Consider the following 72089-nt stretch of genomic DNA (forward strand, 5'->3'; position numbering starts at 1 on the left):
AGACCGGTACAATAAGGTCTCCTGCGATCCCGTATCAAGAACGGCTTTCGCGTAAACTCCCTCTATCCGTAGACCCACTCTGGCACGGGATCCTACCAGCCCATCCGGAATAGAGGCGTGGGCACCCGGTGGTCTTCCGGCTGATCTCTGGGAACGTGTTCCTCCAGATGCTCCAGTCCATTCCCTCACTGAGCCTCTCCTAAGTTTCCCGACACCTCTCCCTTTTTAGTCATAGGGGGGGCTTGTCCTCCGCGGGACTCCTTGTCTCTCACAATCCCACAACAAATGTCCCTCCTCTCCACAGCTATAGCACACCGTTGGCAGACCACAATCCCGCCTGAAATGCCCCTCTTTCCCACAGTTAAAGCACACTCTGCCTGCCGCCCCTCCTCTCCCAGGACGGCTCCCGCTCCCAACCCACTGCACTGGTCGCCCCCGGGAGTGGGTCACTCCCCTGTCCTTCCCCTCCAGAGGGGGGGTCCCTACTCTCCTGGGGGTTTTCAGTCCTCCACCCAGCCACCACTTCCTGTATCGCTGAGGATCGCTCCCGTAGGCCCGAGCCCCTTTTCTGCCCCAACGCTCTCTCTTCCTCTCGCACCTCTCTGATCAGTTGCCCGAAGGATGGAAGGGGGTCTTTCCTATAAGCCTGCCGGATAGTCCACGCTACCTTGTCCTCCTCCAGGGAGCCACTGAATATCTGACTCATCCTCACGCTAGCCACGTCAGTCGCCTTCACTACCCCCGGCGCCGCAGCCCCGTAAGCATCCCCTCCATCCTAAATATGTACTCGGAGAGCTTTTCCCCCTCCATTGTTCCAGGCGTTGGAATTCTGCTAAAAGCAACCCCTGACAACCCAAACGCTCCCTCCAAAACTTCTAGGCAGTCCTCCACTGAGGCCCCAGGCTTTTCAGCTTTCAACTCCCGGACTGTTTTGGCTGCCAAACCCCTCAAACTTCCCAGCAATCGCTGCCTCTTCTCCTCCTCCGAGCCTGGCCACCCCTCTAACATCAAAGACGTATGCTCGATCCAGGTCTCATAGTCCACCTCCCCATCCGGAGTAGGCTTGGCTCCGGAGAACACCCCCAGCTTCAGCCGTGGCCTCTTGGCCACTCCCACCAGGGAATTAAGTGCGGCTGCCAGCTCCGAGGCTTCCACCCTACCTGGGGAGCGGGGCTTAGTCACCACTCCCTCCTCCCACCTCCCTTTACTAGTGCCAGCCACCTCTCTGGGGTCCACCTCTAGCTCCTCCTCCGATGTCTCCTCAGCCTCATCCTTGTAGGAGTGGAGCCCCCACGGCCCCTCCTCCCCCGGTACACTGACCGTCGCCGGCAGTTCCACCGTCCTGACTTCAGCACTCGTACGAACCAACACCCAGCTAGACTCTACCTCTTTACCACACCGTCTAGCTACCAATTCTACCTGCCCAATACCCTTCACCGAACTTAAACCCCTCACTATCGCGTCTCCCGAAACTCGAAAATCCACTCCGCTCACTACGCATGCGTACTGTACTGGTACACCTTCAAACTGGCACCAACAAAAAATCTTATCTCTGTCCATCTCCGCTCTGCTGCCTGCGCGATTCCACAGCCCCTGACAATCCAATCCGGGACGAGCACCCCACAAATGTAACACTTACCCAACAGGCTGGTATACAGAGACAGGAAGAGGTGTAGAGAATGGTGGGCTTGGTGTCATAGAGATGGGGAGGGGTGTAGGAGAGTGGAGCAGTCTACAGAGACAGGAGGAGGTGTAGAGACTGAGGGGAGTGTGGTGTTATAGAGACAGGGAGAGGTGGAGGGACCACAGACACCCCCTTATGATGAGATATAGATCGGGGGTGATGGTGAGAACGCTAACGCTGGAAAAAGTTGGGACACTGCTGAGAAACCACTGTGAACTCAGGAGGCCTGTCACTGGCAGACTCTGGGGGTGGGGGAGACACAGTAAAGGTTATTCAGCCCATCGAGCTCACTCTCCTACCCCATTCTGTCACTGAACATTCTCCTAGCTCCTGGCGCTGTCCGTTCCCAAAATCATAAAGTGCAAAGGATCTGATCCCCTGCTCGCCCTTGAAGTCTCGCCACCCTGTGGATCCTTACCCGATCCAAATGGACAACAAATACACCACAGAAACCTGTTTCCCAGACCCCACTGGGGGTTCCCTGCCATGATCTCGCTCCCGACAGACTGGAGTACAGTTGTGTCCGTCTCCCATCAGTCAGCCGGTGGATGGGACGGACACCTACAGAAGTGCAGGGAGTAAGGTGGGGTTGCAGAGACATGGACGAGTTTAGAAACTGAACAAGTTACAGGATGGGGAAATGTGTAGAGCTGGACCCACCGTTGCACCAACACTCCATCTTCCACCAACGCTTCATCTTCCTCCGTCGCCGTCCCGATCCAAACAAAGCTACTTCCGCATTCACCGGGACATTCCGGGCGGACCCTTGCTGCCTACTCCATTGGACCAACCGGGAGCCACTCATCAGTGTACCGGTTTCTGAGTGGACAGAAAGGAGGGCGGGACAGCTTGGTGCCGGGACTCGAACTGTGATTGGTTCCAGTAGAGAGGGGCGGGGATGTGGGTCGTGCCGCTGTGGGGAATCAGGTTCGGGTCAAACAGACGGAACTGGCGAAGGGGAAGACTCGGTTGTCAGACTTTTCTCGTCAGTCAGTCAGTCTCGTTGGTCAGGCCTCCAATCCAACTGTAATTTATTTACTTACTTTTTTTTACTCTTTTTCTTCGAATATAATGAGACGTTCTGGGCGGGGTCGGGGTCGGGGTCGACAGCCCGCCCCTGCATTTCTAATGACCAGCACTGTTTATTGTTCTTGGGTTAAAGTGGTTTGTGGGATGGGTCCAGTTCATTTATTGTTACATTTTAGCTTGGATTATAGTTTTTTGCTTGTGTATTTGTGGGTCACCAGAACTGTAACCGGGGTGTGTGATGGTCACCTCCCCCGTCTGTGTGAGATTGTTTGGGTTCACTCTCCGGGTCATGGTGCCTCGTTTGTTTCGTGTTTATCACAATAAGTGGAGGGGGATGGAAGGGGCAGTGTCGAGATTCACCCCCAGCAGCTGCGTAACAGAGGACTCTCTGATCGACGGGCTGTTCCCGGGGACGCACACGGAGACCAACATCCGGTGCTGCTGGCAGATCAGCAACTCGGTCAAAGACGCCCTTTGGTCGGGCTGAAACTTGATGGTCTACCAGCACACGGAGATGTCCGTGGGGGAATGCTGCCGACTGGCACATTCTCGGCTGCAGGAGTACGTGCTGAGGGACGCACTCAAACTCGGTGCAGCCACCGCAAGGGCCCGGTGGGGAAGGACCACAGTCTAGGGTTCTTCTCCCGTGGGAGTTGAGGGGTTGGGGGTATACCCCCTGAATGTAAATATGAAAGAACAAAGTGCCACGTGGGCGGCAAAATGTTTGAACTTTGAAAATGTAAAGACAGTAATGGTACCAACTGTAAAGAATTTAAAGTCTTTGAATAGTTATTGTATATAAGTTTAATAAAACCGTTGTTGAGTGCAAGAGCGTCTGTCATTATGGACCAAATGCTCGGCACAATATTATATGTTGTGTGGAACTGCTGCTGCTAAGTTACGCAAACACGAGGAAATCTGCAGATGCTGGAAATTCAAGCAACACACACAAAATGCTGGTGGAACGCAGCAGGCCAGGCAGCATCTATAGAAAATAGGTGCAGGAATAGGCCATTCGGCCCTTTAGCCAGCACCGCCGTTCTAAATGGCCTACCCCTTATTCTTAAACTGTGGCCTCTGGTTCTGGACTCCCCCGACATCGGGAACATGCTTCCTGCCTCTAGCGTGTCCAATCCCTTAATAATCTTATATGTTTCAATAAGATCCCCTCTCATCTAAATTCCAGTGTATATAAGCCCAGTCACCGTAATCTTTCAACATATGACAGTCCTGCCAACCCGGGAATTAACCTCGTGAACCTAAGCTGCACTCCCTCAATAGCAAGAATGTCCTTCCATAAATTTGGAGACCAAAACTAAACACAATGCTCCAGGTGTGGTCTGACCAGGGCCCTGTACAGCTGCAGAAGGACCTCTTTGCTCCTATACACAACTCCCCTTGTTATGAAGGGCAACATGCTTTCTTCACTGCCTGCCGTACCTGCATGCTTACTTACAGTGTCTGATGTACAAGAACACACAGATCTCTTGTACTTCCCCTTTTCCTAACTTGACACCATTCAGATAGTAATCTGCCTTCCTGTTCATGCCGCCAAAGTGGATAACCTCACATTTATCCACATTAAACTGCATCTGCCCACTCACCCAACCTGTCCAAGTCATCCTGTATTCTAACATCCTCCTCGTATTTCACACTGCCACCCAGCTTTGTGTCATCTGCAAATTTGCTAATGTTGCTTTTAATCCCTTCATCTAAATCATTAATGTATATTGTAAATAGCTGCGGTCCCAGCACCGAGCCTTGCAGTACTCCACTAGTCACAGCCTGCCATTTTGAAAAGGACCTGTTAATCCCTACTCTTTGTTTCCTGTCTGCCAACCAATTTTCTATCCATGTTAGTACCCTACCCCCAATACCATGTGCTCCAATTTTGCCCACTAATCTCCTATGTGGGACCTTATCAAAGGCTTTCTGAAAGTCCAGGTACACTACATTCGCTGGTTCTCCCTTGTCCATTTTCATAATTACATCCTCCAAAAATTCCAGAAGATTAGTCAAGCATGATTTCCCCTACTTAAATCCATGCTGACTCGGACCAATCCTGTTACTGCTATCCAAATGTGCCGCTATTTCATCTTTTTTAATTGACTCCAGCATCTCCCGTGTGCCTCCATAGTCCCCTTTGTTCAATTGTAATACTGACACTGCCAATTTTCCCTTCTCCCTATCAAATTGTAGATTAAAACATCATATTATGGTCACTACCTCCTAATGGCTCCTTTACCTTGAGTTCCCTTATCAAGTCCAGTTCAATACACAAAATCAGATCCAGAATAGGAAGAAGCACTGTTGACGTTTCAGGCAGAGACCTATCGTCAGCACTAACCGACAAACTTCACCTGTGAGTTGGCTGGTGTGATATACTGCACCTGGTGCTCCCGGTGTGGCCTTTCATATATTGGAGAGTCCCAACACAGACTGGGAGACCATAAGACAAAAGAGGAGAAGTTGGCCATTTGGCCCAACGAGTCTGCTCCGTCATTTTATCATGAGCTGATCCAATCTCCCCTTTAGTCCCATTCCCCCACCTTCTCACCATAACCCTTGATGCCTTGACTACTCAGATACCTATCAATCTCTGCCTTAAGTACACCCAATGACTTGGCCTCCACTGCCACCCATGGCAACAAATTCCACAGATTCACCACCCTCTGGCTAAAAAAATTTCTTCGCATCTCTGTTTTGAATGGGCGCCCTTCAATCTTCAATTCATGCCCTCTCATACTAGACTCCCCCACCATGAGAAACAACTTTGCCACATCCACTCCGTTCATGCCTTTCAACATTTAAAATTTTTATGAGGTTCCCCTTTCATTTTTCTAAACTCCAAGGAGTACAGTCCAAGTGTGGTCAAACGTTCCTCATATGTTAATCTTCTCATTCCCGGAATTATTCTAGTGAATCTTCTCTGAACCCTCTCCAACGTCAGCACATCCTTTCTTAAATAAGGAGCCCAAAACTGCACACAGTATTCCAAGTGAGGTCTTACCAGTGCCTTATAGAGCCTCAACATCACATCCCTGCTCCTATACTCTATTCTCTAGAAATAAATGCCAACATTGCATTTGCCTTCTTCACCACCGACTCAACCTGGAGGTTAACCTTAAGGGTATCCTGCACGAGGACTCTCAAGTCCTGTTGCATCTCAGAACTATGAATTCTCTCCCTGTTTAAATAATAGTCTGCCCATTTATTTCTTCTACCAAAGTGCATGACCATACACTTTCCGACATTGTAATTCATTTGCCACTTCTTTGCCCATTCACCCAATCTATCCAAGTCTGTCTGCAGACTCTCTGTTTCCTCAGCACTACTGGCCCCTCCACCTGTCTTTGTATCATCAGCAAACTTAGCCACAAAGCCATCTATTCCATAATCCAAATCATTGATATACAACGTAAAAAGAAGCGGCCCCAACACGGACCCTTGTGGAACACCACTGGTAACCGGCAGCCAACCAGAATGGCATCCTTTTATTCCCACTCTCTGTTTCCTGCCAATCAACCAACGCTCTATCCACGTATGTAACTTTCCCATAATTCCATGGGCTCTTATCTTGTTTAGCAGCCTCATGTGTGGCACCTTGTCAAAGGTTTTGCTGAACACTACGCTCTGACCACCAGAGAAAGCAAGATCTCCCAGTGGCTACAAATTTTAATTCCATGTCCCATTCCCATTCTGATAATTCTATCCATGGCCTCCTCTACTGTCAAGATGAATCCACACTCAGGTTGGAGGAACAACACCTGATATTCTGTTTGGGTAGCCTCCAACCTGATGCCATAAACATCGACTTCTCTAGCTTCCGTTCATGCCCCTCCTCCCCTTCTTACCCCCTCCCTGATTGATTTATTTATTATTCCACCCCCTTTTCTTCTCTCTTTCTTTTTTCTCTCTGTCCCTCTCACAATCACTCCTTGCCTGTTCTCCATCTCCCTCTGATTCTCCCCTCCCCCTTTCTTTCTCCCTAGGCCTCCTGTCCCATGATCCTCTCCCTTCTCCAGCTCTGTGTCCCTTTTTCCAATCAACTTCCCAGCTCTTAACTTTATCCCTCCCCCTCCTGTCTTCTATCATTTCAGAACTCCCCTCCCTCTCCACTTTAATATCTCTTACTATCTCTTCTTTCAATTAGTCCTGACGAAGGGTCTTGGCCAGAAACATTGACTGTACTTCTTCCTATAGAGGCTGCCTGGCCTGCTGCATTCCACAAGCATTTTGTGTGCGTTGCTGCTAAGTTAACAAGTTTCAGGACACATGCCAGTGATAGTAAGCCTGATTCTGATTCTCTTCTGTTACCTTTCCCAGGGCTTATCTCCTGCCCCATCCATTCAATATCCATTCCCAAACCAGAGAAAATCTGCAGATGCTGGAAATCCAATAACACACACAAAATGCTGGAGGAACTCGAAAGGCCAGGCAGCATCCACAGAAAAAATGACAGTCAATGTTTCGGGCTGAGACCCTTCAGCAGCACTGAAGGAAAAAAGACAAGGAGTAGATTTAAAAGATGGTGGGGTGGGGGGGAGGGAGAAATACCAGCTGACAGATGAAACCCAGAGGGGGAGGGATGAAGTAAAGATCTGGGAAGAGATACAAGGCTGGAGATGGAGAAATTTAATAGGAGAGGACAGATGGCCATGGAAGAAAGATATCAGGAGAGGAGCACCAGAGGGAGACAGTGGGCAGGCAAGGAGACAAGGAGAAAGAGGGAAGAGGGGATGGGGGTGGGGTGGGAGGCATTACCGGAAGTTTGGGAAATGGATGTTCATGCCATCAGGTTGGAGACGGAATATAAGGTGTTGTTGCACCAACCTGTGCAGCTTTATTGTGGCTTTATTTGAGGCCATATCAGGATTGGGAATGGAAAGTGGAATTAAAATGGGTGGCCACGGATGCAGGAGGTGACCCCAACAGGCCCACAGCTGAAGTTTCACCTCACCTGGAAGGACTGTTTGATGCCCTGAATGGTTGTGATGGAGAAGGTGTAGGGGCAGGCTACACCTCACACTCCCACCACCACACCAGGGGTAGTGTTCCTCTTGTCCTCACCTACAAACCCACCAGCCTCCATGCCCAGCACAGTTCTCTGGAACTTCCATCTCCAAAGGGACCCAACCACCGAGCACATCTTCCTTCCACAACACTTTCTGCTTTCCACAGGAATTACTCGTTGCACGACTCCCTCGTCTATTCATCCCTCCTCAATGATCTCCCTCCTTGCACTTATCCTTACAAGCAGAACAAGTGCTATACCTGCCCCTACCAGTACCAGGCAGCCGTTGATCCCGGGGGACCATGGGTTTGTGCCTCTGGTGGACTGTGTCCACCCAGGACTGAAGCCAGGGTGAAAAATTTGAAGAACCGGCAGTTGTCCCTGCAGCAGATTCCCTTCTCCACGTCACTGATGTAGTCCAAGGGGAAGGCAAGCACCAATACAGCTTCACACCAGTGTCATCTCAGAGGTTGCTAGAGTGAAGTTGTAAACAACAACAAACTGCCTGAGGGACCCGGGCTCCAGATTCCTTCATCAGAGTTTACCCCAGAACCTTTCCCATGGGAGGACATGGCTGCGAGGCAGCAGAGGTTTGAAATCAGAGTTTTCCTTCTACGCGGGCTGCTGTCCAAGGCTGATGCGCCCCACTTACACAAAGCAACTGGTTTTGAGGCACCAATGGTCCAACTTTGCACCTTGAAAGTGTGTGAGGAGGAGATAGGAGAACTGCATAAACCATGACAGTGTGTGTGGGGGGATACCAGTACTGTATAAACACTGACCATGTGTGAGGTGGGATACCAGAACTGTATAAACTGTTACGTCCGTAGCCCCCTCCTTTGGAAGAATCACCAGATCACTGTTGGGTTGAGTCAAAAGGGGCCCAAGACATGAGGGGGAGATGTGCAGGATGTCACGTTTCTCCCCCCCATAGCGATGTAAAGCTACAGGACATGGCCATTGTCTCTTGGAGACAGATTTGTGGGTTGAGATGCTCTACTAGGTGAATGCCCTCGGGCAAAGTGAGCTGGTTGAGAGAGAGATTGCATCACCCCCAACCTGATTGACATCTACGACCCTACGAGTCAGGATAAAAGAGGGGCTGTAGGAACAACCCCTCAGACACACCAGAAGAAACGTTAAGGGACCACGTAACAGCAGACGGTCATCGGAAACCAAGCCACGTGCGTTCAATTCCGTGGCTGGAATTGGTGGCTGAAACCACGGAAAACGGCTTTTTAGCTAACAACGGGGAGACCCGCTCCCCTGACTCAATGGATTGACATCATAAAAGACTTGGGCAAGTTTAAACCGCATCACTTTTAAACCCAACAACGCTGCAGCTTCAACGAACTGATAGTGACTTATCTTTCCATCGGACAATACAGTAACCCCTAGACAACGATAGAGTTATTTCTTATCGGTTACTATTATACCCGCGCTTAGATGTAGTATTGACGACGTATATTATCTGTATGTTTGCATTAATCTTCTTTTTGTGCCCTTTATCAGTAAATACTTTTAAAAATAGTACCATCAGACTTCAACGGACCTCTCTATCTTTGCTGGTAAGTGACCCCGTTACGGGAATTTCGTAACAAAGTTGGGGTTCTCGTCTCGGGATTTGACACCAAATTGGGAGGCCAGTGAATCGGGATTGTAAGTCCAAAACTTGGATCTGGTTACGCGGGTAGCCAGACGGGAAATCAGCAAAGATGGACGTGGGTGAATTTATAGAAAACCCGACTCTGGAGGCGCTGGAGGTGGCCTCCAAATCGGACTTGATAAAATTGGCGAAGGAGTTAAACCTCGCAGGGGTGAGGTTGTCAATGAAAAAGCGGGAGGTGCGAAGGGCAATAACTCAGTATTATATTGGGAAGAATGTGTTTACAGATGAGATATTGGAAAATATCCCTGAAGAGGCACCCGCTAGTAGGACGGCTCAGTTAGATTTGGAGAAATCAAAGTTGGAACATGCAATTAAGTTAAAGCAGCTGGAGGCAGCCGAGAGAGAGCAAGAGAGGGAGAGGGCCAAGAGAGAGCAAGAGAGGGAGAGAACCGAGAGAGAGAGAGAGAGAGAGAGTATGAAATGAAGGTAAAACAGCTGGAAGCAGATGAAAAAGAGAAACAGAGAAAGCATGACTTGGAGATGGAGAAGTTACGGCAGGAGCCACGAGTTCCGGGGTCAGACCGAGAGGAGCGGTTCAATGTTAGTCGAGAATTGAGGCTAGTACATCCGTTCAAGGAAACGGACGTCGATAGTTACTTCTTGCTTTTTGAAAAGGTGGCAGTGAATCAGAAGTGGCCCAAAGGTCAGTGGGTGGCGCTGTTACAAAGTGTGTTACAGGGGAAGGCACAGCGGGCATATACGGCATTGGCCATGGAGGAGGGAGAGGAGGAGAGTTATGACAAAGTAAAAGTGGCCATTCTCCGGGGTTATGAGCTAGTACCTGAGGCGTATAGACAAAAGTTTAGAAGTTTAAAGAAAGGGTGGAATCAGACGCATACCGAGTTTGCCTATGAGAAGGGTGTGCTCTTGGACCGGTGGTGCACCGCAGAGAGAGTGGGAGAAGATTATGGGCGTCTCAGGGAGTTAATTCTGATTGAGGAATTTAAAGGGTGTGTTTCGGAGGATATCCGGATGTATCTGAATGAGAAGCCGGATAAGTCCATCTCAGAATTTGCTAGGTTCACAGATGAATATGCCCTAACCCACAAGACTAAGATTTCCTCGAATAAAAGTACCCAGAGAGACCGTGGGAATGATTGAGAAAGTCCGCCGGCTGAGGCAGAAGTCCAGCCGGGAGCTAGTGGTAAGGTCGAGGGGGAAAGGCCAGACAACCAGAGATTTCCGGGCTTGACCTGTTTTAATTGTGGAAAAGTGGGACATATTGCATCGCGGTGCTTTGCTCCGAGGAAAGAAACAGGAAAGGGGAAAGCAGCAGTCCCTATCGGATGTGGCGTGGTAATCAGTAGATCGACAAGAGAGCCTCGGGTAGACAGAGTACGAGAAGGGTTGGAGACTTGTCTGTCACACGGAACCGTGTCTGTGAGGGAGGGAGACACACCAGTTCCCGTACGGGGGCTGAGCTGTCATTGATCAGCAGTAAGGTACTGGAGTTTGGTCGAAAGACGAGAATGGTAGCTGTAAAGGGGATAAGTAAAGGGACAGAAATGGTGTCCTTACATAAGGTCATTATGGATTGTGAGCTGGTGTCTGGACCAGTTGAAATAGGGGTGCGATCAGAATTCCCGAGGAAGGACGCGGATGTCCTTCTTGGTAATGATTTAGCAGGTGGTAAGGTTCGGGCAGCCATGACGATGGCCAGCCGACCAGTGAGTGTTGCGGCCCTGCCACTAGATTCCAAGATCTACCCCACATGCGTGGTCACCCGCAGCCTGTCGAGAAAGTCAGCCGAGACAGAGAGCAGTTTAAATCTGGCCAGTTTCGATTTGGCCGAGACGTTTTCACCGACCCTGTACCACGAGGGTGTAGAGGGTGGTAAAATGAAGAGTAGTAAAGTAAAAGAGGGTAAGGAAGCGGAGGTAGATCTTCCCTTAGCGAGGAGAAAGGTCCTAGAGGCCAGAAATAAAGATGAGGAACTGCTAGAGTGGTTAAGAGTTCCAGAGTTGGACAAGGATGATCTGTCTGGTTTGGCAGAACTGTTTGAAGAAGTTGAAAATTCTAAAGGTGTTCCCCATAATGAAATGAGGGCAGTCCTAAAGGAAAAGGATGCCATTACAATAGACAATAGACAATAGGTGCAGAAGTAGACCATTCAGCCCCTCGATTACCTTGAAGAAGTCTGCTGCGTTGGCAGATGAGGTTGTTTCAGCCCGCGGGTTTGAGTTTACTCCGGAAGGGAGTTGCCCAGAGAGTACCTGGGAGGATCGGGGGAACTTAGAATTTGAAAAGGGTATGGGTATTGAAAGCCTGGAAGAGGCCAATGTCCCGTTTGAGTGTGTCCAAGATGGGGATGCACATGGTACTGAACCTAGTAACGGAGCTCAGAAAAAGTCTGAGGTATTTGATTCAGTGGAACGGGACGGCCGTCCTTGTGGGTCAGATAGACTTGGTTCAGTGGAAAAAGGGTTAACCTTGGTAACAGTGGGAAGTGAGAGTTCCCAGGTGTTTGTGTTCGAAGGTGTGTTCAAAGTTAATGCAGAGTTTAAGAATGGGGAGATAAGAATTATCATTGAAGGAAATGGGAAATCTGTAGTTCCCAAATCGAATGACGAAATTTTAAGCCCTGCAGATCGCTTACAGATTAAGCCGGAATATGACAGGGCACCCCACGCTATTGTTATTCCAGCGTGTGGTGTAAAAGGGCAGAATTTGAAATGCTGCTTGAGCAAGGAAGTCGAACTGAAACCACATAGTCTGAAGGGGCCTGACGAGAGGGTTAGCCACCTGTGTAAAATTACAGAGGTAGGTGGAAATTCAGAAGATGGGCTAAGTTTGGGACACGGTGTTGATAAAATAATTCCTAAGGAACAGGCAGGCGAGGGTTTATCTCACCACCTTACTGAAATTCCCCGGAAAAGAGGCGACGGTTAAGGGGGATGCCATTTTTAAATAGCAAAGCCGGTTGTACGGGATTTTGACAAAGCCTGTGAATAATAAAGACAACGCCCTTGGAAGCCTGCCTGTTCAGTTTGAAAATGACTGAAAGTCTAGTATTTACATAAACTTTTGTAGATGCACGTATGCTAAGAGCACACCTCCTTAGTTTTGTTGCTGAAAAAAAATAATAAAATAGGTGGTTATTAAATTGAAGTCTGATGCTACAAGACGTTAGTACGGTACAAGATGTTAAGATATTAAAGAAAGTGACACTGAAATCATTAACTGTTTAGATACTGAATTGAATGTATAACTGCATTACTCTGTAGAAAAAAAAACTTTGGTGTTGTGTTGGATTCTAACCCCCTTGTAAGACTTGGTATTGTTACGTTTTTTCTCGATGGTAAAAAAAGTGTTGAAGAAAGGGGGTGTTATGTCCGTAGCCCCCTCCTTTGTGAGAATCGCCAGATCCCTGTTGGGCTGAGTCAAAAGGCATGAGGGGGAGACGTGCAGGATGTCACGTTTCTCCCCCCACCCCCCCATCGCGATGTAACGCTACGGGACATGGCCATTGTCTCTTGGAGACAGATTTGTGGATTGAGATGCTCTGCTACGTTAATGCCCTCGGGCAAAGTGGGCTGGTTGAGGGAGAGATTGCATCACCCCCAACCTGATTGACATCTATGACCCTGCGAGTATTGGAGTATAAAAATATTATGGAGTATAAAACTTGTATCATTTGCTTTGTAACCAAAACTATGTAGTCAGTTTGCTATGCATGTACTCAATTTAGTAGAATGAAATCTTAGGAATGTAGAAGACAATGGTGTGTTAATGAGAGTTAGCTAAAGAGCTAAAGAAATGTAGATTAGAACATTGCTCAGTTCTGAGTTTATTATTTGCTATGCATGTACCCAATTTGGTAGGAGACTGAAGTCTTAAAAATGTAGAAGACAATGGTACGTTAATGAGAGGTAGCTAAGAGATGTAGATTAGAACATGATTAAGCCAATTGATAGGAACAATAGGGACATGATGTACGTGTAATACGTGTAATACGCAACTATAGATCGATTACATATGCTAATGCAACTGGACCAGGAGATTGCTATAAAAAATGCCGTGTCCAGGGATCGGTGAGCAATCAGCGACTAGCTCAATGACTGTTTCAGCTTTGATTTGCAAATTAAAGTTTAAACCTTCTTGAAGAATCTGCTGCGTCTCCTGGTCATTTGTGAGGCACGAAAAACCACGACATAATTGGCGACCGCGGCAGGACCGGATAGAGACCCGCGGAAAGGAAACGGCAGATTGGGGACGCTTCCCAGTCCTCTAGGGACCCCCACAAGGCTAACAGAATTAAGGGTGCACCCAAACAAAAAGTAAGCGCTTTTTGCGACAATTTGGACTAAGAATTCTGTTGGCTTTGGGGAGGTCTTGGAGTCTCAGATGTGTGGAACCACTGCCGAAGGGTCTCTCCGGTCCAAAGAATCTGGCAGAATTGGGGGTTAACAGGAGGCTCAGAGGATTGATCAAGAACACTGCAGTGAGGGTAAGTACAAATAAGTTAATAAGAAGTTAAGTTAAGAAAAAGTCCACGTGGTGTTGGTAAATCCTCGTGGATACCGCCTTAAGAGATAAGGATCTGAACAGGCAAGGTGTTTAGAGTAGAAAATCCTCCTGGATACCGCCTTAAGAGATAAGGGTCTGAACGGGCGAGGTGTTTAGAGTAGAAAATCCTCCTGGATACCGCCTTAAGAGATAAGGGTCTGAACGGGCGAGGTGTTTAGAGTAGAAAATCCTCCTGGATACCGCCTTAAGAGATAAGGGTCTGAACGGGCGAGGTGTTTAGAGTAGAAAATCCTCGTGGATACCGCCTTAAGAGATAAGGGCCTGAACGGGCGAGGTGTTTAGAGAAAGTTCTATGGGTACCGCTCTGAAAGGAGGTCTGCACGGGCAGAACAGAATAGACTAGGCATAGAATTAGAGTAAGTTTGGTTAAGAAAAAGTCCATGTGGTGTTATAGGAAGAAAAAGTCCGCATGGTGTTAGACTAGAAAGAAAAGGTCCATGTGGTGTTAACCTGGGAAGAAAAAGTCCACATGGTGTGTAGAATTAGAGTGAATTTAGTGTAGAAAAAGTCCACGTGGTGTTAGACTAGGCGTAGAATTAGAGTAATTAATATTATCCTGTAAACAAACTGTGAATCTCCGCAATACCTTGAAAAGAGAGAATAACATGACAGGTAAAGGAACGGTAGTAGAAATTCTGAGCAAAAAATTCCCGTTACTTGAAAATGAGATCACAAAAACTTCAGAAAAATGGGAGAAAAGAACCAATAACCTGGTCACAAAGTGGCCAAGAGAAGGAACGTTTGATATAAGTTTGTGCAAAGAAATGGAGGGACTAATTAAAAATTACAAACCAAAAGATAAATCTAAGAAAAGAGAGCAAAAAAGAGAACGAGAAATGGAAGTGCTAAAACTCTTCAGAACGGAGGGAGAGAGGCTGAGGAGGACAGGTAGAATATTGATTACAAGCGAGGAAGACACTAAGGTGCTGGAGAAACAGCCTATTAGAGAGAGAGGAGGGTACAAGTGAGAAGCTGGCTTCGGCTCCGTACCCGGATGCAACAGAAACGGAAAAACTCCCTCCCTATAATGAGGAAGGAACCCCTAAGCAGTGCCCCCTGCTGACGGGAACAGTAAACATGCAGGGAGAAGTACAGGTTTGGGATAATAAGGAGGAAAAAAACAATACGAGAAGGAAAAAGTGGCGATATGGAAGGAGATACAGGCAGAAAGGATGAAGATAGAACAGGTACAGAGAGAAATGGAAGAAGGGATTGAACAGATGAAATACTTAAGAGAGGAAAAAGAATATGAGGAGTACCGGTTACACTATAGAAATAAACAGACTAGAAAAGAAAAGTGGCTCATCAGGGCAGGAAGAGATGAGGCATTCAAGAGGAAGTGGAAAAAAGATAGGAGATGAGAGTCTTGGAACAACACAAGAGAGAAGGGAATCAAGCACAAGTAAGGATCAGGAGTCCCTGCCACAGGTGTACGGACACGGACAGACTAGAAAAGAAAGTGACTCATTGGAGGAGCAAGAGGTAAGTGGAGAGAGAGAGGACGTGAGAATTTGTGGGGAAGAGGTAGGAGGCGGAAGCCTAGAAGAGCAGAAGGAGGCAGTAGGGGAGCGACTTGCGGAAGTAGAGAGAGAGCTAGATAAGCTACTGAGAGGGGGTTGCCAGAGGAGATGCAAAAAATACTCCAGGGGCCAACCAAGCATTGAATCAGGACAGAAAGGAAGGACTCCACAGGGAGACCGAGGGAAGAGGGGGACCCCGGAGAAATTTGTGTGGGAGGCAGTAAAGACATACCCTGAGACAGATGGGGAGTCAGGTGAGGAGCAGAGCCAGGGCAGGTGGGAAGAAGGAGGGAGAATGATGCCATTGTTAGTTAAAGGATCAGGACAAGTGAGGTCAGGACAAGTGCAGTATATCCCTTGGGGATCCCAGGGCCTAGAAGGGCTGAAAACCACTCTGCCCAATTTACATGAAGGAGCAGGGAAATGGATTAGAGCCTTTGAAGAAGAAACAGTGGGACGATTATTGGCTATGGGAGATTTGAAGGCACTATTGATAAGGTTGATGGGAACCTCCAAATTTAACGAACTAATGGAAATGGCTGGCATAGTAAACTCGAACGACCCAAGAACTGATGGAGACGGGTTTGACAGAGTGAGGCAGAGGGTATGGCAGGCCCTCAGGAAGCTTTATCCACCCAAAGTGGACCCCAAAGCCTTAAAAGAGGATCCACTGGGAGATACTGAAAACCCAGCAGCCTACGTAGAAAACCAGTTGAAAAGGTGGAGACTGGAGACTGAGCAAGAGGTGGAGAATAGCTTATTTATGACCTCACTGTTCTGACAAAGCATTTTGGATGCAATGCCTCCACAAGTAAAATCCAAACTGGAGGAAGTGGTTGGGCTAACGTCAATAACCCCACAAGAATTTAGAGACCATGTAGTCCATGCGGTTGAGAAATACCGGAAAGACAAACGAAGGTTGGCTGAGCAGCAGGAAGAGGTACAAAGAAAGTTAATACAAATGCAGCTCGAAGAGCTCAAAGAAGGAAAAAGAGAAAAGCAAAAAGATGCTGCCAGCAACCACTGGTCCGAGTACAGACATCGAACTGGATGAAGCACGGCTATATGGGGGAACCGATCATACTGTAAGACAAGGGCTGGAAAACCCTATGCCAATAATTATCTTTGAGACAGCATTCCCACAAATGCCCTATCAGGAACTGACTAATTTCAAACAGCCCAGACAGGACTGGAAGTTCCAAGGAGGGGGACAGAGAAGCTATGGGCAAAGGGGACCAGTGAGGAAACAGGGGGAAAGAGAAGTAGAGAGATTGTGCTGGGGATGTAATCAGCAGGGTCACATGAGAAGAGATTGTCCGTTTACACCATGGCCTGTCACACACCAGCAGGAACCGATAAGAAGGGAACTACAGTTTAGCCAAGGACCAGCCCCCACAGGCCCAAGTGGACCTGTGAACCCCTATGCGAGGTATTAGGGGTGCCCCGAGAACTTGAGTGGGAAGGGACATTACCCAATGATAACAAGGGAGGCAGATGAGGAACCCATTGTTCAGGTTATGTTAGAAGGACAACTGACACCAATGATGATAGGTACTGGAGCCACGTACACTTGTACAGCCACAGTTTGCCCTTCACCTTCCCATGTCAGGAAAGTTTATTAAGACAGTAGAGTTCTTGGGGAAAACACAGTTGACGCAGTGCACGGCTCCAGTGCGGTTGAGAATGGGAAATAAAGAAATTGTTTTGCCGGTGCTAGTATTTAAAGGAACTCCAATTAAATTGTTAGGCAGAGATGCCTTATTGAAATTGGAATTAAAATTAGAATGCACCAGAAATGGGCTGAGTGTGGGAAGAGCAGGGGCTGAATTGATAGTGCAAGAAGACAAGAAGGCTAATGTCTTTTGGATAGGAGACATCGCAGATCAGATTCAGGAAACCTGGGAGAAATGGAAAAAGGGCGTGCAGGCTATATTACCCAGGGCTGTAATGCCCAAATCTGAGCTACATTGTACAGTGATTTTTGACGAGACTCAGAACAGGGAGTTAGAGGAGAGATGGCACCTGGAGGCATGTACCCAGCAGCACCTGGGAGGGGAGGCTGTGATAATTGGAAAGCAATGGGCAGATTTACAAGTTAAATGGAACACCTTTTTAGAAAAATGGTACAGGATACTGGAGGCTGCGCCCCACGTAACGTTGTTGGTAAACATGGGATATCAGTCTAAAGACTTAGGACCCTTAGTTAAGAGTGCTGAAACCGTGACAGTGTGGAGGAAAATCACGCCAGAGGTGTGGATATCAGAAGACAACAATTGTATTAAAATAATGGTAAGTGTAGATATGGTAGGGACAGTGAGAGAGGTCGAAATAACTCCCCAACCACACCTGCCATTGCTGGGAAAGGAAAGAGGACAGCAGAAAGATAAAAGGTTAGATGAGTTGCCGTCTATTCTGCGGTCACAGCATGACACGGACGTAGGGAAAATAAAAACAGCGAGTCCGGTGGAAATAAGGTTGAAAAGGGGAGCAATTCCACCCAGGAGACCGCAGTACCCTCTAAGACCAGAAGTGGAAGAGGGAATAGCATTGACAGTGCAGGGGTTGCTTGAAATAGGAGTGGCCATATAAAGATTGACCGTGTGTGAGGATGAGATACTAGAAATGTATAAACACTGATCGTATGTGAGGAGGAGATACTAGAACTGTATAAACACTGACCGTATGTGAGGAGGAGATACTAGAACTGTATAAACACTGACCGTGTGTGAGGAGGAGACACTGGAACTACATAAACACTGACTCTGTGTGAGGAGGAGATTGAGGAACAGTATAAACACTGAGCATATGTGCGGAGCAGATACTAGAACTGTATAAACACTGACCGTGTGTGAGGATGAGATACTAGAACTGTATAAACACTGACAGTGTGTGAGGATGAGATACTAGAACTGTATAAACACTGACAGTGTGTGAGGAGGAGATACTAGAACTGTATAAACACTGACAGTGTGTGAGGAGGAGATACTAGAACTGTATAAAGACTGACCGTGTGTGAGGATGAGATACTAGAACTGTATAAACACTGACCGTGTGTGAGGATGAGATACTTGAACTGTATGAACACTGATTGTCTGTGAGGACATACATGAACAGTATAAACACTGATTGTGTGTGAGGAGGAGCAGACACTAGAACTGTATGAACACTGAACATGTGTGAGGAGGAGATACTAGAAATGTATAGTGCCTGTGATGGAGCTGACTAAGATTACATCTCACCTCTTCGTTAGTTTTCCTGCTTCTTCCTTTGGCTATTTCAAGGGCTCAATTGGTTTTCTTCACCCTGTAGCCATTCTGTAGGAACGCCATGCTTAATCGTCTTATTTCATCCTGGAACTCTCTGAGTCTGAAATAGTTTCTGCACAGTCAAAGTAGAAAGAGCCACTCTACCTTGTGAGATGTGATGCTGGCTGGTATTGTTAGGTATAAGACCATGTGCATGGGTTTCCCACAGGGAAGCTCAAATCACAGGTTATGCAAATCAAAGATGATATGAGACTCAGGGCAGCTGAAGTTTACAGGATTCCCTATGAACGCAGAGCAGTGTATATCAGCAAATTGGGGCTCATGACATTGAGGAGCATAGGAGGTGTATCCACCTGGGTTACCCGGAGATATCGGTGGTAGCAGAACATTGCATTGACAATGCTCTTAGGCTTGACTTCAGTGCCACAAAGGCGTTGGGACCACATGGTGAAAGAAGCCATTAAGATAAAACTAAAGGAAAAGAATTTTAACAAAGATGAAGATCTCACTCTAAGTAAGAACTAGAATTGAATTGTAAGCAAGTTGAGAGCACGGAAACCTGGTTGGATGAGGACTAACCCATTAGGAGGGATAGGGGTGTATATACCACTGGACGAGACATGCCCCCAGGGAAGATGGCAGATCTTGTCATTGAAAAGCTGACTAAAGTCGATACCTGTACCCAGCTGGAAGCCTGAGAAGAGTCTATTTGTATACATTGGTTGATGAAGCATTGTTGTTCATTTAAATAATCCACGATGGGGTGTATGTATAAATACATAAGTTGCATGTGTCATCACACTACCACTTGATGCAAGTGCACCTTGCATAAATTAAACATGAAGTTACATCCACATTTTCAAACTTTCATGTCTTGATTTGAATTAATTTATTGTTTTGAAATTACAAAGCATTACAATTGCTGTAGTTATAAAGAAGTAGCTATACTTCATTAGGAGTTTGAAGGGATTTGGCATGACAACAAATACACTCAAAAACTTCTATAGATGTACCATAGAGACCATTCTGACAGGCTGCATCTCTGTCTGGTATGGGGGTGGGGGCTACTGCACAGGACCAAAGGAAGCTACAGATCTAGTCAGCTCCATCTTCGAAAGAGCCTAAAAAGTACCCAGGACATCTTCAGAGAGCTGTGTCTCAGAAAGGCAGCATCCATTACTAAGGACCTCCAGCACCCAGAGCAAGACCTTTTCTCACTATTACCATCAGGTAGGAGGTACAGAAGCCTGAAGGCACACACTCAGTGATTCAGGAACAGCTTCTTCCCCTCTGCCATCCAATTCCTAAATGGACATTGAACCCGTCAACACTACCTCACTTTTTTTAACATACAGGATTTCTGTTTCTTGCACGTTTTTTAAAGCCTATTCAATACACGTATACTGTAATTTATTTATTTATTACTCTTAATTTTATTTCGTTTTTTTCTATATTATGTATTGCATTGAACAACTGCTGTTAAGTTAACAAATTTCACGTAACATGCCATTGATAATAAATCTGATTTTGATTCTGATTCAATCTTGTCCTCACATAGTTCTACTAGAATATCTACAGGGACCTGCCCTCTATCAACATTAAGCTGCTAAATCATACAGTTAATCAGCTCAAAACTCAAACCTGTTTTCCTAATAAAACCACTCTCCGGAATATGTTCTTGAGCAGTTGGCAAGTTGATGAGCACAACTGATTGGGGCACCCAGTTGTCCCAAATGTATGTTTAGTGGTGTAGTCATCTGTCCTGCTGTGAATGCCCAGTATATCCAGTTAAAGTTATAGTATCTTGTGTTTCTCAACTTGGTATAACGGTTTGTGGATGTGTTTAGAGTGGTCAAGAGCCTCCGGGGTCCTAAAGAAATATTTTAGGCAACCTCCTACGTTTGCTTCGACAAGGGGTTTACCCGTACCATCCCATCCTGTGGTGGACAGCTGTGTAACCAAGGCCTGACACTGTTATTGTAATAAATCTGGCTACAGTCATGGCTTCTCTTCTGCACCCTGAACATTACATTCTGGATAATGCGGTTGGCTTTCCAGGGATAACAAGGACATTGATATGTCCTGATCATTCCCAACCCATCTAGGTTGAGGTCAGACCCAAGCAAAACTGAAACATTTCGATCGGGATCGTGGATATTCATAACAGGAGGAATATAGACATTCTGACCGCGTCTTCGAGCACCCCTTCCAGTAGGTGGTGGTGTTGAGCATAATGGGGTGTACGCTGTTAGACAACCCATCCCCCTTCATTCTGCCACTACACACCTTGTTCTCTTATAGGGGACATTTTAGAACCTGTTTCCCCTTATCCTCCATTGTACCTTTCTCCCTCCCTTCTCCCATTCTTGTTTCATCCTTCTGAGAAACCATGTTTCAGTGTGTGTGGGATCAAACATTTCACACACTCTTCTGGTCTCCTCAGTACTGTGTGTAAGGGGTTTCTTCTTTCATGTTACTTGCTAAGACTAATAAAATGGTTTCTCTGTAATGTTACTGATGAGGTAATGTTCTCTGTAGCAGCATGTTCGGGTTATAATTAGTGAGAATGAGACGTATTCATTTGCTAACCATTTGGGATAAATGTTATTCTTTCTTGTGTATCTGAAAGCTGCTGTTTGTGCGGGATTTGGGGGAGAAGGCGCGAGGAGGAAGAAGAGAGAAGACGTGGCTTGAGGGGATGGATGCCGGAGCCACTGGGCTTGGGTTTGGGGTGGGAGCCCAGGGATCGACGACGAGCGGAGGAGGATCAGCGAACGGGAATCCGTGAGCTCCCACGTTTGTGCACTGGTCATGTTTATCAGATTATTATCGCCTTTTATTTGTTTTCCTTTTCTTTTGTTTCTCTACTAACTCCATACTTAGATATAAAATCTTAATCGTTTCACCACACATTGTGGACTGAATTTTACTTTGGGGTACTGACGTTGCACAGGGGACACAACACGTAGTGTCCAGCCAAACAAGAGTGTTAAAGTTTGGCCAGGTAGTGGGCACCACACCCAAGATCAAGCCACTAGATGCAACGAGTCTTACATGTGTGATACCAGAGAGATAAGCCAGTTAATACCCAGTTATCGAGTCAAATCTCATCTATCCAAAATGGGAATGTAAACACTCGAGAAAACTGACAATAGCCTTATCACAAATGCAGTAGGATGCTCTCCTTTCAACTGTCTACACTTATGTAGAGCCTCCACCTGGTTACCTCGATGAGCTTCTGCAGCTTTTAATACAGCCTCCTGTAAATCACACATACCTATTCCTCCAGCAGGACTGAGTGCAACACTGATGTTAGACATCGAAGGGTTAACTTCTGTTCCTTTGCTTCATCTAAGCTGCGAATTATCTTCTGCTTTTGTGTTCTCAAAGATCATCTCTGTCGTGTACCTTTTGCTAGGTCTTATAACAAAGAACCAAAAACACAGAGTGGATCTGTTCCAACCATGTTTGTTACTTGCAAGGAGAAGCACCACTAACCTTCAATGGAAGGCAGGCTGCTTCACATTTACTGCATATAAAGTGCATTTTTAAACAAGATTTCAAGCATTTCTGTGGCTGTAATCTGTTCTGGGAGCCAGCTCCTCCACTTAGCAGCTAGAGCACTCAAGGCCACATTGCATATCAACATCCCCTTAGTTACACAATGACCAATGACCATGACATTCCATGCCTCCTGTCACATACACACTTAGCTTAAAGTAAAGCACTCTGGGATTATAAAGGTTCCATTCTATCATATTAAAAAATAACACAAAAAAATCTCAATGTTTTGAATATATTCCTTTTTGTAATTACATGACAACATTATAATTTCATAAACTTCTGTTTTAGAATACAGAAATCAAAGTCATTGAAGAAATTCATTTCATGATACAGTCTCAGAGCCCCTTTTCCTAGTCTGCACCACCAGGAACCCATTTTCTAATACTCTCTTCCTATGAGTCCAAATACCTTGCACAGAATATAGTTAATCAGCTCACAACTTAAACCTGCTTTTCTAATCAAATCATCCTCCAGAATATGTTCTTGAGCAGTTGGCAAGTAGATGAGCACAACTGAGTGGGCCACATTCAGCTTTCCCAACTGTATGTTCAGAGGTGTAATCAACTGCCCCACTGTGAATGCTCATTAAATCCAGATAAAATAATAGTGTATTGTGTTTCCCAATGGTGCACTGTATGTGGATGTGTTTAGGGTGGCTCAAGAGCCTCCTGTGTCCCAAAGAAGTTTTACAGGGGCAGCCTATTAAACTAGTTTCTACCAGGAGTCTCCCTGCAACATCCCACCCTGCTGTGAACTCCAGCGCAACTGCCTGTCACAGTTAATGTGCTCTCTGTAGGTAAATCTAGATATAGTCCTGGATTCTTCTCTGCACCCTGTTTATCATGTTCTGGATAATGTGGTTGACTTTCCAGGGATAGTGAAGCAAATGTTACATCCTAATCATTCCCAACCCATCTGGGTTTTAGGCAGACCCTAGTAAAATGACCCTTATGATCACAGTTGAAACATTTCCATGGTATTAGACCATAAGACCATAAGATATAGGAGCAGAAGTAGGCTGTTTGGCCCATCGAGACTGCTCTGCCATCCAATCATGGGCTGATCCAATTCTTCCAGTCATCTCCACTCCCTTACTTTCACCCCATACCCTTTGATGCCCTGGCTAATCAAGAACCTGTCTATCTCTGCCTTAAATACACCCAATGACTTGGCATCCACAGCCATTCATGGAAACAAATTCCACAGATTTACCACTCTCTGACTAAAGTAATTTCTCTGCATCTCAACAGATGACCTTTAATCCTGAATCGTGTCCTCTTGTCCTAGAATCCCCTACCATGGGAAATAACTTTGCCATATCTAATTTGTTCAGGCCTTTTAACATTCAGAATGTTTCTATGAGATCCCCGTCATTCTCCTGAACTCCAGGGAATACAGCCCAAGAGCAGCCAGATGTTCCTCATACGGTAACCCTTTCATTCCTGGAACCATTCTCATGAATCTTCTCTGAACCCCCTCTAATGTCACTATATCTTCTCTAAAATAAGGTGCCCAAAATTGCACACAATACTCCAAGTGTGTCCTCAAGAGTGTCTTAAGAGCCTCAACATCACATCCCTGCTCTTATATTCTAGACCACTAGAAATGAATCCCAACACTGCATTTGCCTTCGTCACAACCAACTCAACCTGGAGGATAATCTTTAGTGTATCTTGCACATGGGCTCCCAAGTCCCATTGCATCTCTACATTTTGAATTCTCTCCCTATCTAAATAATAGTCTGCCTATTTATTTCTTCCACCAAAGTGCATGACCGTACACTTTCCAACATTATATTTCATTTGCCACCTTTTTGCCCATTGCCCTAAACTATCTCAGTCTCTCTGTTTCCTCAACACTACCCGCTCAACCTATCTTTGTATCATTGCCAAATTTAGCCACAAATCCATTCATACTTTGGTCCAAATCATTGACATACATCGTAAAAAGCAGCAATCCCAACACAGACCCTTGTGGATCTCCACTGGTAACCAGCAGCCAGCCAGAATAGGATCCCTTTATTCCTACTCTCTGTTTTCTGCCAATCACTCAATGTTCCACCCACTCTAGTAACTTCCCTGTATTTCCATGGGCTCTTATCTTGCCATGCAGCCTCATGTGCGGCACCTTGTCAAAGGCCTTCTGAAAATCCAAGTACATGACATCTACTACATCTCCTTTATCTACCCTGCTTGTAATTTCCTCAAGGAATTTCAGTAGGGTTATCAGGCAGGATTTTCCTTTTAGGAAACCATGCTGGCTTTGGCCTATCTTGTCATATGCCTCCAGGTACACCGTAATCTCATCCCTAACAATCGATTCCAACAAACTCCCTAGCACTTATATCAGGCTAACAGGTCTATAGTTTTCTTTCTGCTGCCTCCCACCCTTCTTAAAAAGTGGAGAAGCAGTTGCAATTTTCCAGTCATCCGGTACAATGCCAGAATCTATAGATTCTTGGAAGATCACCGTTAATGCCTCTGCAATCTCTCCAGCTACTTCCTTCAGAACCTGAGGGTGCATTCCATCAAGTCCAGGAGATTTATCCACAGTCAGACCATTAAGCTTCCTAAGCACCTTCTCAGTTGTAATTTTCACTGCACAAACTTCAATTTTCTAACATTCTTGAATGTCCGGTATACTGCAGACACCTTCCACTGTGAAGACTGATGCAAAATACACATTCAGTTCTTCTACCATCTCAGCATCACTCATTACAATATCTCCAGAGTCATTTTGTATTAGTCCTCTATCTACCCTCAACATTCTTTTACCCTTTATATACTTAAAAAGCATTTAGTATCTTCTTTGATATTAGTCGACAGCTTCCTCTCATAATACACCTTTTCCTTCCGAATGACCTTTTTAGTTTCCATCTGCAAGTTTTTAGAAGCTCCCCAATCCTCCATCTTCCCACTATCTCTGGCTTCCTTGTAGGTCCTCTCTTTTGCTTTTACTTTGGCTCTGACTTCACTTGTCAGCCTTGGTAGTGTCAATCTTCCTTTTGAAAATTTCTTCTTATTTGGAATATATCTGTCTTGCACTTCCCTCATTTTTGCAGAAACTCCAGCCATTGCTGCTCTGCTGTCCTTCCTGCAAATTTCCCTTTCCAGTCAACTTCAACCGGTTTCCTTCTCATGGCATTGTATTTTCCTTTATTCCACTGAAATACTGACACATTGGATTTTATTTTTTCCCTCTCAAATTTCCAAGTGAACTCGATCGTATTGTGATCACTGTTCCCTAAGTGTTCCTTAACCTTAAGCTCTCTTATAACCTCCATATCATTGCACAACAGGCAATCCAGTACAGCCAATCCCCCAGTGGGCTCAACAACAAGCTGTACCAATAAGCCATTCCTTAGACATTCTACAAATTCTCTCTCTTGAGGTCCAGTACTGACCTGGTTTTCTCAATCAACTTCCATGTTAAAATCCCCAATGATTATTATGATATTGCCTTTCTGACTTGCCTTTTCTATCTCCTGCTGGAAATTGTAATCCACATCCCGACAGCTGTTTGGAGTCCTGTATGCAACTACCACTAGGGTCCTTTTACCCTTGCCATTTCTTAACTCATCCCATAGAGATTCTACACCTTCCAATCCTATGTCATCTCTTTCCAATGATTTAATATTATTTCTTATACAGAGAGCCACACCCTCCCCCCCCCCCCCGCCTACCAACCTATCTTTCCGATACACCATATATCCTTGGATGTTCAGCTCCCAATGGCAGCCATCCTTTAGCCAAGTTTCAGAGATGGCCACAACATCATATTTGCCAATCTGTAGCTAAATTTCAAGAGCATCCACTTTATTCCTTATTCTGCGTGCATTCAAGTACATCATTTTCATCCAGTATTTGTTGCTGTCTGATTTAAGTGCACCATGCCTCTATTCCCCTGTAACTCATGACACTGGCTTTGATTAAGCCTCATCTCCTGTCTGTTCTTTCTATAATCTCTGTTGCACGCTATCTTTGATTTATTTCTGTTTTCCCCTTCCTTAGCCCTATCACTCCGGTTCTCATCCCCTTGACAAATTAGTTTAAATGCTCCCTAACAGCTCTATTAAATGTGCCCACTAAGATATTGGACCCCTTTGGGTTCAGGTGTAACCTGTCCTTTTTGTACAGGTTATACCTCCCCCGGAAGAGGTATTCATAAATGGAGGAATATAAACATTCTAACTGCCCTCTCTAATCGGTGATACTGTTGAGCGTGATGGCGTTATACCCTGATAGACTCCTGTCTCCTTTCATTCTGCCACTACACACGCTGTTTCCCCTTATCCTCCATTGTACCTTCCTTCCTTCCTTCTCCCATTCTCATTTCATCCTTCTGAAAACTATATTTCAGTGGTTATGAGATCCATGGGATTGAACATTTCACATACTGTTCTTCTCTCCTCAGTACTGTGCGAACCCAGAGTCTTAAGCCAGTTAATACTCTTTGTTGAATCAAGTCTCACTTGTCCAAAATGGGATTGTAAACACTTGAGAAAACTGAGCATAACTTTATCACAAATGCAGTGGGGTTCTCTCCTTTTCACGGTCTATACTTATGCAGAGATTCCACTGGGTTATTTATTTTTGTCCCTGCAGCTTTTAATGTAGCTTCCTGTAATTCTGTGTTCCTAATGTGTCTATTCCTCCAGCAGGACTGAATGTAACATTGAAGTGAGACACTGAAGGGCTAAGTTCCACTCCTTTGATACCTCTGAAACGTGAGTTACCTTCTTTTGCTGAGTGAGCTGGAAAGATTCTTAAGGATCATCTCTGTCATGTACCTTTTTGATAGATCTTATGCAGAGAACCAAAAAACACAGAGTGGATCTTTTGAAAGGGATGTTCATTACTCGCAAGGAGAAGCACCTCCACTCCTCAATGGATGGCAGGTTGCTTCTGATTTACAGCTTATAAAGTTGGGTTTTTATACAAGTTTTCAAGCAATTCCGTGGCTGTTGTCAGTTCCTCCATTTAGCAGCTACAGTACTCAAGGCCACATCATTTATTAACCTAATCAGGACATTAAATGCATCCTGTCACATACAGACTCAACTTATAGCAAAACACTTTGTGATTAAACATTCTAAGGAAAATCCTTCCTCATCTGCAACAACAAGTACTGATCTTTGAATACTCTCTTCTTCCAGGTCCAAATGCCTTGCCAAGGAATCTCAAGAGGATGACTGCCAATATTATAATACCAATACTCACTCCACAATGCAAGAGAGCAACCCATCATCATCCCCAATGGACACAAGCTTCCAGTGGGATTATAATTGCGGAACTGGTCTGCTACTTCCTTAATCTTCTTGATGGCCTCTTGTATGTGATCTGTCAAGTGAGTTATATTCTCCTGATTCATCTGGTGTGTCAGTGCAACATTCTTGTCCACTCAGGGCATATGTGCCACCTTTCTTAGGTAAAACAAGATTAAGATTTTCAATGCCACTGTACAGACTGCTACCAATTCTTCCAACAATTTGGATATTACCGATAGGGGTTGATTGAGAGAATATGCAGTTTCATTTCAAAGGTTCAATGGTACAATTTAATGTCAGAGAAATGTATACAATATACATCCTGAAATGCTTTTTCTTCGCAACCATCCTTGAAAACAAAGTGCCCCAAAGAATGAACAACGTTAACTGTTAGAACCCCAAAGTACTCCCCCAGCTTCCCACTCCTGTGTGTAAGTGGCAGTGAGCAAAAATCCACCCTCCCCCCCACCAGCAAAAAAAGCATCGGCACTGGTCAACGAGCACTCAAGCATGAGCAAAGTAATAGCAAAGACACAGACTTGCAGTTACCTCAAAGATTTCGCGTTTCACCTGGTGTCTGGCATACCACAGGCTCACTCTCTTTCCCTATAAGGGAGAAAGAGGTGTCTCCATTTTCCCAGCAAGCGGGAAGACATAACAAACAACTCACTGGTGTATGATGTTACATCTCTGCGACATTGCTTTTTTTAACTGCTGTATCCAAAAAATTGGGCACCCAACTGCTGTTATTCCGACTCCCCCAATGACACACAGATTTCCTGTCATGACACTGACCCTCGATCCATCTGTCTTCAGAACACCAAGATCCCAGGTTTATATGTTGGACATATACCATCCTCTAAAACACTCATTGTTTCCAAATTTATATTAGAAACTGTAAGTATTGTTAAAGGAGATCGAAAATAGACTGGGAACACTTAAGCAGGAGTGTGAAAAACAACAATGGCAAATTTCTGAACTCGATGAAGCTGGTGGACAGAGAGACCATAAGCTAGACTTGTTGGAAAAGAAATTAACTTTGACCACTCAAACACCGGAACAATATAAAGCTAAGATTATTGACCTGGAAAATTGCAGTCATAGACAGAACTTGTGAATAATAGGTCTTGCTGAAGACATTGAGAGTGGTGACCTTACTAAATCTTTTTCTCAATTTTTAATGGACGTTTTTGGCTCTGAAGATTTTTTCTACTTCCCCTATACTTGATTGCTCCACTGTGCTTTAAGAGCAAAACCCCCCAAAAGAACTGAAACCTTGACCTGTCATACTCCTATTCCACTATATGCATAGCAATAAGCATTTAATTTGAATTGCCCGTTGGAAAGGGGTTATTGAATACGGAGACCTCAAGTTTTGTTTGGTCTAAGATTACAGTACTGAGGTAATGCTTTTTAAACCAGTATGTCTGAGCTCTATCAAAGAAAGTTCTAACCAGATCTGCTATTTCCCGCTTGCCTAAGGGTTGTTCTGCCTGGTAAATCACGTAAATGGTTTAAATCTGTGGATGAAGCTCAACAATTACTTGAGGATCAATGTTCGATCTTAGCTGTCTAATAAATTTACTGTTTTTCAAGTCTGTATTAATTTGGTTTACAAGTTAATAACCAGTTCATAGATTTGGACCTATAAAGTTTGAAGAATTTTGCCCTTGGTTTGATAATGCTCGTACTATGGATATTTATCATGCTTTTATGATAAAGTTCCTTTCTTTCTCCCTTTATTATTTTATTTTATTGTTTTCAATTGTTTGTTTTTTGAAAATAATTAAGAATCTGATTTGGTGATTCATTATTTTTCCTGAAATAATAATCAGATTGTATTCTGTTTCACTTTCCAAGATCTTGCCTTTCAAAATGTTTTGCAATCGGCTGTTTTTTTTAACATTTGTCTGGTATTTTTTATGGCATTCTCTTCTCAATGTTTTGACTGCGGGTGGTGTTTTGAATTCTTTTCAATTTTGGAGACTTACCTACAAGAGAAATGGGGGTAGGGAAGTGTCTAGATAGCTTTCTGGCTGTCTATTGGTCAGTTTTCGGGGTTTTGTGGATGAGGGCGGGGCTAATTTTAAAAACATGTCAACAACATTCCCTGGTGAAACAATGCGACAGAATTTTATAGTGGAATAATGCAACAGATTTTTCCTGATGGAGTAATGCGACGGAATATTCTTGATGGAGCAGTGCGACATTTTTTTTTGTTATGGAACAATGCAACAGAGTTTTCTCGGTGGAAAGTCCCGTCATGTTTCCCTATCGTGGGTGATAGTATTGTAAACGGAAAGGGCTCTTTTTTGAGAGTTAACCTGAGCCCTGGGTGGCGTTGCGGAATCCAACGAACAGCAAAGACGGACTGAATGTGATGTCACTGTAAAACTCTTTATTAGTTCCTGCCTGACTTTGATCATCCTGACCAAGTTCACGCATCGAAAGTGAAAGTGCCAGCAAGAAACAGACGTGGATCCCGCAGGCAGAAGCGCGGCCAACACACCGGCGCCGATCACTGGTTTTACACAACGCCAAACATGGAAAGCAGTGAGTTTATATCTTCAATCCGTTACTGAGACCACCCCACCCCTGAGATAAAAACAAAGAAATTAATGCTTTCACATTGTATTTCGGATTTTTCGAAGGACGGCTGTTTTCACTTCCCAACCATGGACGAGCGGTAGGTTCGCATAATCAGGCCGTGTCATCCCGACCGGACAGAGATCAATGTGATGAATTCGTTAACCCGTTTCACCCAGACAGCTGATGCTCCGTCTCTCTGGTCTTTGTCAGGAATCTGCGGACTCTGAGGAACTACTTGTGTAACTACGAACCCCCTGAGGGCTGTGGAGACTCTATAAACATCCTGCTCTTCTGCATGGTGAGGGCTGATAAATCATCGACCATCAACACATTCCTCTCGGCTCTGGATTAACAAGGAGCGACCGTTAACTGTGTCCCAACGGGGATGAATCCCTGCGTTCTCACAACAGAAGTACACACACTGCCGTCAGTTTAATATAAAAACACAGTTATACGTTGCTCAATTCACTGTGAATTCACACCCCTTTTTCTGTCTTCCTGATGTCCACGTCAGAGGGAGGGAGAGGTCACCCCACTCCAATCACTTGGCTGGGAAACACCTCGGGAGGTCCTGAGGCTGGGAAAGGTGCTTTTAAATCCAAGTCCCTGATATCAGTCAACAATTTGCTGAAAAATTAAGAGGGGAGAAGTGGGAGGTAAAAGACAAGACATTATACACCAATTAGCTGGAGGTCAGTGGTTGGGAAAATATAAGACCATAAGATATAGGAGCAGATATAGGCCATTTGGCCCATCAAGTCTGCTCCGCCATTCAATCATGGGCTATCCCAATTCATCCAGTTATACCGCTCCCCTGCTTTCACGCCATACCCTTTGATGCCCTGGCGAATCAAGAACCAATCTATCTCTGCCTTAAATACACCCAATGACCTGGCCTCCAAAGCCTCTCGTGGCAACAAATTCCACAGATTTACCACCCCCTGACTGGAGTAATCTCCCATGACGGATTATGTTTTGATACGCTTAGAGGCAGATGACAAAATAGGCCAAAGTCAGCATGGTCTCATGAATGGGAATTTTTTCTGAAAAATCTGTTTGGAATTCTTTGAGGAAATAACTAGCAGGATAGACAAAGTTGTGAATGTTGTTACCTTGGATTTTCAGAAGGTGTGTAACAAGGTATTACATACATGAAACTGCTAAACATGTTAATAGCCCATGATATTAAAGGACAGTTATGAGCGTTGACAGAAGATTGGCTGACTGGCAGGAGGCAAATTTAGGAATAGATGTGGCTTTTCCTGGCTGTCTGCTGGTGACTAGCGGTGTTACACAGGGATCAATATTTGGACTGCTTTTTTCATGTTATATGCCAAATATTTGGTATATGGAATTGGCTTTGTGGTCAATTTTTGGGGTGATACAAATTCAGGTGGAGAGGCAGGTAGTGTTAAGGAAACATGGAGTCTGTAGAAGCACTGAGACAGGTTGGGAGATGGCATTTGCAATTTTCCAGTCCTTCAGAACCAATCTAGATTCTAGTGTTTTTTCAAAGATCACAACTAATGCTTCCACAATCTCTTCAGGAACCCCTTTCAGAGCCTGGGCTGCAGTTTACCTAGTCTAGGTGACTTATCTACATTCAACTTTTCCACTTCCCATCACTTTCCCCTTACTAATAGCAGCTACACTCACTCCTAGTCCCTGACATTCTTCAATTTCTGGCATTGAGTCTCCACAGTGAAGACAGATGTAAAATACTTATTCAGTTCATTTGCCATTTCTGTGTCCCCCATTACTACCTTTCCAGCATTATTTTCTAGAGATCTGATATCTGCTCTTGTCTCTCTTTGACTCTATATACCTGAAAAATCTTTTAGTATAACTGTTATATTCTTGGATAGCTTATCCTCAAATTTCATCTTTCTCTCACTATCGCTTTAAAGTTATCTTCCATTGCTTTTTAAAATCTTTCCAATCCTCTAACTTACCACTATTATTGCTATATTATATGCCCTCACTTTTGCTTTTCTGCTGACTTTGAATTTCCTTGTTAGTCATGGTTACCTCATTACGCATCCCCCACCAAACCCATTTTTAGAATGCATCTTCCACATTAGGATGTATCTTTTGAATTGCTCCCAGAAACACCAGCCATTGGTGTTCTGCTCTCATCACTGCTAGTGTGCCCTTCCAATCAACTTTGGCCAGCTCCTCTCTCATGTCCCTGTAATTCCCTTCACTCCACTGTTATACCGATACATCAAATGTTTGTTTCTTTCTTCTCAATGTCAGGGTAAATTCAATCATATTATGGACTCTGTCTCTGTAGGTTCCTTTACCTTAAAATCCCTTATCAAATCCAGTTTATTTCATAACATCTAATCCAGAATGACCTTTTCCCGAGTGGGTTTAACCACAAATTCCTCTAAGAAACCAAGTTGTAGGGATTCTATAAATTCCCTGTTCCTTTCTCCATGGATGCTGCCTGATATGCTGAGTATTCTCCACATTTCTGCTCTCTCACTCCAAGACTATCCTTATTAATTTGGTTTTCTCAGTGAACTGGAAAGTTGCAGTTTGAAAGGGGAATCCAGAGATTCAGGATTACATTGTTGCAGCCGGAGTGTCTCTGGGTCTGTATATCAAGGCCTGCCCTCTCAGGGGAACGTAAACAGTCCCAGGGCAGCAAGGGAAGTGGAGTTTCCTTGTGTCATGAGACATCATGTGATGGAGAGAAGATCAGGGAGATCTCCCACAGACTGAGATGGAGTTCTCCCACAGATTGGAATGTCCCATTACTGAGGGAAAAGCAGGAAGTTCTCCCGTGTCCCTGTGAATGTTTTTAGCTATCAGCCAATGACACAAAGCAGATCTTCTGTTGATCACCATTCTACTGTTTCTGGGATTTTGCTGTGTAAACACTGCCTGTCCTGTATTCTACATTACACTGAACTTCACTCGCCATGAAACGTGCCATACAAATGCACTATTTTTTGAAAATTTACAGCTCAGGTCCTACAGAGCAGGGAGTTTAAGGTTTTGGGATTCAACTGGATGGAACGCTCTGGTGAACACTGATCAGACAAAGAGAGTGTTACAAATGATCCTGGAAGGCAGAGTTGCCAAAGGAACAAATGTGAGTTTCCTCCATTACTTCAAACTCTTGATTTCCACAACCCATTAAACACTGAACAACCTCAGAGAGAGAAGGGAGAAATGGCTCCAAGAAAAGTTTCCGACAAAAGAGCCATGGTTTTGAAGATTGGGTCCACGATCCGATTGGAATGAAGCTATAATCTAGGCTGAGGGAGGCACTCCATAAAAGGAGTTATACGGAAATACCAAACAAAGAGTAACATTTGAGAATACAGTGACAGAGATTAGTAATGGAGTAACACAGGGGGACGGAGTGACAGAGATTAGTTCTTGAGTATCACACAGAGATTAGTCCTGGAGTGGCACATGAGGACTCAGTGACAGAGATTGGTCAGTGAGTTCCACACCACTCTACCTGGTGTCTCACTGCCAGCCGTCCCCACCTCACCTGCCTTCTACACATTGTTGGGACACGTTGAGCTCTTGTCCACATGAGGAAGGACTGAAGGGTGTGCTGACATCCTCCACATGATACAGGTCAGGAGACGGAGCAGTGATGGGGAAATGGATCAATCCCAGAAAGACATGACCCCAGCATCCGCTCCACTGCTAGAGAAGGTCACAGAGTCACCTGTTCCTATGATAGTCTGACCCCTGCTCCAACTCACCTGGAGCAGCTCCTCCTTGTCTCCCACGTTGCCTTCTGCTGGCGTCCATTATGGAGTCAATCTCGCTACCATGTGGGGTTTGGTGTTGGAATTCTGTGTGTGGCCATGAGATCATGTCTTACTTCCAAACTGATGTGAGAACAGACACTCAGGAGTCAATGGCCATGGACCAACAGAAGAAGGGTGTTGAGGCACAGACTAGATCAGTTCTGCTTACTGAATTGGAGGAGAAGGCTGGGGTTAGTGAGGAATGGATGGGGTGTGTTTGCCCTTGTAGGATTTTGTGAGTAAAATGTGAGAGTCATTTTATGCGCTTAACAAGATTTGCAGTCTTTTACTTCCATTTCAGAAAAATACAGAAGCAGTCACATTATACTGATGTTATTACATCAGACAGCGCCTCTTACAGTGAACACAACAATTCAATGATGGTGTTTGTGAATCATGTAGAATAGTTTCTATGGTGAAAAATAGATGCCATCTGTCACCCGTTACATTCCCCTACACTCTGTTCCTGTTCCTGTTCTTATCTCTCTTCATTCGTCAAACCCACCATCCCCGGATCAGTGTGGTCAGCTATTGCTGTAATCCTTCCTTGGGTCAGGAATCCTGAACTGTGCACAAGCCTCACCGGGACCCAATATAATTGGAGCAGGTCGTCTGTACTACTGTTTGACACAGTGATGGAGCAGTTAGTAGTGCTGCCTCACAGATCCAGTGATTCCGATTCTATCCCAGCCTCTGGAGCTGTCTGTGTGGTGTTTGCACGCTCTTCCTGTGATGATGTGGGTCCCCCCCCCCCCCACCGCCCCGATGATCTTTGTTTCCGGCTCCCACATCCCAGTGACGTGCAGGTCATTGGGTCAGTCTGCTGCTGTCATTTCCAGTGGGTTGTCAGAATGGTGGGGACTTGATGGTGTGATGAGAGAAAGACTAAGGGCTACCATAGACTAGACTGGCAGAATGGCTGAGGGGAAATAACACGAACTAAAGCTTACTAAGTTCCCTCATATAACCTACTAACCTGGATACAAAACACACAATTGTCTCTCCCACATTACTGATGGAGACTGAACAGTTCACATTCCTCAGGATAAAATTTCCCATCTGTTTACACACTGATCAACCATCTATATTATCCTGCAGTGTGAAGGACCAGTCTCTCAATCATCTGAAAACTTTGTTATCATGTCCTGACATTTAGGGAAAAATGTTGATTCATTAAACAGAGGGTGGGACAAATTCAGAGCAAATTCTGAAACAGCTCGTGGGGACAGAGGGGACCCACATTGAAAGGAACTGAGAAATAACACTGAACTGGACAGAGCAACATTCCCAGCTGAAAATTGTCAGGGACAGAGAGATCCCACTGATCCCTGAAGCAAGAGTGAGGCTGGGGCCCATCTGGATCTCAGTAGATCAGTGACCGTGACCACTGGACTTTGTCTGATGGGACTGGTCCCTCCAGTCAGTGTTCACCTCAGTGCTGAATGATTGTGATCATCGGTGTTCTTGCTGCTTCCTTTGTAACCAGTTCTTCATTGTCTCACTTAGTTACTGAATTTCAATCCTGACTCAGATTTTGCCAACTATCCTGTTATTCCAGAAAATATAATTCATGGAATTGCATTCATAGTTAACATCAACATCATAGACATGACCAGTGACAAGAATATGACCAAGTTTGAGGAGTTACAGATGATCGTGGCACAGAAATATAAGTGTTTTCTTTTGGTCTGTGTAACCATTGTCACCTCAAAATTGCAGCTTCATATTGATATTTGGATCATCTCTCTTTTCCAGATATTCACAGGGTTGTGATTGGGACCCAGTTTGAATTATTAGGGATACCAGAGAAACACAATGCAAGGATTTATGAATACAAGCCACTGCAGCAGAAGGTAAAAATCAGTAGAATTGGAGAAGTGATGTCAATATCAGTATCACATAGACTGGGAAGCCAATTCTGTAAAAGGGCTGGATGGTTTGGAGTTTGTAAAATGTGTGCAGGATAGTTTTTTGGAGCAATACATAGAGGTACCAAACAGAGAAGGGGCAGTGTTAAATCTCCTGTTAGTGAGTGAGATAGGTCAGCTGCCAGAGGTATGTGTTGGGGAGCACTTTGGGTCCATTGATCACAATGCCACTAGTTTCACTATAATTATGGAGAAGGATAGGACTGGACGCAGGGTTGAGATTTTTGACTGGAGAAGGGCTAACTTTGAGAAGATGCGAAAGGATTTAGAAGGAGTGGATTGGGACAATTTGTTTTATGGGAAGGATGTAATAGAGAAATGGAGGTCATTTAAAGGTGAAATTTTGAGGGTACAGAATCTTTATGTTCCTGTTAGGTTGAAAGGAAAGGTTAAAAGTTTGAGAGAGTCATGGTTTTCAAGGGATATTGTAAACTTGTTTGGAAAAAGAGAGCGATCTACAATAAGTATAGGCAGCATGGAGTAAATGAGGTGCTCAAGGAATATAAACAATGTAAAAAGAATCTTAAGAAAGAAATTAGAAAAGCTAAAAGAAGATACGAGATTGCTTTGGCAAGTCAGGTGAAAATAAATCCAAAGGGTTTTTACAGTGATGTTAATAGCAAAAGGATAGGGAGGGATAAAATTGGTCCCATAGAGAATCAGAGTGGACAGCTATGTGCAGAGCCAAAAGAGATGGGGGAGATTTTGAACAATTTCTTTTCTTCGGTATTCACTGAGGAGAAGGATATTGAATTATGTAAGTTAAGGGAAACAAGTAGGGTAGTTATGGAAACTATGATGATTAAAGAAGAGGAAGTACTGGCACTTTTAAAGAATATAAAAGTGGATAAGTCTCTGGGTCCTGACAGGATATTCCCTAGGATCTTGAGGGAAGTTAGTGTAGAAATAGCAGGGGCTCTGACAGAAATATTTCAAATGTCATTAGAAACGGGGATGGTGCCAGAGGATTGGTGTATTGCTCATGTAGTTCCATTGTCTAAAAAGGGTTTGAAGAGTAAGCCTAGCAATTATCGGCCTGTAAGTTTGACATCAGTGGTGGGTAAATTAATGGAAAGTATTCTTAGAGATGGTACATATAGTTATCTGGATAGACAGAGTCTGATTAGAAACAGTCAACATGGGTTTATGCGTGGAAGGTCATGTTTGACAAATCTTATTGAATTTTTTGAAGAGGTTACTAGGAAAATTAAGCAGGGTAAAGCAGTGGATGTTGTCTATATGTACTTCAGTAGGGCCTTTGATGAGGTTCCACATGGAAGGTTAGTTAGTAAAGTTCAATCGTTAGGTATTAATATTGAAGTAGTAAAATGGATACAATAGTGGCTGGATGAGAGATGCCAGAGAGTAGTGGTGGATAACTGCTGGTCAGGTTGGAGGCCAGTGACGAGTGGTGTGCCAATGTTGTTTGTCATATACATTAATGATCTGGATGATGGGATGATAAATTGGATTAGTAAGTATGCAGATGATACTAAGATAGGTGGCATTGTGGATAACGAAGGAGGTTTTCAAAGTTTGCAGAGAGATTTAGGCCAGTTAGAAGAGTGGGCTGAAAGATGGCAGATGGAGTTTAATGCTGATAAGTGTGAGGTGCTACGTTTTGGTAGGACGAATCAATATAGGACATACATGGTAAATGGTAAGGCACTGAGGAATGAACAGAGTGATCTAGGAATAACGGTGCATAGTTCCCTGAAGGTGGAATCTCATGTGGAGAGGGTGGTGAAGAAAGCTTTTGGTATGCTGGCCTTTATGTTTGTAAATCAGAGCATCAAGTCTAGGAGTTGGGATGTAATGTTAAAATTGTACAAGGCATTGGTGAGTCCAAATTTGGAGTATTGTGTACAGTTTTGGTCACCAAGTTATAGGACAGATGTCAACAAAATAGAGTGCAAAGGAGATTTACTAGAATGTTACCTGGGTTTCAGCACCTAAGTTACAGAGAAAGGTTGAACAATTTAGGTCTTTATTCTTTGGATTGTAGAAGGTTGAGGGGGGACTTGATAGAGGTATTTAAAATTATGTGGGGTATAGATAGAGTTGACATGGATAGGCTTTTTCCATTGAGAGCATGGGAAATTCAAACAAGAGGAAATGAGTTGAGAGTTAGGGGGCAAAAGTTTAGGGGTAACACAAGGGGGAACTTCTTTACTCAGAGTAGTAGCTGTGTGGAACAAGCTTCCAGTAGTAATGGTAGAGGCAGGTTCGATTTTGTCATTTAATAAAAAATTGGATAGGTATATGGACAGGAAGGGAATGGAGGATTATGGGCCGAGTGCAGGTAGGTGGGATTAGGTGAGAGTAAAAGTTCAGCATGGAATTGAAGGGTCGAGATGGCCTGTTTCTGTGCTGTAATTGTTATATGGTTTATATAGTATTTTTACAGTGTTAAAGTACAGTGTTTGTGAGTGTGCAGACACATCTACTATTTATTAACCATCCTTGATCAGACTTGGACAGGTAACAGTGAACCATCATTTCCATGCCATTGTATTGATAACCACAGGGGAAATGTCAGTTCAAAGTAAATTATTATCGAAGATTATAAATATCTCCATATACAACCCTGAGATTCATTTTTCTGTGGGCATATTCAAAAATCCATAGAATATTAACCATAACAGGATCAGTGAAAGGCAGCACCAACTTGGGTGTTCAGCCGGTGGCAAAAGACTGTGAGTGAGGGCCTCCACCAGTCAGAGTTGACCATGGATATTGCACCCTAGCTGTACAGATATGCAAACCTTGGCAGTACGATATGGAGAGCAAGCTGTTGCCCGTGTAGCAAGCTTCCCCTCTCCATGAAACCCATAGTAATACCAGAGCCAATACAGATTGGTACCAGCAGCATTGCAGGAGTGTCAAGTCAATATTGAACTCAACGTCAGACTTCCTTAGGGACTTCAGCTCCGGATTTTCACTTAGGAATTACTCCTGAAGTCTTCCCCGTTAGTGAGTATAGGCACAAAGCTTTGAAGCTAGAGATCAGAGTTTTCCTTCTTCTAGATGAGTTGCCAACCATGGCTGATGAGCCCCATCTGCCCGAAGCGACTGGTTTTAAGGCGCCATATCCCGCTTTTTTCCTTGTCCTGTAACGGTTCTGCCGGTTTAAAGCTAAGCCACATGTGAAAGCCAGGAGCTGGGCTTGCTTGTCAGAGGCTATGAGGCACACACCATTGAGAGTATTTGATAGGTGGTGTGAGCTTGGCCCCATTACCAGCCCCGGCTATAATAACCTTAAGGAACAAAAGGCAACAAACTGTGCAAATACAAAAAGAAAGAAATCATATTTTTTTTTTAAAAGTGAGCAATAAATATCAAGAACATGAAATAAAGAGTCCCTCAAATTGAGTCTGGAGGGTATGGGAACATCTCAATGATAGAGGCAGGTGGAGATGAGTGACGTTATCCATTTTGATTCAAGATCCTGATGATTGAGGAGTAACAACTTCCTGAGCCTGGTAGTGTGAACCTTGGGGCTCCTGTACCTCTTTCTGATGGCATCGGCAAGAAGAGAAGGTGTCTGGGTGGGATGTGCACCTGATGATGGATCCTTCTTTCCAGCGACAGCACTCCCTATAAATGTGTGCAACGGTGTCAAGGGCTTTGCATATGTTGGACTGGACTATATTTGCTCGTTTTTGTAGGATTTTCCATTCAAGGGCATTGTTGTTTCCATAACAGCTGTGAGGCAGCCAGTCAATATACATGCTACTACCCAACCATAGAAGTTTGTCAAAGTTTTAGATGTCATCAAATCTTCGCAAACCTCTAAGGAAGTAGAGGTGTTGCTGTGCTTTGTTCATAATTGCACTTAATTCTTGGGCCCAGAACAGGACCCCTGAAATAGTAACACTGAGGAATTAAAAGTTGCTGAAGCTCTCCACCTCTGAACCCCGAAGAGGACTGACTCAAGAACCTCTGGTTTCTTCCTTATGAAGTTCATAATTAGTTCCTTGTTGTTGCTGACATTGGTGTGGGAAACATAGCACCCACCTGTGCATAGCATGATCCCACTGACAGCAGAGATGTAAACACAGGAGGTAGTAGGAGCTCATTGGGTCCCTCTATCCTGCCCCATTCATTACGATTCGGGTGATCTGACTCAGACCACATGTCCTTCTGTCCCAGTTCCTGACACACTTGATCCCCCCAACCTTCTGAACCAGTGGGTAGGTAGCCAAAACTGCAGACAATACTCCAAATTATACCTAAAGTCAGAGTCACAGAAAACAGACCCTTCAACGTATCTAATCTGTGCTGAACCATTTAAACAGCCTACTCCCATTGACCTGCACCTGGACAATAGCCCTCCATACCCCTACCATCCATGTACCGATCCAAACTTCTCTTAAATGTTGAAATCCAGCTTGCATGCATCACTTGCAATGGCAGCTCATTCCACATTCTCACAACCCTCTGAGTGAAAACATTTCCCCTCATGTTCCCCTTAAACTTTTCACATTTTGCTCTGAACTTGTGAGACTGCTTCATTCTTTGTGTCTGCGAGCTTCACGGTGATTTTTCCCACTTTATGATGAACTATGGCCCTTCTCCAGATGCTCCAGGATTCGGGTCTATGGACTCCATTTGGTTCGGAATGCTGTCACTTAATTTAATTGTTTACATGATTAGTGTGTTTTTCTCCTCTTTCTCTGCACACTGGGCATTGGTCGTTTTTAAATTGTTTTTTCAAGTTTTTTTGTTTTGTGACTGCCTGTAAGCAGACAAATCTCAAGGTTGTACACTTTATACATACTTTGATAATAAATGTACTTTGAATCCTTTGAATGCCCTAAGCTCATCCACCTTTCCTACAATACTCCCTGCATTGAAATATACAAAACTCATGGTCAAACTTTTGATTCCTGACCTTGTGTGTAGGCTCAGCAACCTCTTTCCCCACAACCACTCCACTATCTGTTCAGGTGCTCTGGTTCCCACCCTGTGTAGTTCCAGTTTAATCACCCCCCCACCCCCCTTGCAGCACTAGCTCCCCTAGTTCCCTTAGTTCAGGTGCAAATCATCCCATCTGTACAGGTCCCATCTTCCCTGGAAGAGAGCCCAATGATCCAATAATCTGAAGCCCTCTTCCTCCTGCACCATCTCCTTAGCCATGTGTTAAACTCTATTACTCGGGCTTTACTTTGTGCTGCCTCATTTTACTGATATTTTCTGCCCCCTCCTGCCACACTTTGTTTGTCAAATCCCCCCTCACTCCTCTGTGCCACCGCTCTCTCACTTCCTCTTCAGTTATTAATCATTCTGCCCTTGGAACCCTCCCCTTTCTGTCTAGTCTGAAGCCTGGTCTACACAGTATTCACGTGATTCCCCAGGACACTGGCCACAACACAGTTCAGCTGAAGCTCATCCCAATGGAACAGCTCTCTCCGTCTCTGTTACTGCTACCATTGCCCGTGCATCTGAAGCCTGTGGAGTTTATAATTCCATTAATACCCTCTCTCTCCTTCCTTTCCTTCAGTTTGGAATGTTGGCAAAATGTACTGGGATGGAAAGGCGTTCCACGTTTGTGGTTTCAAATCAGTGGAGAGGTGAATGGATCGAGATAATAAAATGCTTCCTGGCCCTGTATGTTTTGGATAATATGGTCAGAAACATTGACCGATTTCTCAAAGCAGTGTAATGGTCACAGCTGACCTTGTCCAGTGTTGTGAATCTGATTCAGTTCCAGGAGCACAGACAGTGCTGTGGGATTGATGTTTTTATTGTTTTCCTTGTAGTTTTAGCATTCTTTATCCTTGTTTATATATTTGTATAATCACCTGTTTGTTGACTTTTAGTAACATTGTATAATTGGTTCTACAGTTTTCACCCTGCAGAGTGATGTGCTGTATGGAAGCATCTTGAACCTTGTCGAAAAGTTCTAAGCAGGAACTCTTGACCCCTGAAAACTGGTGAAGTGCATGTATTTTAAGATATAAAAGACCATGCTTGTGCTCGCTTTAGCAGAGCCTCTTAGTGGTCTCTCCGTGATCACGTACTAAATTAATTAAATCGAATTCTGGGATCTGTGCCTTTGTTTAAATCTAATTGGTGATAGTAAATCTCTCTGACAATCTGGCAATGAGGATGGAATCCCTACAGATTCAAAATCTAAGCGAACCATGACTGAGAAAGCAAAACTTCGGATAGGTGAAACATCCTTGAAAAACTGGAAATAAGATCGGGATCACAGGAGAAAGTCATCCCGGAGCAGCTGGTGACCAGTCCCGGAGTTCGGGTAAGGAACAAGAAGGAACTTGGAAGAGGGGACAAGACTTGATATTTGGAATTTGGTTGGCCTACCAAGGGGGAGTGTTTGATAATAAGATAAAGTAAAAGCATTTAATAAGACACATAGATACAGTATATAAGGTGGAAAGTCCTGAAGGAAAATCAAAACGGTAAGTCTCAGTCTGAAAACCCAAGAGGGACTTCCGGAGGTGGATCATCTACCCAGGTACATTCTGCTGATCCACTAAGCAAGGCCCCGGTGAATGAGAGTACGCAAAGATTGAAAATTATAAGACAAAACAACTCCCAGGTGACTCGTTGGTTCCCATGCGTTCACCCGCCAACAAGGTTTGCTTGGAAATGGGACAGCAGGTACTCTGTAACATTCTCTAGTGATTTGTACAGGAGGAGTTGTGGTGATTGGCCGTATGCTGGGTGTTTTGATCTAAAGAGAATTAATTCAGTACTAACACGAAACAAGGTTCGAAATAGGGGTCTAAACTGGGACTTAGAATATATGATGTGTTTTAATAAATGGGAAGAGGTGGAAAGACAGCATCAGCCACCAAATGTTAAACTGAAGAAAGAAGGGAAACTGACTGATCAGAAGGCGGGGTTACTCCCATCATGGCCCTCTGCTCCGACTGCCTTGGGAACCAGGCTATGCTATTGGATAGCTCCGCCCATATCCTTATCTGGAGCTCCCCGAAAACATGGAAATAATAGAGATGGATGTGGGCATGTCTGGGCATCAAGACCGCCAGCAGCAGAGGCAGAAACATCTGTCTCACGGTGTGTGGGGCTCAGAAGAGGAGCAAGTGTCAGAACCACAAGACTCCGGGACAGACAGGGTGGAGCCAGATTCTTCGGCAAGGTCAGGAGGTGGTCCCACCAGCGGAACTCAACACAAGACAATGGAGGACAAAAGGTCCGCTGACTCCACTGATCAGCATCCCGGTATTATGGTAGGAGATGTGGCTATATTAATACACTGGACCCTGGCTGAGGTACGAAGAATGATAAATGAAGTGCCAGCTCGCTACAAACACCACTGGCTTTCCACAACTGGTTGGTCCAAAACTGTCCAATTTTCAATCCGGTACCTAGAGATGCGTGGTCGCTGCTGGAAGTGATTTACGGAACTTCATGGCTTGGAGTAGGAACCAGTTCCCCACCCATCAATTCAGGACCAAGGGGTGTCTGGGTTCCTCTTGCAAATGGTACCCCCACAGATGAAATAAACAATGGGTCAGAAAGGGTAAAAGATGCCATTCTTGAGGAAACAAGACAACCTGGGGATTTTGTGAAGTTTCTTGGTGTCCACAGTAAAAGGGCAAAACCATTACCAATTTCATTGCCCGTTTCATGAATACCTGGGTGTCTAGTGCAGGAATTCACTCAATCAGCAGAATGCTCTGCTAGCCGTGCAGATGTTTCTGAACTACCTTCAACTGGAGTTGGCTCACTCTTCTAAGTTAAATAATCTAAACTGGCAAACACAGCATTGGAATGATATTGTTACCTCCTTGATTCATTTGGAAAAGACAATAAGTCCATTAGATATAGAAGCAGAGTTGGGCCATTCAGCCCATCAAGCCTGCTCCACCATTCCATCCTGGCTGATCCCAGATCCCATACAATTCCTCCACCTGCCTCCTCGCCATATCCTTTGATACACTGACCAACCAGGAAATGATCAACTTCCACCTTAAACCATGGACTTGGGCTCCACTGCAGTCTGTGGCAGAGCAATCTACAGATTCACAACTCTCTGGCAAAGAAAAAAATCCATTTAGATCTGTTCTAAGAGGTCACCCTGCAATATTGAGGTTATGCCCTCTAGTTCTGGATACCCTCACCATAGGAATCATCCTTGTGAACGTCCTCTGGACTCTCACCAATGACATCACATCATTTCTGAGAAGCGGGACCCAAAACTGTTGACAATACTCCAAGTGTGGCCTGACTAGTGTCTTATAAAGGTTCTTCAGTATCACCTTGTTTTTATATTATATTCCTGCCAACATTGCATTTGTCTTCTTTACCACACACTCACCCTCTAGATTAATCTTATGGGAGTTTTGCACAATTACTCTCAAGTCCTTCTGCACCTCCAATGTTTGAATCTTCTCCCCATGTAGATAATTCCACACAATTTTTCCGTTTACCAAAGTGCATCATCGTACATTTTCTAACACTATGTTCCATCTGCCACATTTTGACCATTCTTCCAATTTGTCCAAGTCCTGCTGCAATCGCATTATTTCCTCTGCACTACCTACACCTCACTTATCTTTGTATCATCCTCAAACTTTGCCATCAATTCCCAATTATGCAAATCATTGACAAACAATGTGAAAAGTAGCGGTCCCAATACTGGCCCCTAAAGGCACCACTAGTCGCTGGCAGACAACTAGAAATGGCCCCCATTATTCCAACTTCTCGCCTCCTTCCTGTCAGCCATTCCTCTATCCATGCCAGTATCCTTCCTGTAACGCCATTGGATTTTATCTTGTTAAGCAGCCTCATGTGGCAACTTATCAAATGTCTTCTGAAAGTAAATAACATCCACTGCCCCTTCTTTGTCCACCCTGTTTGTCACTTCCTCGAGGAACTCTAACAGATTTGTCAGGCAAGATTTCCCTTGACAGAATCCATGCTGACTTTGAATTATTTCATCGCTAGTATCCTTAATAATAGATTCCAACACTTTCCCAACCACTGTGATTAGGCTAACTGACCTATAATTTCCTTACTTTTGCCTTCCTCCCTTCTTAAATAGTGGGGTGACATTTGCAATCCTCCAGTCCTCCAGAATCAAGTAATTCTTGAAAGATCATGAACAATGCACCCATTATCTCTTCAGCAAACTCTCTCAGGACTCTAGGATCTAGTCCATCTGGTCCAGGTGACATTTTAAGACCTTTCAGCTTGCCCAGCAGTTTTTTCTTTGTTATAGCAATGACACTCACTCCTGCTTCCTAACACTGTCAGACACCTGGCACACTTCTAGTGTTTTCCACAGTGAAGGCAGATGCAAAATACTCATTAAGTTCATTTCTTTGTCCCCCACTACCACCTTACCAGCATAATTTTCCGGTGGTCCAATATCAACTCTGACCTCTGTTTTACTCCTCATATAATCCAGTTAACTTTTGATATCCTGCTTTATATTAATGGTTAGTTTGCCCTCATGTTTCATCTTATAGCTTTTTTAGTTGCTTTTTATTGGATTTTTAAAGCTTCCCAATTATCCAGCTTCCCATTCTCTTTTGCTATGTTAAATGCCCTTTCCTTTGTTTTTAAGCAGTCCTTAACTAGCCTTGGCAGCCGTGATTGCCTACCCTAGCCATTTGAGAACTTCTTTCTCTCTGTGACATATCTATCCTGCACCTTGTGAACAATTCCCGGAAACATCAGCCATCTCTGCTCTGCCGTCATCCCCACCAGTATCCTCCTCCAATCCACCTGGGGAAGCTCCTCTCTCATGTTTCTGTAATTTCCTTTGTTGCATTGCAATACTGATACAGGTGAAATGCTTCTCCCTCTCAAACTGCAGTATGAATTCAATCATATTATGTTCACTGCCTCCTAAGGGTTCCTTTACATTAAGCTTCCTAACAACTCCCAATCTAACAGCCTTTCCCTGAGTAGGTACCAACACAAACTGCTCTAAAATGCCATCTCATTGGCATTCAATAAATTCCCTCTCTTGAATCCCACTCCAACCTGATTCTCACAATCTCCTTTCATATTGAAGTCCCCCATTACAATTGTGTTACTATCCTTATTACATGTCTTTTCCAGCCCCTTTGCAATCTCAATGCCACATCTTGGCTACTACTCAGAGTCCTATATATGATTCTCATAATGTTTTTCCCCTTCAGTTTCTTAACTCCATTCACTACGATTCGGGATAGAAACGGGTTATTTAAGAACCAGGGAGTAAAAGGACAATATGTGTGTAACATAAGCATCGGGACAAGAGTCAGGATGTCTGAAGGAAATGTGGTAGGATAGGACACTGGGCTAGGGAGTGCCATAGTAGGGATGAAGGACTAGGGTAAAGGGATTGGGATGGAGATAAGGATAAGGGGACCTTCAGGGATCCTTTTCCTTAACAAAATCCTGTTGAAACCCAACAGAGGGTCTACAAATGACTGGCAGTACTGTTATGAAGGATGAACAACTCTGATAGGCAGAAGGGTACAGAGTTGCCCATATTTCCCCCCCCCCCAGGAGAATCGCAAACTGTTACTGTTACCACGCTGCTAATGAGAGAGAAAGAGAGACAAACGGAAAACATACTGGGACTGGAACATCTGCTTCAGACAAGGGAGAGATAACACCAGGGGAGAGAGACTTGTTATAACTCCTGAAAGACTTATGGCTCCAGAGAGGGCTGTTTACTTGGTACCATTCTGTTCATTAAAATTCCTCAGTGGACAGCTGAAGTGGGCTGGTTTGATGGACTAAGCTATTCAAAACTGATTGACACCTGAGACCCCGTGAGTGGGGTTAAAAGTGAGGTCTGGGGAGACGCCCCTCAGACACACCAGGAGACACACTAGTGAGCACTGCTTGAGTGTTGGAACCCACGAGAAGGTGTGGGGCATCGGAGACAGAACAAAGGATCGGTCAGTTTAACTCACAGTGTTTATAGCAGGGCTGGTGGGGGCTTGTGTGTGTGTCTGCCCTTGCCTGGGTGACGAGTCCACCACAGAAGAATGGTCTAGCTGAAGGACAGAGGGGTCATACCTGAATGGCCACAACAACACATCGACAGATCAAGAACGTAAAGGAAGGTTTGCCTGACTGTAGCTGTCACTGTTTGCTCGCTCTCTCGCTCTCTCTCTCTCTCTCTCTCTCTGTCTCCAACGATTAAAACACAAGAACCAACAACTACCTCAGCACGTATGAACTGAACTGAACTTTATATTCACATATGAAAATTCATTATCCCCTAGACATCGATAGAGCTTGTTTATTATTGATTATTATTATTATACCCACACTTTTAGGATTAGTATTGCTAACTTGTATTATCTATATATTTGCATTGTTGATATTGATTTGTATACTTTACTAATAAAAACAGTTTTTGAAAATAGTACCACCAGACTCCAACGGATTCTTCTATCTTTGCTGGTTAGACACCCAGTTATGGGTTACGTAACAAATTGGGGCCTCGTCTCGAGATTTGATTACCAAATTGGGGGGCCAGTGAATTGGGCTATAAGTCCATTATTTGATCTGTTTGTGTGTGTAACCAGTCGGGAAACCAGCTAAGATGGATATAGACAAATTGTTAGAAAGTCCGACTCTGAAGGCGCTAGAGGATGCCACAAAGATGGACTTGGTGAATATTGTGAAACGATTAAATCTCACAGAGGTGAAGTTGTCAATGAAAAAGTGGGAGATACAGAGGGCCATAGCCCAGTATTATATAGATAAGGATGTGTTCACGTCTGAGGTATTGGATCTGTTCCCTGAAAGGAAACCAGTTGTTGGGGTGGTTCAGTTAGAGATGGAAAGATTAAGGTTGGACACGGAACAGAAGAAAAGGGAGTATGAGCTCCAGCTAAAGGAGTTGGAGGTGAAAAGGGAGCAGGAAAGAGTTGCCTGGGAGGCACAGAGGGAGAAGGAAAAAGCCAAAAGGGAATTGGAGGAAAGGGAAAGGGAGAGAGATAGGCAGCATGCACTGGACATGGAGAGGTTAAAGCAACAGGGAAGAGACCGAGGGGAAGGCTCAGTTGAGAAGTTTAATGTTAGTAGGGAGTTTAGGTTATTACCTCTGTTCGAGGAGACAGATGTTGATAGTTACTTATTGCATTTTGAAAAGGTGGCAGTGAATCAGAAGTGGCCCAGAGGTCAGTGGGTGGCGTTGTTACAATGTGTATTAAAAGGGAAGGCTCAACGGGCATATGCGGTGTTGTCCGAGGGGGAGTCTGAGGATTATGAGGAAGTAAAGCAGGCTATCCTTCAGGCCTACGAGTTGGTACCTGAAGCGTATAGACAAAAGTTCAGAGATTTAAAGAAACTGTGGAATCAAACGTATGCAGAGTTTACCTATGAAAAGGGTGTGCTCTTGGATCGTTGGTGTGCTGCAGAAAGGGTGGAGGGGGATTTCCATCATTTCAGAGAGTTAATTCTAATTGAGGAATTTAAAGGTTGTGTTTTGGATAATATCCAGATGTATCTGAACGAGAAGACGAATAAATCTATATCAGAATTTGCCAGGTTAGCAGATGAATATGCCCTAACCCACAGTCAAAGTTTTCCTTGAATAGGAGTTACCAGAAAGGCAGTAGGGATGGTAAAGAAAGTCCACCAGCTAAGGTAGAGAATAAGCCGGGAGCTAGTGGTAAAGGTAAGGAGGAGGACAAGCAGGCTGGCAGGAAATTTCCTGACTTGACCTGTTATAATTGTGGAAAAGTTGGTCATATTGCAGCTAAGTGCTTTGCTCCGACGAAGGAGGCAGGAAAAGGGAAAACAGCAATCCCTACAGGTTGCATTAGCAGATCGATGAGGGAGGCAAAGGAAGATAGAGTATGAGAGGGCCGTGAGAAATTTATTTCGGAGGGGACAGTGTCTGTGAAAGAAGGAGAACCCCCAGTTCCAGTGAGAATTTGGAGAGATACTGGGGCTGACCAGTCATTGATCCTAAATGAGGTGCTAGATTTTGGTCCTGAAACTGGAGAGGTGGTATTAAGAGGCATAGGAAAAGGGACAGAAGCTGTGCCTTTGCACCAGATCGTTTTAAAATGTGACCTGGTATCTGGACCAGTCAAAATAAGGGTGTGGTCAGAATTTCTGAGAGACGGCATGGACGTCCTTCTTGGTAATGATTTAGCAGGTGGTGACGTGTGTTCAGCAGTGAAATTAACAAGCAATCCTGTGAGTGTTGAGGACCCGCCCCTAGATTCTAAGATCTATCCCACATGTGCGATCACTCGCAGCATGTCGAGAAAGGCAGCTGAGAAAGAGGACAGTTTAAATGAGTCCAGTGTTGATTTGGTTGAGACGTTTTTACTGACCCTGTACCAAGAGGGGTTAGGCGGGATGGTAAAATGGAGGATAGTGAAGTGAAAGAGGGTAAAGGAGAGGAGGTAGGCCTACCCTTAGCCAAGAGGGAATTTATGGAGGCACAGAGTAAAGATGAGAAACAGATAAGGCAGTTAGAAAGTCCAGGGTTGGACACGGATGATTTGTCTGGCTTGACAGAACTGTTTGAAGAAGTTGAAAAATTTAAATGTGTTCCCAATAATGATGTAAGGGCAGTCCTAGATGAAAAGGATGCCATTACCTTGAAGGAGTCTGCTGGGTTGGCAGATAAAGTTGTTTTAACCCGCAGGGTTGTGTTTACTCCGGATGGGAGTTGCCCAGAGAGTAACTGGGAAGATCAGGGGAACTTAGACTTTGGAAAAGGGACTAGTATTGAAAGCCTGGAAGAGGTAGATGTCCCGTTTGAGTATGTTCAGGGTGTGGAGTCACAGGGTACTGAACCTAGTATTGAAACTCAGGAAAAGTCTGAGGTAACTGATTTAGTTGAAAAGGAATGCAGCCCTTTTGGGTCAGATGGACTTGGTTCAGTGGAAAAAGGGTTAACCTTAGTACCAGTGGAGAGTGAGAATTCTCAGTTGTTTGTATTAGAAGGTGTGTTAAGAGTTTGTGAGGAGATGATGGCTGGTGATGTGAATATTATTGAAGGGAAAAGTATTGTTCCTAGACTATTGAATAAAGAAAATTTAAAGTCTGGATTGGTTTTAGAAGCAGTAACCAGGCTGAAGGAACAATGGCTTGTTAACAAGATGCCTGTGAATCAATTACAGTTTGTTTTGGAATTTAAAGGTAAACAACTCGCTGATGTTATTCAAGGAGGTGATTTGGAGAGACAGAACCAAAAGTGCTGTTTTGACAAAGAGGGATCACTTGTAGATGTTAAACTGAAAACTAATAGAATGAAGAGTCCTGAAGATAAGATTAATGACCTGCTCAAAAATAAAGAATTGTGAGGAAGTTCAGAAAATGTGCTAGGTTTGGAAGACATTGGTGATAAGATAACTCCTATGAAAGGAGTATGTGAAAGCCTATTCCACACTGGTGAGCAAGCTAACCACGTGAGAGTTAAGTGGAAAAGGGGCAATGGTTGACAAAATGCCACTTTGAATAAAAGGATCTGGTTTTGAGGGAATTCGACAAAGCGTGTAAATAATAAAGACAACACCATGGAAGACTGACTGTTAAGTTTAAAAGTAAAATAGAGATTAGTATTTGCACAAACTTCTGTATTGTACCACAGTATAATCACACAGGTATTGGTTCACATTTTGTAATATACACTTAAGCTAAGATCACAACCCTTTAGTATTTGTTTTTGCTGAAAGGAAAAAAAAACTAGGTGGTTATTAAATTGGAGTCTGATGCTACAGGAATTTATTAAGATACAACATATTAAAGGGAGTGACAATGTAATCGCTGACTGTTTGTCTAAATGCTAAGTTGAATGTATATCTGTATTGCTTTGTAGTTAAAAACACTTCTGTATTTTGTTAGATTATGTAATTCTGTAAGACACTGTATTAGTTAATTTTCCCCTTTGGTGAAAATTCCTAGAAGGATGGGAGTGTTATGAAGGATGAACAACTCTGATGGGCAGAAGGGTACAGAGTTGCCCATATTTCCCCCCCCCCCCCAGGAGAATCACAAACTGTTACTGTTACCACGCTGCTAATGAGAGAGAAAGAGAGACAAACGGAATACATACTGGGACTGGAACATCTGCTTCAGACAAGGGAGAGATAACACCGGGGGAGAGAGACTTGTTATAACTCCTGAAAGACTCATGGCTCCAGAGAGGGCTGTTTACTTGGTACCATTCTGTTCATTAAAATTCCTCAGTGGACAGCCGAAGTGGGCTGGTTTGATGGACTAAGCTATTCAAAACTGATTAACACCTGAGACCCCGTGAGTGGGGATAAAAGTGAGGTCTGGGGAGACGCCCCTCAGACGCACCAGGAGACACACTAGTGAGCACTGCTTGAGTGTTGGAACCCACGAGAAGGTGTGGGGCATCGGGGACCGAACAAAGGATCGGTCAGTTTAACTCACAGTGTTTATAGCAGGGCCGGTGGGGGCTTGTGTGTGTGTGTCTGCCCTTGCCTGGGTGATGAGTCCACCACAGAAGAACGGTCTGTCTGAAGGATAGAGGGGTCATACCTGAATGGCCACAACACATCGACGGATCAAGAACGTAAAGGAAGGTTTGCCTGACTGTAGCTGTCACTGTTTGCTCGCTCTCTCTCTCTCTCTCTCTCTCTGTCTCCAACGATTAAAACACAAGAACCAACAACTACCTCAGCACGTATGAACTGAACTGAACTTTATATTCACATATGACAATTCATTATCCCCTAGACATTGATAGAGCTTGTTTATTATTGATTATTATTATTATACCCACACTTTTAGGTTTAGTATTGCTAACGTGTATTATCTATATATTTGCATTGTTGATATTAATTTGGATATTTTACTAATAAACACTGTTTGAAAATAGTACCACCAGACTCCAACGGATTCTTCTATCTATGCTGGTTAGACACCCAGTTACGGGGTACATAACAGTACAAGCAGCAATGATCAGATTTTCAGAAACCTCCCTAGAGTTCCCCTGTTAGAGATGGAGATAGGTAACAAGAAAATACCAGTCCAGATCGACTCAAGTGCTGCAGTATCGTCAGGTCATCCTTCCGTGGCGTTTCCAAAAGACAATAAAAGTATTAAGACCATAGAATAACCAGAGTTCCTATGATAGAGCCCCCTGTCTGAGTCGGTTGAAATAAAATTGTTGGGAAATTGCATTAATGAGACATTTGTAACAGCAGGAAATTTGCCTGTTAATTTGCTTGGATGCCAGGCCCTCTGTAAATTAAATGTTGTTACCATTGCACCCCCGGGGGTGAAGCTGACAGTATTGGTCAAATGAACCCAGTGTGGTTGGCACAACTTAAGAATCCTCTGGGGTTAGCTAAGTCTGTAGAACCCATCACTATCAAGTGAAACACCCGATCACCCTCCTCCGGGCAGCACTGCTTAGCTCCAAAGCAATGGATGGCTTAAGCCAGTGATTGGAGCCTTATTGCAGCAACAGATTCTTTGACTGACACAAAGACCCTGCAACATGCTGATGTTACCCATTTCCAAGCCAGGGAAACTGGATGAGTGGTGGTTTGTACAGGACCTGAGGGCTATAAATCAGACAGTACTGCCCATTTCACCTGTAATGCAGGACACTAAAGTGATTTTGGCCACTGTCCTGTCAGATAATTGCTGGTATACTGTAATCAATTATTGTTCAGCTTTCTTCTCAATCCCTCTGCAGGAAGGCAGTCAGTACCTGATCGTTTTTACCTGTAACGAACAGCAGTGTACATGGACAAGGTTCCCTCATGGTGAAACAGAAAGCCCTACAGTTACTGTCCGCGATGATCTGACAGACTTATTACTGCTGATACTGTATGATGCTGCAGTATGCAGATAATTTGCTGTTGGCTTTGCAAACTGTAGAAAGGACTACATGACTTTATGAAATAAATCACTTTGCAGGAGAGGCCATGGAGCATCCCTATCAAAATGGCAGCTGTGCAAATCTACGGTGACATACCCAGGTAATCATTGCACCAAGAGACCCGCTGGCTGAGGCCAGAGTGTGTAACAGCTATTGTACAGGCACCCAGACAGGCTAGCAAGAAACAGCTGATGGCCTTTTTGGGCATGACGGAGTAATGCAGGCATTGGGTCCCTGAATATCGGTTCCATGACGCTGCCCTGTGAGTCACCATAACTCAAGGAGCCCAGACACCGTATCATGGACAGAGGAGACGGAGCAAGCTTATTAGGCATTGGAGAGTGCCCTGATCCAGGCACCCACCCTGGAACTGCCAGAGTACGGTTACCCATTCCAGCTGTACGTGAATGAAAAGGAGGGCTTTGCCAGTGGGGGACTGACCCAGGAACATGAGGGACCAAGAGGACCCGTGGCGTACAATTCCACACTACTGCCCTGAGTGTTTAAAGGAATGCCAGGATGTTTGAGGGCAGTGGCAGCTACAGAGGTGATGGTTGAAAAGACTGCACCATTAGTACAAGACCACGCTTGTACTGTGTGGACACCTCAAGTGGTGATGTTGCTTCTCAACTGGGCAGCAACCCAAAACATTACCACAGCCCGCCGAATGGGGAACGGAATCGAATTTAACCTTCAAAAGAGCACCAGCCCGCAAACCACTATGTTGTCACTGCGGTTGAAACTGTTACATCTCCCCGATCCGACTTATCCACAGTGCCCCTCGACAGCCCGGACTTGATGCTCTTTACAGATGGCTCCTCTTGTCAGCCTAATGACCACACCATACTGGCAGGTTCTGCAGTAGTGACTCCTTCGGAGACATTAGAGGCAGGGCCCTTTCCCGAGGAAAGTCCACTCTTTTCCCTGACACAAGCAGAGGGATAAACAGTAACTGTTTATACGGGCTCTAGCTGTGCTTTTGGGGTGGTGCATGACTTTGGGTCACTCTGGCAATGTAGAGGATTTATTATATCATCGGGGAAGCCAATACAACATTCACACTTTATTCAAAGTTTATTGCAAGCAGTGCAGTTACGGAAACAAATTGCTGTCACTAAGTGCGAAGCTCACGCTAATGCTCCAGATCCCACAGTACAGGGTAATGACACCGTCAATAGAGCAGCTCCAAAGGCCGGCACTGATGAAAAAGCGATGCAGATGCTCGTGAAGTGAAATGTACACAAACAGCTCCTTCTCCTAATTGCAGGATTGCTTGCTGCCCAAGAAGGGGTCCTGGTGAAGGGCAGGGGGTTATGGAGGGACAAGCAATGCTTCAAGGATTCTGAAGGGGTAAAGAAACATTCGGATATATGTCCAGTATGCCCCAGAAATCACCTACATGCCCTTGTTCGATTAGTGCATGGGAAAGTTCATGCCAGGAAGGGGGAGCGGGATTATAATTCAAATACACAACAATAGCTTGCACCAGGACTGACAGGAATTGCAGGTCTGGATCTATGTAGCTGTGAAATCCACCAACGAAATAATAGAGGAAGATCATCTGATAAATTTTATCTTTTTTGCCAAACTGCAGATAGACGTGTGCTTGCTGGTGGGGGGGGCGGGGTGAGAGGAGGGGTCTGTACCTGTTAGTAATAGTGAATGTGCTGTCTAAGTGTGTGGTTAAACATTGATGAAGGAAATTATTCACAATTTTGGGGTGCCATACACATTTAATAGTGACTGCAGGACGCATTTTACAGGTAAACTAATCAAAGAATTAGGCCAAGCGTTAGGTTCCACTTGGGAGTATCATCGTCCACATCAGCCCCAGTCCTCGGGATTAGTGGAAAGAACAAATAGAGTATTAAAGGATACATTGGCTAAAACATGTCAGGAAACTGGATTGAAGTAGCCGGAGGCCCTTCCTATGACTTTATAAGAAATCAAGTAAATCAGAAAACTAAATTAACGCCATTCGAGTGTTAATGGGACAACCTACGCCAGCTGGATCCTGACCCTCTTTAAGCAGTGTCGATGCTCTCTGTTCTGGACCGACGAGAAAACTGGTGCAATTGTTTAATTTTGGTTGGGGAGATTGAATCAGGGGCGAGTGGCAGTTGTATTACCTCAGCTGGTGCAGAGGGGAGGGAATGCTCATCCCTTTAATCCAGGAGAGAATGTGTCTGTGAAAACGCTGAAGAAAGACCCTTTCTCCTGGGTGGAAGGGGCCCTATCACGTGACTCTAGTGACAAGGACTGCAGCAAAGGTGGAAGGAAAGCCCGACTGGATTCAGGGGACCTGGTGCAAACTCAATCACAGCGAAGGCCAGCAGGCGACCAAAAAGAAGAATGAAAGTTGTTATATTATTGCTTGGACTTCTATGCTTCTGAATAGATAAGTATGACCTTGCTACGTAATACCTTTTGATCGTTTAGTTATGAATTTGCTGTATGCTTGAATGCTTCTGCTTGTTGGATCTGTACACATATACGGATCGTGGGGGGGGATGAGGGAATTCACTTGGTCCCGTTTCCTTCACCTTCCCCGAATTGGAAATATGGCGACATTTTAACAATTGGAAAGACAGAACAGAGGGCCGATAATACGGGTAGGGCAGAGGGAGATCGAGGACAGTAAAGCTAAAACATCTAGAATCAATGTTGTCAGAAGGCAAGACAGGAGCCTCCGCCTACGGCCTAAGGAGGATTCATTTATCATCCCCAATTTCACCTGTCTCAGTGGGAGAAGGGCTGGAAATCTCTTCCTCAATCCATGGGGAGTTAGCAAAAGGCAGCATATACCACCATCCAGATCCTCATCCTCTGAATCTGAATCTCATGGGTGGGGGCCCGGCCCAGCCTCTCCTGCTGTGGGCCCCACCATCACCCCACGATTCCACAGAGTCATCTTACGACGTGTAGGCTCCAGGCCGGGCTCTGTGCCTGCCTGCACCTCATCGCCCAAGGGCAGCAGATGGTTCCGATGGAGAATCTTGACAGGCCCATTCCCATCCTGTGGTTTCACCTGGAAAACCGGTAAGTTTGGCATCTGACTCTCCACCACATACGGCGTAGCCACCCAGTGTTCAGCCAACTTATGCTTCCCAAGTAGCCCCAAATTCCTTTTGAGGACTCGGTCTCCCACCAGGAGTTGGGAGAACCTCACCTTTTGATCTCCTCTTATTTCCTTGATTCTGCTTGGCAGCCGCGACCCCAGTTAATACATAAGTCCTTTTCAGCTCTCTTCTCATATCAGACACATACTTCAGATCAGTCTTCGGTAGTAAGTTGGCCTCGTCAGTCCCAAAACAAAGGTCATTGGGCAACCTCACCTCGTGCCCAAACATCAGTTAGTATGGCAAGTACCTGGTAGCTTCATTTCAGTTACAGTTGTAACTGTGGACCAGATGTCCAATATGTCGACTCCACCTTCTTGCTGATCTCCAAGGTCCTGAGCATGTCTAGCAAGGTCCAGTTAAACCTCTCGGGCTGGGCATCACCCTGGGCGTGGTCCTCGACTTCTCGTCTCCAAGCATGTCCAGTAACTCATGGATGTGTCTGCTCTCGAAATCCTGTCCCTGATCACTATGTATCCCCCGGGGAGGCCATAATAAATTAAATACTTCTCCCATAACACTTTGGTCATCGTGGATACCCTCTGGTCCTCGATAGGTAGAGCTTGCATTTATCTGCTGTAGTGGTCCATGATGACTAAGACATTCTCCGTGTTGCTGGCATGGGTTCTATTGACAGGAAATCCATACACTTCAGGTCCAGGGGCCCTGCACTTTGCAAGTGGGACAAGGAATTTGCCCGTATAGGCAGCGTCTTCTGCCGTATGCATCAAATGCACGAATTGCTGAATTCTTTGACCTCCAACTTCATTCAGGACCAGTAAAACTGATCTCTGTGCAATCTGTAAGTCTCTTCAACACCCAAATGCCCAGAATCATCATGAAGTGACTTCAACACAATCCTCTGATACTTCTCCGGCAGAAACAACTGGCTATCCCGAGGTCGGCCTGGGGGAGACGTGGCTCAGTATAGGATCTGGTTCCGCAACTCCAACAGGAGAGAACAGTATTCTCTCAGTAATGGAGGCACCACAGCAGGTTTCGTCTTCTCCGCCTGAGCTACATCTCCCTTTTCAACCATTGATCAAATGGTACCAACGCCCGGTTCATCTTGCTGAGCAGCTGCACTTCCCCAGAACTCAATTCTGACAGCTGATTTGTCTTCAGAGCATTCAGGTTACAGTAAATTAGGGGAATGGCATCATCAGAAGCTCCCAATTAATCCACCGCTCATTCACGTCCCTCCTTACCCTCTGCCTTCACAGTGATGGCAAACTGACACAGGGCCTTCATCCCCGGGGCAGAAATGCTCTCCTACTCCTCATCTCTGTCCAGTCCCTCATCCGCTTGTCGGGACAAAGCACCAGTATCAATGTTCCGGCTCCCCGGTCGGTACTTCAGGCTGAAATCATAGGCAGACAATGCCACCAACCACCGATGGCCTGTGGCATCCAGTTTTGCCGAGGTCAGGATATAAGTTAGGGGGTTGTTGTCTCAAACTTGACCCATACGGGTAGTCACTCAGCTTATCCATCACCATCCCATTTCAACGCCAGGAATTCCAACTTGTGCATGGGATAGTTTTTCTTTGAGAGCGACAGACTCTGGCGGACAAACGCAATGGGCCTCAACCCAATGCCCTGATCCTGATACAGGATGCCCCCTAACCCCTCTCGGCTGGCATCCATGAGCAGTACATATGGATATCGAGGGTCCGCAAAAGCCAGCACAGGCGCCTGTGTCAGCAGCCCCTTCAGCGACTGAAAGGCCTCCTCACATTTTGCATCCCACCTCGGTCCAAAGGGCTCCAATGGGCTAAAATGCTCTCCTCTATCCTGTGCTTTTCTCCCCCTCCCTTTCTTCCCCAAGAGAGGGTAACTGCACAGAAGCTGATTCAACGGGTGACTCACTTTCACGTAGCCCTTCAGGAACCTCCGATAGTAACCACAGGATCCGAGGAACGAGCACAGAGTGCTCACAGTCTGGGGACCTGGTCACTGCCTCTATCTCAGCTGGATTTGTAGCAATTCCATCCCATGAGACCATGTGCCCAACGTAGCTAACAAATGTTTTGTAGATCTGGCACTTGTCCAGGAAAGTTTTAACCCTTCAGCTTTCCAGAGGCCCAGCACCTTCAGTAGCCTCACTTCATGCTCTTCCAAGGTGGATCAAAACACTACGAGGGCATCCAGATACACAAATGCCTCAAGCAGGTTCATATCCCCAGCGTTTTCTCCATAACCCGCTAGAAGGTTGCAGGAGCTCCCAATACGCCTCAGGATATCCTTTCAAACTGGAAGAATCCCAGGGGACAAATAAAGCCTGTCTTCTCTTTGCCAGCCTCACTCATGGGGATCTGGTAATATCCACTCCTCAAGTCCAACACACTGAATGACTTCGAACCACTCAGGCCAGCGCGTCTTCGACCTCAGGACCGTATACTGCTCAGGGCCTGTTCATAGTCCACACCAATCCTTACCTTCCCATTCTTCTTTCAGGCCACTACTATTGGGGACGCATTGGGACTTCAGGACTTGGTGATGATCCCAGCTTCCTTCAGCATACACAAATGCTGCCAAATGTCTTCCACCTCTGCAGGGGCCGGTCTTCGCAACCTCCCTCTAAACAATGTGTCCTCAGTCACTGGATAGTGTGACGAGTGCTCTTGGAACAACCCACATCAAACTCGTCAGAGGAAAAGACACTTTCCAGCTTCAACAGTTTCTCTACCAACCTCCGCTTCTAACCCGCAGGAACTGGGGAGCTCCTGAAGTTGAATGACTCGGCAGTCAACTTCCCCCCTTTTTCCAATAGTTTTTCACAGGTACACCAGACATTAGTGTCACCGGGAACAGATGCACCAGGGGCGTCCCCCGCTTGAAGGTGCCCTCCCTCTACGTAGTGCTCCTGACAATCACTGCCATCCTGCTTGCCTGTACAACCGAGGGTTTCTGCAATTCGGGCCTCACAAGTACCCAGCAAGAAATCCCAACTCCCCCCGTGGTCTTCTGGAGTGTCGACTAAGAGGGTCTTGCCCTCTGGCAATCCGGGAAACTTGGGGGTCCCCATCACTGTCACTACTTCTCCAGGCCGTAACACCATTGGCTTTGACTAGGTGAACCACACAGTCCATAAGACCATAAGATATAATAGCAGTCCCTCATCTAAATTCAGCATCCGGCCCAATGCAGCAACACACTTCCTCAAAAGTAGCTCGAAACACAGGTGCATGGACAATTTTCCTAAAAATCTCTCACCGGCCTTCTCCTTGCAGGCCCCCATCGGTCTCCTCACAAGAGGATTGCTGGTCCCCGCCAGAAATGAAATGCTGCCCTTCTCAACAGGGGTCTGGACAAACCAGCATTACTGTATCAAGGAACCTCAGACACTCCTTCATCAGCCTCTGAGAATTCTAGCTTCACTGATAAATAACCATCATATGGATAATCACCAGCACAAAGCCCCCAGATCGCCAGTGCACCGAAGAGGGTCAATGGTTAATGCTTCAGACACCAGTTGTAAAATGAATGGTACAATGGCATGACCTACGTCCTGGTGTCAAATATGGCTTCAGCATAAGTACCCTCTATCCGTAGCGATACACTGGAGCATGGTCCCATTAAAACTCATCAGCTCCATATGGGGGAGGAGGGCACACGTGCTGATAACATCTGAGACACCTCAGTTCTCAACTCTGCTACAATCTCCTCTACTGCTCCCCAGGGTAGGCTATCTGTGGTCATTTCACCACAGCGGACCAGTACCAACGACTGTAACCTGCTGACGGAGGCCTCCTGATGCATTCTTCTTCTCTAGTACCTCTCTGATCAGCTCAACAAAAGATGGAGGGCCACAACTTACAAGTCTGTTGGAGACCCCAAGCAATCGGGTCCTGAGACTGGGCACCCTTAGCTATCTGGTCCACTCTTAACTGATCCACCTCAGCCACCTGAATGACCACTCTGTGCTGTTAGCAATTTGGCTGCCTCTCTAGTGAAAAAAATGTAAGCAGAAAGCTTCTCCCCCTTCTCCTGAGGCACGTTCTGGAATCCCACCATGAGCCTCATTGGACTTCCTGTCATGCCAAAAGAGTTTTCCAGTGCTCGTATGTAATCAACCATGGATGCTAGGGGATACTGCAACCTGACAGCTTTCACAATGTCACAGCCCGCCCACTCAAACTCTCAACCAATCTCTGTTGCTTTATGTCATCAGATCACTGCCAATCATCTAACAACTGAAAGGTCTTCTCCGCTCAAGTCTCCAGAGAATACGCAAAGCCTACTACAGCTGAGATTTGAACCTGGGTATTTTTCCACGTATTCGTCAGAGAAGTAAGGGCAGATACTAACTCAGAATTCTTAGTCTCCTCAGGGACTAATTAGACATTCCAAATCCGATTACTCCTTCCCCTCACTCCTCAGAAATGATAGAACGCTGCCTTTGAAATCTCCGCCCCCAGCTACGGTAACCAAGACCTGTGATTCGGCCCGCCATTACGTCATTGCTAGTCTGCATTAAAATGAAAGCTGTGCCCGCTATTTTATCAAATCTCCAACCCGCAATCATAACTTTAACAGTACTTAACAGACAAATTAACAATTCATGTGGAGTATGAATATCTACCCCAATGGTTCAATGCTCAGAGTAATCATACAGCATCCAACGATATCAATCCTGAATGAGCCCCCACAATTGTTACCCTCAGGTTCAGCTAGTGCCTTAATCTAGGCAAAGACAGCCTCCAGCCTGGCCAAACGAGAAATCTTGTTTGGGTAGATATTACATGATGTGTTCCCTTGTTACAAATCAGTACCCTGAAATTAAAAAAACAGTATACAATACACAATTAAATGATTGAGCTTTATAATTCTTAATTTCTATAAATTAGTAAAGAAGCAAAAAAGAAAGAAAAAGGGCCCATTCTCATGAAACAGTCTAATGCACCACGTTGGAACTCACTGTGTTCCTGTCTGTTAGTTCTCCATCGATTTTCCCCTTCAGCATCGATTACTAACCCCATTCCAAGTCCACTCCGATCTGGAGACTACGGTTTCCCCATTCTGGCATCTTCTCTCTCCATCTTCAGCCAATCAAAGAACGCAAATCCTTCACTCAGACACACAGGAAAGAAAACATCTTTCCTCATTGTCAGCGCACATTACAAAGTCCCTGTTATCTCTAGTCGTAACCCAAAACTGCTGCTACAGAGAAACCATTACATTAGCATGAAACATTACAGTGCTTTAAACGTAGACAACTGAGAAAGCTTCTTCGACATCTCGGAAAGCTTCTGATATGTTAATCAGGTAGTTACTCACAAATTGTGCCTGGATCTAAGATAAAAGAGAGTATAAGAAGTTTCAGGAAAGTTGCAAGCATTCAGCTTTCGTGAAACAAAAGAATCAAGAGGTTATTACATGAAATTTAAGTGGGGTACCAAAAGCTGCTTGAAAAAGTAGGTGCGAAGACCAAAGCCCAGCTGGATAAATGAAAGATCAAAAAGAAATTAGTCAATGGAGATACAAAAACAGAGGATTCATCAGATGATGATGTGAATGAGGAACCCAAGAGGAGAGATCAGATCATAAAGGGAGCAATAGAAGGATTAATAAGAGAATACTCCAGTGAATTAAATGCATCTTCCTGAGATCAAGATGCATAACCTCAAAGAAGGAAAAGGAAGAAGTGTGAGGTATTGCACTTAGGAAGGAAAAAACAAGGTAGAATATACAAGGTAAATGGTAGGACACTGAGGAGTGCAGTAGAACAAAGGGATCTAGGAATACAGATACAAAATTCCCTAAAAGTGGCGTCACAGGTAGATAGGGTAGTAAAGAGAGCTTTTGGTACATTGGCCTTTATAAATCAAAGTATTGAGTATAGGAGTTGGAATGTTATGGTGAGGTTGTATAAGGTATTGGTGAGGCTGAATTTGGAATATTGTGTGCACTTTTGGTCACTGAATTACAGGATGGATATTAATAAGTTTGAAAGAGTGCAGAGAAGGTTTACAAAGATGTTGCCAGGACTTGAGAAACTGAGTTACAGAGAAAGGTTGAATAGGTTAGGACTTTTTTCCCTGGAACGTAGAAGAATGAGGGGAGATTTGATAGAGGTATATAAAATTATGATGGGTATAGATAGAGTGACTGCAAGCAGACTTTTTCCACTGAGGCTAGGGGAGAAAAAAAGCAGAGGTCATGGGTTAAGGGTGAAGGGGGAAAAGTTTAAAGGGAACATGGGGGAGGCTTCTTCACACAGAGAGTGGTGGGAGTGTGGAATGAGCTAACAGATGAAGTGGTAAATGCGGGCTCACTTTTAACATTTGAGAAAAACTTGGATAGGTACATGGATGAGAGGTGTATGGAGGGATATGGGCAGGGTGCAGGTCAGTGGGACTAGGCAGAAAAATGGTTTGGCACAGCCAAGAAGGACCAAGATTCCTGTTTCTGTGCTGTAATATCCTATGGTTCCAAGAAGAAGAAAGATGGCTACCGCTTTCAGAACTACTTCTTGCAGTCTCAGAGTCAACTCCTACAACAACCATAGAGGAGGCCTCAGAAACTGAGATTGTTTCACAGCCACAGGTCCCACTTGCCAAGCAGAGTGATCCACCTTGTCAGGAAAGATGGAGTGCCACAAGGGTACGAAAGCCAGAACAGCAATTACATTTAAAATGTACAATGCTGTTGCTGTCTGAATGTAGAAGTTCAATTATATAGTACACTGTGTATATATATTTGAGATGCGTTCATAATTGAGTTGGACTTTGTAGTTAAGCATGGAGGAATGTTGTGTATTTGATATTTCAGTAATATTTCAGCAGCTTATCAACACTCTTGTTTATGTATTTTTTGATTCAGCATTCCTGTTCATTTAAATAATTCATTATGAGTTATATCTAAAAATACATTAATTGTGCAGGTATACATCATTACACTATTACGTGAAACATGGGCACCTTGCTTGAAGTAAAGACGAAGTCAGACACATGTTTCGAATTCCCATGTCTTCCTTGGATTACTTCAATGCTTTAAAGTTATAAAATAGACTGCTGGAAAATTTCCCCTTAAGAGAAATGAATTAAATGAGAGAATATCCCACGAGAGTGGGTCTGATGCCAACATTTTACACTCAGGAAGTGATTAATGTATCTCTGGAGAGGTTGGTGGAAGCAGAGTCACTGACAGCATTTAAGTTGTGCCTGGAGAAACACTTAGATCACTGAGTATAGAAGGCTACAATGCTGAAAGATGGGAGCACTCTGTAAAAGAAGTTGTACAGAAATATTAAACAAAGGATAGCACTCGAGAACACAGTGACAGAGATTAGTCCCAGAGTAACACATAGTGACACAGTGACAGAGATTAATCCTTCAGTAACACTCGGGGACACAGTGACAGAGATTAGTCCCGGAGTAACACATGGTGACACAGTGACAGAGATTAGTCCTGGATTAACACACGGGGACACAGTGATAGAGATTAGTCCTGGAGTAACACATGGTGACACAGTGACAGAGATTAGTCCTGGATTAACACACGGGGACACAGTGATAGAGATTAGTCTTGGAGTAACACACAGGGACACAGTGACAGAGATTAGTCCTGGAGTAACACATGGTGACACAGTGACAGAGATTAGTCCTGGATTAACACACGGGGACACAGTGATAGAGATTAGTCTTGGAGTAACACACAGGCACACAGTGACATGATTAGTTGAGATGTTCCACACCACTTTCTCTGGTGTCTCACCGCCAGCCGTCCACACCTCACCTGCCCTCTACACATTGTGGGGACATGTAGATCTTTTGTCCATGTGAGGGAGGAGTGAGAGGTGCCCTGACATACAACCATAGAACATTACAGCAAAGAAACAGACCTTTTGGCCCTTCTCGGCTGTACCGAACCATTTTTCTGCCTAGTCCCACTGACCAGCACTGACCATATCCCTCCATACACCTCTCATCCAAGTACCTGTCCAAGTTTTTCTTAAATGTTAAAAGTATGCCCGCATTTACCATTTCATCTAGCAGCTCATTCCACGCTCCCACCACTATCTGTGTGAAGAAGCTCCCACTAATGTTCCCTTCAAATTTTTCCCTCTTCACCCTTAACCCATGTCCTCTGCTTTTTCCCTCTCCTAGTCTCAGTGGAAAAAGCCTGCTTGCATTCACTCTATCTGTACCCATCATAATTTTATATACCTCTATCAAGTCTCCCCTCATTCTTCCATGCTTCAGGGAATAAAGCCCTAACCTATTCAATCTTTCTCTGTAACTCAGTTTCTCAAGTTCTGGCAACATCCTTGTAACATATCTCTGCACTCTTTCAAACTTATTAATATCTTCCTGTAATTTGGTGACCAAGACTGCACACAGTATTCCAAATTTGGCCTTAGACAACCTCACCATAACATTTCAACTCTTATACTTGATGCACCATCAATAACTCACTCTGAGACGTAAGGCGAGATATCGGCTTTTATTGACTGGAAGAAGGAACCAGAAGTGAGTGACCATCATACTACGTCCTGGAGACTGAGAGAGAGCATAGGCCTCAGATCGCCTTTATACAGGGGTCTGTGGGAGGAGCCGCAGGAGCAGTCAGCAAGGGCATGTCCAGACAGGCACACGTAGTTCACCACAATACTCAATACTTTGACTTATAAAGGCCAATAGCTCTCTTTACTACCCTATCTACCTGTGACGCTACTTTTAGGGAATTTTGTATCTGTAATCCTAGATCCCTCTGTTCTACTGCACTCCTCAGTGTTCTACCATTTACCTTGCATGTTTTTCCCTTCCAAATGCAATACCTCACACTTGTCCACATTAAACTCCATCTGCCATTTTTCAGCCCATTTTTCCAGTTAGTCCAGATCCCTCCTCAAGCTTTGAAAACCTTCCTCACTGTCCACTACACCTCCAATCTTTGTATCATCAGCAAATTTGCAGATCCAATTTACCACATTATCATCCAGATCATTGATATAGATGACAAATAACAATGGACCCAGCACTGATCCCTGTGGCACACCACTAGTCACAGGCCTCCACTCAGAGAAGCAATCTTCCACTACCACTCTCTGGCTTCTCCCATTGAGCCAATGTCTAATCCAATTTTACTACCTCTGCATGTATACCTAGGGACTAAATCTTCCTAACTAACCTGCCATGCGGGACCTTGTCAAAGGCCTTACTGAAGTCCATGTAGACAACATCCACTGCCTTCCCTTCATCCACTTTCCTTGTAACCTCCTTGAAAAATTCTAATAGATTTGTTAAACATGACCTACCACGCACAAAGCCATGTTGACCCTCCCTATTAAGTCCCTGTCTATCTAAATACTTGTAGCTCCTATCTCTTAATACGTCTTCCAATAATTTACCTACTACCAACATCAAACTTTCCGGCCTATAAATTCTCAGTTTACTTTTAGAGCCTTTTTTAAACAATGGAACAACATGAGCTATCTTCCGCCGGTACCTCACCCGTAGATACCAACATTTTAAATATATCTGCCAGGGCCCCTGCAATTTCAACACTAGTTTCCTTCATGGTCAGAGGGAATACCCTGTCAGGTCCTGGGCAGTCATCTACTCTGATTTGCCTCAAGATAGCAAGCACCTCCTCCTCTTCAATCTATATAAGTTCCATGACCTCACTACTTGTTTGCCTTATTTCCATTGACTCCATGCCAGTTTCCTTAGTAAATACAGATGCAGAAAACCCAGTTAGGATCTCCCCCACTTCTTTTGGTTCCATACATAGCCAACCACTCTGATCTTCAAAAGAACCAATTTCATCCCTTACTATGCTTTTGCTCTTAATTTACCTGTAGAAGCACTTTGGATTATCCTTCACCTTGACAGCCAAAGCTATTTCATGTCTTCTTTAGCTCTCCTGATTTCTTTCTTAAGCTTTTTTTGCTCTTTTTGTACTCTTAAGTACCTTATTTTCTCCCTGTTTCCTATGCATGTCATACATCTCTTTCTTCCTCTTTATCGGAGTTCCAATATCCCTAGAGAACCAAGATTCCTTATTTTATTCATTTTGCCTTTAATCTTGACAGGAACATACAAACTCTGCACTCTCAAAATTTCTCCTTTGAAGGCCTCCCACTTACCAATGACATCCTTGCCAGTCCTAATCTGTCCCAATCCACTAACCTGTCAACCTGGTTCAATCCACACTTTTTAGATCCTTCCTCATTTCTTCAAATTTGGCCTTTTTCCTGTTTAGAATCTCAACCCAAGGACCAGATCTATCTTTATCCCTGATCAAGTTGAAAATAATGGTGTTATGATCACTGAAACCAAAGTGTTCCCCAACACACACTTCTGTCACCTGTCCTAACTCGTTTCCTAATAGGAGATCTAATATTGCATCTTCTCTAGTTGGTACCTCTATTTTTTTGATTTAGAAAACTTTCCTGAACACATTTTACAAACTCTAACCCAGCTAGACCTTTAACTGTATGGGAGTCCCAATCAATACGTGGAAAATTAAAATCCCCTACTATCCCGATTTTATGTTCCCTGCAGTTGTCTGCTATCTCTCTGCAGATTTGCTTCTCCAATTCTCACTGACTATTGGATGGCCCATAATACAACTCCACTAATGTAGTCATACATTTCCTGTTTCTCTGCTCCACCCATATGGCCTTGGTAGACAAGCCTCTAATCTGTTCTGCCTGAGCACTGCTGTAACATTTTCCCTGACTAGCAATGCCACACCCCCCACCCTTACTCCCTTTGCCTCTATCACGTCTGAAACATTGGAACCCCAGAACATTAAGCTGCCAGTCCTGCCCCTCCTGTAGCCAAGTTTCACTAATGGCTACAATATCATAATTCCAAGTGTCAATCCACACCCTCAGCTCATCAGCCTTCCCCACAATACTCCTCACATTGAAATAGACACACCTCAGAAGATTATTACCACCACACATAACCCTTCTATTTGTGACTTTGCATGAAACTTTAACATCATTTATTTTCAGTCCTGCTCCATTATCTACTCTGGCACTGTGGTTCCCATCCCTCCACAAATCTAGTTTAAACACCCCCCACCCCCCCAATAGCACTAACAAACCTCCTTGCAAGGATATTGGACTGCCTGTAGTTCAGGTGTAACCTGTCTCTCTTGTACAGTTCCCACCTGCCCAGAAGAGGTCCCAATGATCCTGAAATCTGAAACCCTGCCCCCTACACCAGTTCCTCAACTACATGTTCATCCTCCAGAGCATCCTATTCTGACCCTTACTGGCACATGGCACAGGTAGTAATCTTGAGATTACCACCCTCGATGTCCTGCTTTTTAACTTTCTATCAAGTTCTCTATACTCACTCTTCAAGATCTCCTCACTCTTTCTTCCTACGTCATTGGTACCAATATGTACCATGACATCTGGCTGCTCACTCCCCCATTTCAGAATGCTGTGCACGTGAACAGAGACATCTCTGAACCTGGCACCCGGAAGGAAACAAACAATCCGGGAGCCCCTGTCGTCAGCACAGAACCTCCTGTCTGTACCTCTCACTATCGAGTCCCCTATTACTACCGCTCTCCTCTTCTTCCACCCTCCCTTCTGCACGGCAGAACCAGACTCAATGCCAGAGATCCGGCTGCCGCAGTTTGTCCCAGGTAAGTCATCCCCCCCCAACAGTATCCAAATCGGTGTACTTGTTGAGGGGAATGGCCACAGGTGAGACCTGCTCTGCCTGCCCTTTCCCCTTCCCTCGCCTGACGGTAACCCAATTACCTGTGCACTGCTCCTTTGGTGTAGCTACCTCCCTGTAGCTACTATCTATAAACTCCTCATTTTCCCAAATGACCCGGAGGTCATCCAGCTCCTGCTCCAGTTCCCTAAAGTGCTTTGTTTGGAGCTGCAACTGGATGCACTTCTTGCAGGTGTCGTTGTCAGGGACAACAGAGGTCCTCCACATGGTACAGGTTAGGAGTCAGAGCTGTGATAGGGTAACAAATAAACTTCAGCATCCGCTCCACTGCTAGTGAAGGTCACAGGGTCACCTGCCCCTATCATGGTCAGATCCCTGCTCCAACTCACCTGGGGCAGCTCTTTCTTGTCTCCCACCAGTTGCTTTCTGCTGGCATCCATTATGGACCAACCCCTCCACTGTGTGGTGTTTAGTGTTGGAATTCTGTGTGTGGCCATGAGAACTTGTCATACTTCCAAACTGATGTGAGAACAGACACTCAGGAGGCAATTGAAGAGTGTGGAGGTCCAGACTAGATCAGCTCTGATTCCTGAGTTGGAGGAGAATGCTGCGGTTAGTGGAGGGACGGGGGGGATGGGAGTGTTTAAAATTGTAGGATTTTGTGAGCAAAACTTACGAGTAGTTTTATAACAGAAACTACCGTCCTTTACTTCCATTACTGAAAAAGCAGAAGTAGTCATCTTAAACTGATGTCATTATATCAGACACTGTCTCTTAAGGTGAACACAACAACTCAATGATGGTGTTTGTGAATCATGCAGAACAATTTCTACGATAACAATATGTGCCATCTGTCACCCACCACATTCCCCTACACTCTGTTCCTATTCTTATCTCTTTTCATTTGTCAAACCCACCATCCCCGGAACAGTCTGGTCAGCCATTGCTGTAATCCTTCCTTGGGTCAGGAATCCTGAACTGTACACAAGCCTCACCAGGACCCAATATAATTGGAGCAGGTCGTCTGTACTACTGTGTGACACAGTGATGGAGCAGTTAGTAGTGCTGCCTCGCAGATCCAGTGATTCCGATTCCATCCCAGCCTCCGGAGCTGTCTGTGTGGTGTTTGCACGCTCTTCCTGTGATGATGTGGGTTTCCCCCGATGATCCTGGTTTCTGGCTCCCACATCACAACAATGTACAGGTCATTGGGTCAGTCTGCTGCTGTAACACAATGGATGGATGAATGACAGAATACTCCAGTGAACTAAATGCACCTTCACAAGATCAAGATACACAAACTAGAAGAAAAAGGAAGAGAAAGTTAGCTACCACTGTCAGAACCACTTTCTGCAGTCTCAGAGACAACTCCTACAATGGCTACAGAGGAGACCCAGAAACTGGGATTGATTTCACAGCCACAATTCTCACCTGCCATGGACAGAAATCCCCTTTGTCAGGAAAGGTGGTATGCCACAAGAGTATGAAGGCATCCCAATTACATTTTATTACCTTCTCCTGCAGTACCAGTTTTCATAAATCCACTCATGGTCATTCTGTTCTTTCCCAATCACAACGCTGTAAATATTGTGTGGTCACTGATGGCGTCCTCAGAGCTAATGTGAGAAACATAGGCGACTGTGAATTACATTTTCCAGAATAACTGGATACTCGTCAACATCCGAGTCAGGATTGAAACTGTAACTATCGACAATGGAGAACTGGTTTGAGAGGAAGCAGCAAGAACACCGATGATCACAATCACTCAGCACTGAGGCGGCTGTTCAAATAACAGGGAATGCTGGGAACACTCGTCAGGTCAGGCAGCATCTGTGGAGAGAAGACCAGGTCAATGGTTCAGGTCCAGGTAAAATGGGATAAAATATTTCAGCAATATTGACAAAGGAACATGATTTGGAAGGACAATAAACCCCCAGCCCCTGCATTACCTGTATCCTGTGATTTCAGTGAGTTGGTGATGGAGGAAGTGGAAAGTACGACAATCTTCAAATTAGTGAATTTGAAAGAATCAAGAACAGTGGAAGCAGACGGACCAATTGCCTTTGTTCTTGCCATGAAGGGGGAGATGAAGCACCACCCCCTCCACCCTGATCACAGGTTTATGTCAATCAAAGCTTGTAACCACTTCATCTGAGTCCTGGCTGACGTGTAGGAAGTCTTTTTCCAGAGCAGATTCTCCCTTTCTCTCCGAGGTTGTTCAGTGTTTACTGAGACTCCAATGGTGTGTATCAGAAATGTGAAGCATTGAAGGAAGCTTGTGCCTGTTAGATGCCGAACTCTTCCTTCCAGGATCATGTGTAACGCACTCTTTGTCCGATCCGTGTTTCCAGTACGGTCCATCCAGATGAATCCCACAACATTAACTTCCCTGCTCTGTTGCAGATCAGCCGTGAATTTCAAAAAAATGTACATTTGTATAGTGTCTTTCATGGAGAATGAAGTTCTGCGCAATGTAGGACACAGGGCAGCCAACGTTCATGTAACAAAATCCCAACAACTGCACCACGGTGAGCAGCAGAATATCTGCTTTTGTGCTGGATGATGGCTAAAAATGTGGGCTGGGACGTGGGACATCTCCTTGCTGTTTCCTCTGTAATGGGACTTCTCAGAACATGGGAGAAATCCCCGCTCTTCCCTCAGTGACAGGACGCCCTGGGTCATGGAGAAGCTCCTGCTCTTCCTTCCATGATAGGACATCGCAGGACATGGAAGGAGTCTTCTTGCCATTTTGCCTTGTCGTTGTGGGACATTTTACACTCCCCACAGAGGGCAGATGAATGTTTAGTGTACAGACCCTGAGATACTCTGACTGCAGCATCATTACCCTGGATTACTGCGTTTTAATCTCTGGATTCAACTTTCAATATAGAATCTTCCGGTTCACTGAGGAAACCAAATTTATAAGCAGTTTTGGGATGGAAGAAACAGAGAATGTGGCGAATACTTACTAGATCAGGAAGCATCCACAGAGAAAGGAAGTGTTTCTGGAAGATGATCCTTTAGCATTAATCTTGTATGTTTCTCTCCCGACTGATGCCTGACCTACTGAGTATTTCCAACATTCTCCATCTCGATTTCACATTCCAGTTTCCAGTTTCCCACAGCCTGACAGATCTGGGAATCCGGTTGTCAGAACGCCATTCTGGACCAGTGATCCAGAGACCGAGAGTTCAACTGCTATCCCAGTGGCTGAGACCTGCAGTTTAAAATTCCCCTCAGTAACAAGTATACTTCGTTAGATACTGCTGGGAGTGGGGAATAACCTATCCAGGCACAGCAGCAGCAACCAGGCTGGTGGCTCAGTGGCCAGTTCTGAGGCTCAGCAGGGAAGGGTAAAGTTGGACAGAATGATAGTGATATTTGATCCAAGATGACGGCGTGACGCAGCTTACAGCGGTCACTCTGGAACTTGTTATCTGTTATTTATGAAGTAGGGTGCCATGCGCAATCATAATCGATTGGAAATGGACGTGGAAGCACGGAGAAACATTGGGAAATTCCAGGAAGACCTTCTTCATTGCTGCTGCTGCTGTGAGGTCCGGGACTCTGCTAGGAAGAGCAGGCCCCCAGTCCTTGGGGTTGCGTTGCTGATGGCCATTGGCGGGGCCGTCTTAATACGCTCGGCAGAGGATGTAGCTCGGAGAAGCTGTGCCGGAGGGGATGGTCGTCGGCTCGGAGGTTCAACGGACTCGGAATCCTTTTGTTGGACTCAGGTTGCTTTCAATGTGTGCTGCGTCTGCGAGGCTCAGTCGGGGGGGGGGGTGCATTGGGAGTCTATAGCGGACCCTTCTGCTGCCGGTGTGGGATGGTGAGTCTGTCAGGACCCTGGGGACTTGTGGAAACTGTGTGGTGATTTCTTTTGAACTTACAGTCCTTTAACATCTTGGACTATTTTTACTGTGCCCATAGTCTGTTTTTTTATCAATTATGCTATTGTTTGCACTGTTGTAACCATATATTGTAACGATGTGGTTTTGTGCAGGTCTTGTAGCTTTAGTTTTTGGTCTTGTTTGTCTGGTGGATTTGGAGCTCCTTTCCGGGGTACACACTAAGACGGTAGTATTAATATGCAGCAGCCTCTCCGGATTCTGGATTGGGGATTGCCAAACGTTATGTGGATTTTCTGGTGTAGTCTGTTTTGTCATTTACTTTTGTGATATCATTCTGGGGGAACATTGTCTCATTTTTTAACTGCATTGCATTTGTGGTTTCTAAATGACAATAAACTGAATCTGAATCTGAATCTGACAGGAGACCCCGAAAGCCAGTGTCATTCCCACAAAGAATCGAAGTCAGCATGTATCTCCAGGTCAGGGTCTTCGAAAGAACCCTGAAAGGGAAAAATAAAAATATGAAAGATAGAAATAGAGTTGTTTCCAAAGACAGAAACATAGAAAACCTACAGCGCAATACAGGCCCTTCGGCCCACAAAGCTGTGCTGAACATGTCCTTACCTCGGAAATTACCTGGGGTTAACCATAGCCTTCTATCTTTTCTGAGCTCCATGTACCTATCTAGGAGTCCCTTAAAAGACCCGATCATATCCGCCTCCACCACCGTCGCCAGCAGCCCTTTCCATGCACTCACCACTCTGCAAAAAAAACTTACCCCTGTCATTGTACACCAGTCATTGAAGGTGGGCATG

Source organism: Hypanus sabinus, chromosome 1 (assembly GCF_030144855.1).
Source record: "Hypanus sabinus isolate sHypSab1 chromosome 1, sHypSab1.hap1, whole genome shotgun sequence".
NCBI classification, from domain to species: Eukaryota; Metazoa; Chordata; class Chondrichthyes; order Myliobatiformes; family Dasyatidae; genus Hypanus; species Hypanus sabinus.